The sequence below is a fragment of the Schistocerca americana genome, chromosome 3, assembly GCF_021461395.2.
Source record: "Schistocerca americana isolate TAMUIC-IGC-003095 chromosome 3, iqSchAmer2.1, whole genome shotgun sequence".
NCBI lineage: Eukaryota > Metazoa > Arthropoda > Insecta > Orthoptera > Acrididae > Schistocerca > Schistocerca americana.
Window position 1 is genome coordinate 496,292,691 of NC_060121.1, and position 72,089 is coordinate 496,364,779.

General features: G+C 41.6%; 2 non-coding genes across 2 annotated transcripts; both read left to right on the forward strand.

Annotated features, from left to right (window-relative positions):
- Positions 1–26,839: 26,839 nt before the first annotated feature.
- On the forward strand, positions 26,840–26,914 carry Trnas-cga. Its single transcript has one exon. It is a non-coding gene; the product is annotated as a tRNA-Ser (tRNA).
- Positions 26,915–27,140: 226 nt separating this feature from the next.
- Trnas-cga lies at positions 27,141–27,215 on the forward strand. Its single transcript has one exon. It is a non-coding gene; the product is annotated as a tRNA-Ser (tRNA).
- Positions 27,216–72,089: the final 44,874 nt, after the last annotated feature.

The window sequence follows — 72,089 nt, forward strand, 5'->3', positions numbered from 1 at the left end:
GGCAGCGCGGCGGCGGTCTGGGCCCGGCCTGGTGGCGCGCTCGCCCACCACGGGCGGTGCTGGCTGCTGCCTACCTGCCACGCTGAGGAACGGCCCGGAATGTCCGCGCGCCGATACCATCGACACGGCAGCGGCGACTGCGGTGGCACACGATGCAGCGGCCACGGTGACTCTCTGGGACGCGAACCGGGAACTCCGGCTGCTGGGCGGATGCCGCGCTGCTCCTCACGAACTGGGACGGAGCGGCTTGAGCACCTGCAGCACAATCCATGTTGCCGGTGCTGATGAGGAAGGACCTTGTGGGCAGCGCACAGTACTTCGTCAAGGACCCTGTAACACGAAACACATGACGGGGTGTTACGTGAGACCATGCGAAAGAAAATGAAGCATATCGGTAAGAGATCGCGACAGAAATGCAAGACTTGGACGTCTAGATTACTGACTAAAGGCGAACACAAGATACATCTACATCTACATTTATACTCTGCAAGCCACCCAACGGTGCGTGGCGGAGGGCACTTTACGTGCCACTGTCATTACCTCCCTGTCCTGTTCCAGTCGCCTATGGTTTGCGGGAAGAACGACTGCAGAAAGTCTCCGTGCGCTCTCGAATCTCTCTAATTTTACATTCGTTATCTCCTCGGTAGGTATAGGTAGGGGGAAGCAATACATTCGATACCTCATCCAGAAACGCACCCTCTCGAAACCTGGACAGCAAGCTACACAGCGATGCAGAGCGCCTCTCTTGCAGAGTCTGCCACTTGAGTTTGCTAAACATCTCTGTAACGCTGTCACGCTTACCAGATAACCCTGTGACGAAACGCGCCGCTCTTCTTTGGATCTTCTCTATCTCCTCTGTCAACCCGACCTGGTACGGATCCCACACTGATGAGCAATACTCAAATATAGGTCGAACGAGCGATTTTGTAAGCCAGCTCCTTTGTTGATGGACTACATTTTCTAAGGACTCTCCCAATGAATCTCAATCTGGTACCCGCCTTACCAACAATTAATTTTATATGATCATTCCACTTCAAATCGGTCTGCACGCATACTCCCAGATATTTTACAGAAGTAACTGCTACCAGTGTTTATACCTCTAATCATATAATCCTACAATAAAGGATCCTTGTTTCTATGCATTCGCAATACATTACATTTGTCTATGTTAAGGGTCAGTTGCCACTCCCTGCACCAAGTGCCTATCCGCTGCAGATCTTCCTGCATTTCGCTGCAATTTTCTTATGCTGCAACTTCTCTGTATACTACTGCATCATCCGCGAAAAGCCGCATGGAACTTCCGACACTATCTACAAGGTCAATTATATATACTGTGAAAAGTAATGGTCCCATAACACTCCCCTGTGGCACGCCAGAGGTTACTTTAACGTCTGTAGACGACTCTCCATTGAGAACAACATTCTGTGTTCTGTTTGCTAAAAACTCTTCAATCCAGCCACACAGCTGGTCTGATATTCCGTGGGCTCTTACTTTATCAGGCGACAGTGTGGAGCTGTATCGATCGCCTTCCGGAAGTCAAGGAAAATGGCATCTACCTGGGAGCCTGTATCTAATATTTTCTAGGTCTCATGAACAAATAAAGTGAGGGCCTTCAGCAAGAAATGAGACACATTTTATTACTCGGCCAAATTCAGTTTAAAAATGCGGATTTGTTGTGGAACATCGTGGAATATTCACACTTCAGCCCCTATAGTTTTATGAAGTTAGCAGTGCTATAATAGCTTTCAAAATAGCGTCTATAACAGAGGCATATTCCAAGCAGAGAGGTGTCTTTGTGTTTCTTTTGGCGGAAAACCAAAGCATCGAACAGGCGATTGCAGAATGTCTACAAAGACCTGGCAGCGATCTAAACCACGGTGAGTCGTTGGGAGAGGCGTCTGTCATTATCGCAAGAGAGCGAAAACCTCTCCGACCTTCCGCGTGCCAGCCCGCCGCACACAGTGACTCCTGCAGTGTTGGAACGTGTGGACACTCTCATTCGAGACGATCGACGGATCAAAGACACCTCGCTACACAACTGTACGTCTCTGTTGGTAGTGCTAACACTCTCGTCTACCAATTGAGGTATGTAAAGGTGTGAGCCAGCTTGGTCCTCGTCACCTAATAGATGACCATAAAGAGCAATAAGGGACCAACTGCGAGCAATTTCTTGCTCGCTTCGTGGCTGGTCGTGATAGTTTTTTTATCGGACATCATCATAGGCGATGAAACATGGCTTAATCACTTCGAACTGGAAACAAAACGGCAATCCATGGAATGGCGCCACACCACCCCTCCTCCGAAGAAAAAGTTCAAAGCCGCACTTTCAGCCGATAAAGTTGCGGAAACGGTCTTATGGGACACTGAAGTGGTTATTCTGCTTCATTTCCTCCCTCACGGTGCAACGATCAACTGTCAAGTGTGTTCTGCTACCATCAGAAAACCAGAGAAACGACTTCAGCGTGTTTGTCGCCACAAAAATGCACACGAACGCGTGACCCTGCACAAGTCTGCACACCCGAGAGGAGCTCACAAACTTCACTGGACTGTTCTTTGTCATCCACCCACAGCCCGCATCACGCAACTTCCGACTTCCATCTCTGACCCAATCAAGAATGCACTTCGCAGGAAGCAATACGTGGATGATGGGGAGATTATTGATGCAGCAAGACGTTGGCAGCAACGTCGACTCTTAGAAAGGTACCACGCGGGCATATAGGCGCTCTCAGTAAGGTAACGTAAGGCCGTCGCATTGAAAGGAGAGAGCTGTAAAATAGAGTTTTGTAACCAAAAGGGTAGGGTATTGGAATTCTGTATAAAACCAGCCTGCTTTCAGAAAAGAAAATGTTGCATTACTTATTGAACGTCCCTCGTATAAGCAAATACTTACAGTAACTGATCAAAAGTATGACGACGCCCCTATGTAATGCGGAAATAACCACTAGAGGTCACGAGAGACAGGTCCGCCAGTATAACAGGAGGTGGGGCGTATTGTGTCATCGATTCAGACTCTACTCGTTGGATCTCACCTGAATAAACAATACGTCAAGGACGATTGCAACCTTTCTAGCTGCCCAAGTCGATTGTTGGTGACGTGATTGTGAAATGGAAACACGAAGGAACAACAACCACAGCTAAATCAAGACTAGAATAGACATTACTGTGAGAGTGGTTGCAAAAAATTGCATGGGACCAGCGGAGCTCTCGTGAATTCCATTGTGCTACCAGCAGACCAACCAGAGCAATGACTGTGCGTAGTAAGTCAGATAGAATGAGGTACAATGGTCGAGCAACTCCTCATTCACAAATTACTGCAATCAGTGCTCAGCGACACTTGAGGTGGAGTGAATAGCGACACCACTGGACCGTGGATGACTCGAAACAATTGATTTACAGTGATGAATCACGCTATACAGGGTGGTCCATTGATAGTGACCGGGCCAAATATCTCACGAAATAACCATCAAACGAAAAAACTACAAAGAACGAAACTTGTCTAGCTTGAAAAGGGAAACCAGATGGCGCTGCGGTTGGCCAGCTAGATGGCGCTGCCATAGGTCAAACAGATATCAAATGCGTTTTTTTAAAAAATAGGAACCCCCACTTTTATTACATATTCGTGTAGAACGTGAAGAAATACGAATGTTTTAGTTGGACCAATTTTTCGATTTGTGATAGAAGGAGCTCTAATAGTCACAAGCGTTTAAGTACGTGGTATCACGTAACATTCCGCCAGTGCAAACGGTATTTGCTTCATGATGCATACCCGTGTTAAAATGGACCGTTTACCAATTGCGGAAAAGGTCGATGTCGTGTTGATGTATGGCTATTGTGATCAAAATGCCCAACGGGCGTGTGCTATGTACGCTGCTCGGTACCCGGGACGACATCATCCAAGTGTCCGGACCGTTCGCCGGATAGTTACGTTAGCCGGTCGCAGTGGCCGAGCGGTTCTAGGCGCTTCGGTTCGGAACCGCGCGATTTATACGGTCGCAGATTCGAATCCTAACTCGGGGATGGATGTGTGTGATGTCCTTAGGTTGGTTAGGTTTAAGTGGTTCTACGTTCTAGGGGACTGATGACCTCAGAAGTTAAGTTGTAACAACAACAACGCTGTACTATTGTACATATAATAATTTTTTCTTCTGATTTTCGATAAATTAATGTAATCGATGTTTTGAATTAATTTCTTTTCTTTTCATGTCATTATGTTAAAGAAACTGTAAACAATTTTCGATGTGAATACTAATGTTTATGTCAAATTTCAAGCAATATTATAACAAAATTGAAGTGTAATAATTGTTGAGACTGTTGTAAGATGTTAAAGTTGTAATTGTGCGCCTGGTCCATACGTAGGCAATGTATTAGGATATGTAGAATGCAAAACCTCGGGTGAATACCCTGTCTGTAGGGGAGCGGTAAAAGGTGGATGGTAGGCGAGCGCGGGAAAATGCACACGGGCACTGCACGGCATAACGGGCTCAGCAGTAGTAGTCGGAGTTGGGCATTGGTCTGAGAAATACGCTCTGGATCGAGGAGGCTCTCCTGGAAGACGTAGTTTCATTGAGCCTCGGATGTGCCGTTTCCGACGACTATACAGCATGGCAAAATTCCATAGGCACTAAATGGAAAAATATTGCGGCGCTATGAAGAAGTAAAGTGCCGATACATCAAGAGCCATAGCTGTGATTGTATGTGTGATCTGCGCCTCGCCATCTCGCCGCCCACCAACCGCCGCATCGATACGAACAGGTTGAAACTTTTAGTACTGTATTAGTGTGGACCAGTGTCACTTTTGTTCCTTACTGTTCAATAACAACTTAACTTTTACCAGAACTGTCCTATCACTTAATTATCCTCACCACTAACCTAGACAGGGTCCTTTCCACATGTTGTGCAATCCGAGTGTCCCGAGATGAAGATTTAAAGTTTATGTTAATAATAATTACCTGCAGACCTATCTATGTTAGAATGATGTTTAACGAATTTTGTTGTTAATGAATATATAGGTAAATAATATTGGTCTGACAAAGTTGGAAGACAATGTTGAAATTGGTTTAGTAATGAAGGCTAATTAATTTGAGACAAAAATAATGGTAGTTAAATGAGCAAGAAATAAGACAAAAAGAGTAGTAACTCATATATTGGAAATCTTGAGTACTTAACGATTTCGATAATCAAAAATTTCAGTACAGTGATCATAACAGTTTCAGGGTCCCCCCCCCCCCCTTTTCTTTTCTATTCATTTAAATTCTGAAGTGTACTGAACTGATTTGACCAGCAAAGTTAAAGTCAATATAAAACCAAAATTTATTAGTGTTTTACCTTTTTCAAAATTGACATTGTATGTGTGTTTCGAAAGTGCTTTTTCTAGGGTAACCTATGCCCGATTTTAATCAGATCCATAGACAGTACGAAGTTTGTAGTAAACATTATAGTGTATTGTTGTGTATTTATGACTTGTCCATATTAGTACAGAAAGTGAAATTATTAGTTCAGTAGATTTTCTGGTTCTAAAATTTACCATATTATGCAGTGTTATTACGTGTTGTTTTGTATGAACGTGCATCAACTTGTAATGAGAAGAAACTCAGTTACTGACTAATTAGGCTGGCGACCGTATTATTAACAATTTGGTAGCATCTGCTGTGTTGTTTCTTGTCCGATCTAACGTGTAGTTGCACTTCAGACTTGCTTGACGTATCATTGTTGTTACTGAGTGGGTGAAAGTCTGATTTTGCCTCCATTCAGGTACACGCGGTCAAAATATATACCAAAATCCTTTCTCTTAAGGTGAAGCCCGTCAACTTACCATAGTACAGGCTTTAAAGAGTATCGTGCGCCCGATCGTAGTGTTACAAAGTCCCATAGTGCTCAGAGCCATTTGAACCATTTTTTATAGTTACGTTATTTAAGGAAACAGGAAGTGTTCAGCCATATTTGAAACGTCAACCACGACCTGCAACAAATGATGATGCCCAAGTAGGTGTTTTAGATGCTGTCGCGGCTAATCCGCACATCAGTAGCAGACAAATTGCGCGATAATCGGGAATCTAAAAAACGTCGGTGTTGAGAATGCTACATCAACATCGATTGCACCCGTGCCATATTTCTATGCACCAGGAATAGCACGGCGACGACTTTGAACGTTGTGTACAGTCACTGGGCACAAGATGAATTACGGGATGATGACAGATTTCTTGCACGCGTTCTATTTAGCGACGAAGCGTCATTCACCAAAAGCGGTAATGTAAATCGGCATAATATGCACTATTGGGGAACGGAAAATCCACGATGGCTGCGACAAGTGGAACATAAGCGACCTTGGCGGGTTAACGTATGGTGAGGCATTATGGGAGGAAGGATAATTGTCTCCCATTTTATCGATGGCAATCTAAATGGTGCAATGTATAATGATTTCTTACTAATGTTCTACCAATGTTACTACAAGATGTTTCACTGCATGACAGAATGGCGATGTACTTCCAACATGATGGATGTCCGGCACATAGCTCGCGTGCGGCTGAAGCGGTATTGAATAGCATTTTTCATGACAGGTGGATTGGTCGTCGAAGCACCATACCATGGCCTGCACGTTCACCGGATCTGACGTCCCCGGAATTCTTTCTTTGGGAAAAGTTGAATAATATTTGCTAGCGTGATCCACCGACAACGCCTGACTACATGCGTCAGCGCATTGTCAATGCATCTGCGAACATTACGAAACGCGAACTACTCGCTGTTGAGAGGAATGTCGTTACACGTATTGCCAAATGCATTGAGGTTGACGGACATCATTTTGAGCATTTATTGCATTAATGTGGTATTTACAGGTAATCACGCTGTAACAGCATGCGTTCTCACAAATGATAAGTTCACAAAGATACATGTATGTATTTATTTATTTATTTGTTTATTTATTGTTCCGTGGGACCAAATAAAGGAGAAGTCTCCATGGTCATGGATCGAGTCAATACATGAAATTATAACACTATAGTAGAAACAGATAAAATGAAATACAAGAAACGTATTCAGGCGACAAATTCATAAGTTTAAATAAAGAAAATCAGCAATGTAACACTGGAATTTGCTTAATTTTTCAGTTCTTCCAGGAGCTCCTCGACAGAATAGAAGGAGTGAGCCATGAGGAAACTCTTCAGTTTGGACTTAAAAGTGTTTGGGCTACTGCTAAGATTTTTGAGTTATTGTGGTAGCTTATTGAAAATGGATGCAGCAGAATAGTTCACTCCTTTCTGCGCAAGAGTCAAGGAAGTGCATTCCACAAGCAGATTTGATTTCTGTCTAGTATTAACTGAGTGAAAGCTGCTAACTCTTGGGAATAATCTAATATTGCCAACAACAAACGACATTAAAGAAAATATGTACTGTGAGGGCAATGTCAGAATTCCCAGACTATTGAATAGGGGTCGACAAGAGGTTCTCGAACTTACACCACATATAGCTCGAACAGCAGGTTTTTGAGCCATAAATACCCTTTTTGAATCAGAAGAATTACCCAAAAAATAATACCATATGACATAAGCGTATGAAAATATGCGAAGTAGACTACTTTTCGTGTTGAACTATCACTTATTTCAGATACTGTTCTAATGGTAAATAAACCAGCATTTAGTTTCTGAACAAGACCCTGAACATGGGCTTTCCACAACAGCTTACTATCTATCCGAACTCCTAGGAACTTGAACTGTTCCGTCTCGCTTATAATATGCCCATTCTGTCTGATCAAAATATCGGTTCTTGTTAAATTGTGAGTTAGAAACTGTAAAAACTGAGTCTTACTGTGATCTAGCATCAAATTATTTTCCACAAGTCACGAACTTATTTCATGAACTACGTTATTTGATACTGTTTCAATATTACACACAAGATCCTTCACTAGCAAGCTGGTGTCATCAGCAAACAGAAATATGTTTGAATCACCTGTAATACTAGAGAGCATATCATTTATATAAATAAGAAACAGCAGTGGCCCCAGCACCGACCCTTGGGGAACGCCCCACTTAACAGTGCCCCATGTGGACTGAACATCACTATCACTCTCAATATTGCGGAGAATTACCTTCTGCTTTCTGTTCTTAAAGTAAGAGGCGAAGCAATTGTAAGCTACTCCCCTTACTCCATAATGGTCCAATTTCTGCAGTTATAGTTTGTGGTCAACACAGTCAAAAGTCTTCGTTAAATCAAAGAAAAGACCTAGCGTTAGCAACCTCTTATTTAATCCGTCCAAAACCTCACAGAGAAAAGAGAATACAGCATTTTCAGTTTTTAAACCATTTCTAAAACCAAACTGTACATTTGACAGCAAATTATGTGAATTTAAATGCTCAAGTAACCTTCTATATACAACCTTCTCGATAACTTTATCAAACACCGATGGCATAGAAATAGGTCTATAATTATCAACATTATCCCTGTCTCCCTTTTTATAAAGTGGCTTCACAACCGAGTACGGTAATCGCTCAGGAAACCGACCTCTCCTAAAGGAAAAGCTACAGATATGGCTAAGTACTGGGCTAACATACATAGAACAATACTTCAGTATTGTGCTAGATACCCTGTCGTATCGATGAGAGTTCTTGGTCTTTAGTGATTTAATTATTAACTCAATCTCCCTCTTGTCAGTATCATGGAGGAGCATTTCAGGTAACAGTCTCGGAACACTTTTTTCTGCGAGCGCTATATGATTCCCTGTTGGGACTAGGTTTCTATTTAGTTCACCTGCTACATTCAGAAAGTGGTTATTAAATACTGTACATATATGCGACTTATCAGTAACACGGACATTCCAACTACGCACTGATTCTATGTCCTCGACCTGTCTCTACAGACCAGCCACTTCCTTTACGACTGACCACATGGTTTTAATTTTATCCTGAGACTTAGCTATTCTATCTGCATACCACATACTTTTTGCCTTCCTAATAACTTTTTAAGCACCTTACAATACTGTTTGTAATGGGCTGCTGCATTTAGGTTTTGACTGTTTCTAACGTTTTGATATAATTGCCACTTTGGTCTATAGGATATTCTTATCCCTCTAGTCAGCCACCCAGGCTGCCTGTTTGTGCTAGTACCCTGTTTTGAACGTTCTAACGGAAAGCAGCTTTCAAAGTGCATGGGAAAAGTCTTGAGGAAAGCATTATATTTATCGTCTACTGTATCAGAACTATAAACATCTTGCCACTCTTGTTCCTTGCTAAGGTTTACAAAGGTCTCTACAGCAACTGGATCAGCTTTCCTGAAAAGTTGATAACTATATTTAACATATGTTGCAGCACAAAAATCTTTTAGAGTTAAAACTTGTGCATCATGATCTGAAAGGCCATTCACATTTTTGCTAACAGAATGCCCTTCTAGTAATGAGGAATGAACAAAAATGTTGTCTATGGTTGTTCTACTGTTCCCTTGCACTCTCGTTGGAAGGAAAACGGTTTGCATAAGATTATATGAATTAAGGAGTTCTACCAGCATCCTTTTCCTTGCACAATCACTTATACAATTAATATTGAAGTCACCACATATAACTAACTTTTTGTATTTCCTATAAAGTGAACCAAGAACCTCCTCTAACTTTAGCAAAAATGTTGTGAAATCGGAGTCTGGTGATCTATAAATAACAACAGTTAGAAGTTTAACTCCACTAAATTTAACCACACCTGCACAACATTCAAACACCTTTTCAGTGCAGTACTTTGAAACATTAATTGACTCAAATGGGATACCGTTTTTCACATACGTGGCTACTCCCCCACACCGCAAAGAGCTCCTAGAAAAGCTGCCAGCCAACCTGTATCCTGGTAAAGGAAGCCTCTGAATTATCTCTTTATTTAAGAAGTGTTCAGATATGCCCACTAACTTTATCTCTAATATTTTGTATATTTTGATGAAATATACTAATTCCCTCATTACTGGGATACCTCAGCTTTGTCGAAAGTGGTTTCTTTGTTAGAGAGACTTCCCTTAAGCTGACTTCAATCCAAAAAAGGTGCAGCTCTAACACCCACTACTGCAGGAATTTTCCCATGAGTGATCCCACCAACCCCACCTATGCTGTCACCTATAAGCTTTGCCAACCTCCCCTTCCCATGCCTGTTGAGGTGCAGACTATGTCTAGTGAAACCCGTCCTGCTGATAGACTCCACCGACACCACTGAAATGTGACTCATGCTTTCTGTCATCAGCGCACCCCCAAGTCTTATGTTATTACGCTTGACGGCTGTATTAAGGCGAGGCCGATCGTGACGCTGAAACAGTTCCACGAAATGCACATTCGTGTTGCCAGTCTGTGTGGCTATCTTTTCCAGGTCACCATCTATGTCATACTCCCTATCCCTATCAATACTATTACCAGCCCCACCGACAATCACTACCTGATCCTCTTTAGTAAAATCCCTACATAACCCCCCTATGTTAAAAGTCACCTGAGCCAATCCTGCATTAGGCTTCACAATGCTGGTGACCTGGTACTCACTCTCCAACATTTCGTGCAACTGCTGGTCTACACCTCTACCATGAGAACTACCTAACAGCAGAACCTTCTTCTTTCTCTAAGACTTTGCAACTGTCCTAGCCACCGTAACAGCTGAGGTGTGCTGCATACTTCCTACATCTACAGCTACTAGAGATTCCTCGCCACTAGACTCTGACAGTTGGTATCACATTGGAACAACTTAAATAAAATGTTCAAACGTACCTACGTTCTGTATTTTAATTTAAAATAACCTACCTGTTACCAACTGTTCGTCTAAAATTGTGAGGCATATGTTTGTGACCATTACAGCGCCATCTATCATAAAGCGAAAAAAGTGGTCCAACTAAAACATTCATATTTCATTATGTACTACACGAATATGTAATAAATATGGGAATTCCTATTTGAAAAGACGCAGTTGATATCCGTTTGACCTATGGCAGCGCCATCTAGCGGGCCAACCATAGCGCCATCTGGTTTCCCCCTTCAAGCAAGACAAGTTTCGTTCTTTGTAGTTTTTTCGTTTGACACTTACTTCGTGAGATATTTGGCTCGGTCACGATCAATGGACCACCCTGTATATTGTGGAAATCCAGTAGAAGAGTTTGGTGATGCCTGGAGAACGTCACCGGGCATGTTGTGTAGCGTCAACAGTGAAGTACAAGTACGCAAGAGGGCGTTACGGCATGGGTAAGTTTTTTGTGGTTAGGGTTGGTCTCCCTACTGCGCTAACGAAACTGCTAAATGCAGAAGGATAATAACTGATTTTACAGCTTTGTCTACTGCGAACAATAGAGGAGTAGTTCGGAGACGATGGTTGTATCAGTATGATAATGCTACCTGTCATAAAGCAGCACCTGTGAGCAATGGATTGCGGTCAAGAACACTTCTCAAATGACTTGTCGTCAGGTCAGAACATTTGAACAGAACCACTAACTCGAAGAACTCCTACTTGAGAACAAGTCGATTCCCAGGTAGGATAATGATGTTATAGACATGGCTTGTTGAGGTGGAAATAATAGTGAAAAACTACCTCTGTTGTCGTTCCGGCATCGACAGAGAGAATTGCGCCACACTGAGCTGAAGTAGGAACAACAGCTGATGAATAAAACAATCAGACTTTCTACAGTTATGAAAAGCCAAAAAACATTGGAAGAAATTGCATGTGACGCTAGTCAAGTCATCTGATGCTGAAGCTTATGCAGTCTCTGTGAGGTCCGGTGGGTATGGTGAACTCGCGATCCAAATTCAGATCGACGGCAGTATGACTGCCAGTAGCACATTGACCGTCATGTATGGCTGTGCGGAAGGAACAAGAAGGAAGATCTTAATGTAACGCCACGTCGACATCGAGATCATGGGAAATGGCACACAAGCTCAGATTGTTTGAAGGATGGGGATAGATATCGGCCGTGCCCTTCCAGGGAACCGTTCCGGAATTTGGCTTGAGCGATTTAGAGAAATCACGAAAAACCTAAATCCAGATGACGTTACGCGAATTTGATGCGTCGACCTCCCAAATGCTAGTCCAGTGTGCTACCCAGCTTCGCTGCCTCGTTCGGAAGGATCGGCGGGAGCGGCTTGACGCTCATTTGTCAAACACTACTCTCAGGCTGATTATGCGTGTTGAAATATTTTCATCGTGTAGCTACTGTCGAGCTTGGAATTTAGAATTCTTCTATAATTTTCGATGTGCTGTAACCTCTTACATCGGTTATCACCCCACGTTAAAAATCGGTTAACACCCGACATGCTGGCATGTTCTCTACACATCTGTCTATAACAGACTGCTCAGGAACCGCATCTACACTAGCGTCGTACGCAACATCTAGCCTCAACATTCGGACATCATGGTAAAACGCTTCCCTAGGCTTTTGGCCACTCATTTTATTTCATATGTTGCTGTAAGAAAACTGTTAACAAAAGTCTTTTGAAATATGCAGACTGATGAAGCGATTTGGTGCTAAACAGTTCGATATCGGAAATGTAATAAATGTAATCAACGATAATAAGTTGTATGACTGCTACAAACAGCTTTATATGAAAGCCACAACAAGAACAACTTTACACGAGGAAAGCGGTAATCGTGATTCGATGCCCAGCTCAGTAATTAGATAAAAGACTATCACAGTTTTTCACAAACATAGACGGGGTCGCAGTCACAGCTAAAGTCAGTCTGGATACGTCAGTGCAGCAGTGGACGTAAAAGTGTTTGTGCAGTACGTCTACAGCCAGAAAAGTAACCACAAATTACAAAAAAGAGGCAACCGCAACATTCAAAATGTAGTCAATAAGAAAGATTTACTGGAAATTATGTAATGTTTTACGGCTGTAGAAGGTGGGTGAAAACCCGAAAAGCAATCATGTATAAAGAATAGCTAAAGAAAAAAAGTGGCTGGTTGCTGTATTTCTCCAAATGACTCAGTACATGAGCACGGAACTCAAACACCATTAACATGACTCAATTCATATAAAGAACTAGTGTTTGAAATTATCGACATTTGGCGCAATAACTGTCAGATTCTTTAAACTATTTGTTTCTGTCAAACAACACACCATCTTCAAGCATAAAAAACCGTAATTGTAGTGCATGCATCCAATGCTTTATGCCTGAGGATGGTCTGTTGTTTATCGAAGCAGGTAGTTTCAACAAAGTGACGTACAGATTCTGTGCTAAATCGCAAGTATTCAAAATTTTTTAAAAGCTGTAAGTCATCATCAGAATGAAAGAACAGGTAGAAAAAGTCGACGTCGGGAAAAATCAGTTTAGGTCCCGAAGAAATGTAGGAATACGCGAGCAGTACCGAACTTACGGCTTATCTAAGGAGATAGGCTAAAGAAAGGTTAACCTACGTTTATAGACTTGTAGATTTAGAGAAAGCTTTCGACACTGTGGACTGAAATAACCTTCTTGAAACTTTGAATATGCTAGGGATAAAATACAGGGCAAGAAAGGTTAACTTCAGCTTGTTCAAACTGGACTGCAATTATAAGATCCGAAGAACGTTGAAGGCAGCAGCGATTGAGACACAGAATATATCATAAGTTATTGGGTGAACACATGGTGTGTCGTGGGGCGATCACTCTGATTTAAAATAATTGAAAAGCCACGATCGCTTCAATCGTTTATTAGATGACCGGTTTTAGCACTCTGAAGGTGCCATCATCAGGTCTGAAACGTGGATTAACATTTATAAAACCATATATGCCATGATGTCCATATGGTTTTATAAATGTTAATCCAAATTTCAGATCTGATGATGGCACCTTCAGAGTGCTGAAACCGGTCGTCTAATAAACGATTGAAGCGATCGTGGCTTTTCAATTATTTTAAATACGTTATTCAGTCTATACAATGAACAAGCGGAAATAAAACCAAGCTGAAATTTGAAAGGGAATTATACACTCCTGGAAATTGAAATAAGAACACCGTGAATTCATTGTCCCAGGAAGGGGAAACTTTATTGACACATTCCTGGGGTCAGATACATCACATGATCACACCGACGGAACCACAGGCACATAGACACAGGCAACAGAGCATGCACAATGTCGGCACTAGTACAGTGTATATCCACCTTTCGCAGCAATGCAGGCTGCTATTCTCCCATGGAGACGATCGTAGAGATGCTGGATGTAGTCCTGTGGAACGGCTTGCCATGCCATTTCCACCTGGCGCCTCAGTTGGACCAGCGTTCGTGCTGGACGCGCAGACGGCGTGAGACGATGCTTCATCCAGTCCCAAACATGCTCAATGGGGGACAGATCCGGAGATCTTGCTGGCCAGGGTAGTTGACTTACACCTTCTAGAGCACGTTGGGTGGCACGGGATACATGCGGACGTGTATTGTCCTGTTGGAACAGCAAGTTCCCTTGCCGGTCTAGGAATGGTAGAACGATGGGTTCGATGACGGTTTGGATGTACCGTGCACTATTCAGTGTCCCCTCGACGATCACCAGTGGTGTACGGCCAGTGTAGGAGATCGTTCCCCACACCATGATGCCGGGTGTTGGCCCTGTGTGCCTCGGTCGTATGCAGTCCTGATTGTGGCGCTCACCTGCACGGCGCCAAACACGCATACGACCATCATTGGCACCAAGGCAGAAGCGACTCTCATCGCTGAAGACGACACGTCTCCATTCGTCCCTCCATTCACGCCTGTCGCGACACCACTGGAGGCGGGCTGCACGATGTTGGGGCGTGAGCGGAAGACGGCCTAACGGTGTGCGGGACCGTAGCCCAGCTTCATGGAGACGGTTGCGAATGGTCCTCGCCGATACCCCAGGAGCAACAGTGTCCCTAATTTGCTGGGAAGTGGCGGTGCGGTCCCCTACGGCACTGCGTAGGATCCTACGGTCTTGGCGTGCATCCGTGCGTCGCTGCGGTCCGGTCCCAGGTCGACGGGCACGTGCACCTTCCGCCGACCACTGGCGACAACATCGATGTACTGTGGAGACCTCACGCCCCACGTGTTGAGCAATTCGGCGGTACGTCCACCCGGCCTCCCGCATGCCCACTATACGCCCTCGCTCAAAGTCCGTCAACTGCACATACGGTTCACGTCCACGTTGTCGCGGCATGCTACCAGTGTTAAAGACTGCGATGGAGCTCCGTATGCCACGGCAAACTGGCTGACACTGACGGCGGCGGTGCACAAATGCTGCGCAGCTAGCGCCATTCGACGGCCAACACCGCGGTTCCTGGTGTGTCCTCTGTGCCGTGCGTGTGATCATTGCTTGTACAGCACTCTCGCAGTGTCCGGAGCAAGTATGGTGGGTCTGACACACCGGTGTCAATGTGTTCTTTTTTCCATTTCCAGGAGTGTAGTTCAGGGAGAAGAGGTTAGCTGATGCCATTGAAATTCTTTCAGAGACTGCAAAGGATTTGGTCAGGCATCTGAACGGAATAGATAGTCTCTTGAAAATAACTTAAAAGATGAAGAGTAGCAAAAGTGAAACAACGATAATGGAATGTAGTGGAATTACATCCAGCCGTAAGTGGCCAGTTTATATGTTTGTATTTCGGCAGCAGGCTAGACTGCATTAATATCACTGACAGCGCTGTGCGCCCGCTGTAAGAGACTCTGTGACTGGTCGGACTCGCAGTAGGCAGTTAACAGTTAGCAGTGTTGGAGGTTGGCAATATTAGCGTGAGCGGACGCTTTGGAGATTTAGTGTTGGTTGGATATGGATACTAAAATGATGATTGATGTATCTGCTAATGTTTGGGAAATGGAATTATTGATTATATAATTTTGGACCTGGATATCACATGATTAAGGTAAAATCTGCTAAATAAATTGTTTGCTCTGTAACAAAATCTTTCCATTGCTGACCATACGCCTCCTAGTAGTTAGAGCCTACAGCAGCTAGAATCTTTTATTTAGCTGGCTGTAATTGCTGCTTGCTGTATTTGCTGTAGTTCATGTCATGAAGACTTTCTGTGAGGTAACTGACTTATGAAATGTGTGGGTTATTGTTAGGAATTCTTCTGACACAGGGCCATTTTTGTGTTAGTTATTAGCAGTCAGATTGCGTTGCGCTTGTATGTTGTGGGCAATAAATGGATTGAATAAGTTTGAGCTGTATTTGTCAGGAAAAATTCTGTAGTTCAGTGAAATGAACTGATGAAAACAAGTAAAGCATTCAGCACTTTAAGCAGGTTCAGTTTCACTCAGAAGTTTAAATAGAATCTCCGAAGTTTCACAAGTTGAATTCAGCAGTTTCAGAATTTAAAACGTGTAAGTTTCACCTGTTGACCCTTAGCGAGGATACCTCACGGTAATCTTCTGCTTTCCTGGTAGTTTGAATAATTTATGCATGATTAAAATTAGTTATTGTTTACTGCCAGCTCGTAATTGTATATGGCATTTCCTTAGTAGTTGTAGTTTCTTATGCTTATACCGTATTGTAATGAGCGAAAAAGTTGAGGCATGCATGTGGATTTGCATTGGATATCTCGCAGTCGCTTTTGCAACTTATTGGATATTTATAATTTTCAGTGCTATTTTAATGTTTCTTCTTAGTTTTTGCTTTTCAAATTGTTATTTGTATATTATCGTGTGAAATAGTGTGATTATCATGGCGTCTGATAAGTGTAGCAGTAGGCTGATAGGAACTTGAGAAATGACAGTGACGATGAGCGTAGCTTGTTAGCATCACTTAGTGACAAAGTGATAAATATTCAAGACAATGATTTGGTAACTGTGCATAGGGACTGGATCAGGGAGTAAATAACGGTGTAGAAATGGAAACAATCAGTGAACAGGAAACTATTGTCGATCGATGAACAAATGGTTCAAATGGCTCTGAGCACTATGGGACTTAACATCTGATGTCATCAGTCCCCTAGAACTTAGAACTACTTAAACCTAACTAACCTAAGGACATCACACACATCCATGCCCCAGGCAGGATTCGAACCTGCGACCGTAGCGGTCACGCGGTTCCGGACTGAAGCGCCTAGAACCGCACGGCCACGCCGGCCGGCGTCGATCGATCGGTCGGTAACTATTCGCCTCAGGAATCCGAAATAACAGAACAAAATCTTGCAAATAACGTAGATTTACGTTTTGCGTCATTACCCTTTTCCCAATTTAGTCAAGAAATACTTTCTGCTTTTCGAAATATGACTATTGCCGGTGTGAATGCACTGCCGAAAAGCATAATGGAACATGTTTCAGTCACTCATGCATTGTTATTGTATTTAATTACAAAATTGATCAAAATCAGAAACAAATACAGCAACAAATGGAACAAAATCAGAAACAAATACTGAAACAACTTCAGAAGTTAGACACGAGTGAACAAACACGTGAAGATTTAACCGCTGAGACACCCGAAAGAATCGAAATATCAGAAAGTTTCTGAAGATGTAAAAACACAAATTTGTGAGCATTTTCAGCCCATTTTTTCGCGACATGAAAACGCATTACAGAATCATGAAGCAGCCATGAAAGTACTGCAGGTTATTGTAGATGAAAATCACGACACCTTGCAGGCTATTATTTACCCAGTTGCATCTACCGATACGGCTACGCAACTTGTAAAAAATTGGGAAAAACTTAAGGAAACAGATACGATTATGACAATAAAGTCACACGGCAATAATACATGGTATTTCGGAGATGTTGAAGGGAGTCGGCAGGGTGTGCCGAACTTTTGAGATGGAACCGCCTACACGATGAAAGAATGACCGATTTGCGACTCGGCGTCATGTTGACTTTGACTATAAGCTCTTCATCACAATGCGTAAATTTAAAACACTCAAGAATTCTAGTAATAGCATACATACACAGTCTTGACTTCATCAATTTCCTTATTGCTTTCCTCCTAATTGGTCATTAGAGTACAAGATTATACCACATTTCTCGTGTGGAACCTTATTGAGAAATAATTCGCTTTCTGGTTTAGTCGTTGCTATTAGATTTTTCACTTCACGTTACTCTTACGCTTTGTCACATTTAGCATGCAGCGATGTTTTGATGTTAGCTATCTAGTCAAGAGCCTTTGAAACATTTTAAGACAGTAATTTGGCGAGTTCACTTTTACGGGGAACGGACGACACAAGTCTTATTGTGTGTACATTTTTGCTTGTTAGTTACACGATTACGTCACGACTATAGGATTCACATTCTTAGAACATATACGGATAATGAGGTTTACTGCAACATTTTGGTTTACTCAAAAGAAACATTCTTTATTTAATGTACTTTCTGTGAAGTCACAGATGTCACAGTGTTTGGTTTGTTTGACAGCTACGTGATTGCACTGCGATGCTGCTTATGAGTGACACAATTTTCATTATTGCTTTTACGCTGTATCTTTTTTATGTCTGCACAGTTTTTCTACGTTCTTCTGAAAAGCAAAACATGTTTTGGTAATGACTTTTGTGGCATAGCTACAATGAGACAGCTATTTTCATAACACAACAATACGTTACATAATAGTACTTTCAAGATCATATCAATGAACTTAGTAACTACGACATCAGTAAGCATAGCACTTTATACTTCTGTATATGACATGGTAAGTACATTGACTTTTGGAGAACTTGGCTTATGAAAGTCGATAACAACGAGACTTGTCACATTTTTACCGTTAAACGATCACAGAAATTGTCTTAGAGCAAGAAGTATAGTTTAGCGCTGTACGACACGCATCTGAGTGATTACTTTTTATGCTTGGAACATTTTTAGAAATATTTTTGATCTACAATGATACAGAGAAGTTTTTTGGTGATACATTTCATTCTACAGTTTTAATCTGTAACATCTGAGGTATAATTACATTATCCCTCATGGGGGCATGCCTACTTTGTGTATCACGCGTGCGGCAAGTGCAAGGAGCCCTAGCTAATATGGTATTTGCTTATACAGTTTTATATATTGGTACCGTATTTCTCTAACACAGAATTACACAGCTGTCTGGTCATTTAACAGACAGAAATAAACATTTCACTATGTCATTGACATATATCTGGATAATTACACAGTTGGAATACTTGGCATTTAGAAAATTGTACTTTGTCTGAATTTTTTGAACTGTGCACTTATATTTTCGAGACCATTGTAGTACTACGAGAGCTTTGACTGAGGTATATTGCATGAGATCATGACTTCTGAAGTACATTTGAGGTAGATGTCACTACGGAAACGAGCAGAGAGCATTTGAGATTATTGGAGGAGTACGATAATTCTGTAGGTCAGTGTTGAAATGATAAAAACAAGCAAAGAGACTGTTGGTTCAGTTACATTCAGCAGTTTCAGAATTAAATGTAGAAGTTCCACAGTGTCGCTCAGGGAAGTAAAGTAGGAAGTGAGATACTAGAAGTAGTAGACAAATTTCGCTGTTTTTGCGAAACATAACTTATGATGACGGATGTAGAGAGGACTAGCTATACCAGGAAAAGAGTTTCTTAGAAAGAGGAATTCATTAACATCCATACATATTATAAAAGTGGATGTATGTCTGTATGGTCCCCTTCTCCTCCTACACCACAGGATCAATTTCATCCAAACTTGGTACACGTATCATATACTGACTGATAAGAAGCAATATGGTGTAAGAACCATTACCCTCTCAAAGGGGTGGGTGTGAAAAGTACAATAACACACAACGCAGATATGGTCAGACTATGATCATCCCCATTTGAGAACTGGAGTGCTTAGTGACTTGTAAAAAACTTTACACATAATTTCAAACCTTTACCATACTTTTTCTCCCCACAACATTGTGAATAGAAAAAAGTTTATAACTTATAATATTTTCACTGTTCATGCTGTCAAACTTCCGCATCAGGCACGACGTTGAAATTTATTACTTCTTTTTACTACCTTCATTTGTAACACATTTTGCAGACAGCACTCACATTTATCACTGAATGTTCCTGCAAAAATGTATGATTGTACGACACGTAATTCAGGGGATATGACGTCATAAACACCGAGATGCGTGAAGAACTCATGCAAGACGTTTTAAATTATGCTCTCTTTACAATTAACTCTACTCACAACAAATTTCCCAGACAATATGCGCATATGCCACTGGATGTACTGCATGGGGGCTTAATTATATAAATATGAAATGCAAATACTTTTAATTTTCAGTAGCTGACTAACCGGTTACGCTGTCTCTTAAACGGTTGGCCCTGACTAGTTTTAGTACGCAATCTGACTGCATAGAACAACAACAAAGAATGAAAGAAAATTTCCATTAATACAATTAATTAATTAACTCCCCAGCAACTATAAAACCTACGAAACCAAAACACAAGTGTAATAGTTCTGTGTGTGGAAGTGTGATTCAACGTACACATCTGGCACGGTTCTTCTTCAATAAGACAAGAAATTTTAAATACCATTTATACCGAAGTAATTAAAAAAAATAGAAATACTATAATTGCGCAAGAAAACCAGAATTACACTCTAATACAAGAACACAAGCCAGATGCTTTGTTGACTGAACCTGTAATGACGCATTATTTAAGACATTGAAATAATAAAAAAGGGAATTTTTTTACCTTCATATATATTGACGAAAAGCACTCTGATCATTACAATATCTCCATTCGAACAACATCTGCTGTCTAGCCCATCAAACAACTGCATAAAACATGGAACAAGCACTCCCTACTACAACATCTCAACACCGACTCACTACTACTACTTCTCAACAAGCACTGCCTGTGGAGGCGGCGGAATAATACTCTCTGGCGCGATCTCTGGCGCTGTGGCTCAGTGTAGCCACCTTTCATATGCCCCTCCTCCATGGGCTAGAATTTGATGGTATTTTTGCCAGCATTGGTGGTGAAAATGCCACCAAACTCGTCCAAAAAAATAGACAAAAATAAAAGATAATATTAATACGTAAATATCATATAACTAGATAAAATTTTGGCTTTGCACTGACCTTTCAATAACCTAATATATAAAATACAGTAAGCAATACAAATTCTTTCATAAATGTGACTTTACATAATAGTTTACACAATACACAAAAAATCAGTTTATGCAAATGTTCACATAGAATGCTTTCAATGATTCAAAAAACAAGTAGTTGATAGTTCCAGCAGTAGCACCCAGCAATGGTCAACAGGTGCAAATACCAACAAGTGACATCATTTTAGTAGAAGCAGTTCCATCAGTGGCACCCAGCAATGTTGAACAGGTGCAGACACCAACAAGTGACATCTTTCAGCAGAAGCAGTTCCATTAGTGGCACCCAGCAATGTTGAACAGGTGCAGACACCAACAAGTGACATTATTTCAATAGATGCAGTCCATCAGTGGCACCCAGTAATGTTGAACAGGTGCAGACACCAACAAGTGACATCATTTCAGTAGAAGCAGTCCATCAGTGGCACCCAGCAATGTTAAACAGTTGCAGACACTAACAAGTGACATCATTTCAGCATAAGCAGTTCCACTAGTGACACCCAGTAATGTTGGCAGGTGCAGACAGCAACAAGTGACATCTCATCACTAGTTGAGCAGTTCCAACAGAGGCACCCAGTAATGTTGAGCAAGTGCAGACACCAACAGGTGACATCTTTTCAGTAGAAGCAGTCCATCAGTGGCACCCAGCATTGTTGAACAGGTGCAGACACCAACAAGTGACATTATCTCAGTAGAAGCAGTCCATCAGTGGCACCCAGCAATGTTGAGCAGGTGCAGACAGCAACAAGTGACATCATTTCAGTATAAGCAGTTCCACTAGTGACACCCAGTAATGTTGAACAGGTGCAGACAGCAGTCCAAAATATTCACTATCACTAATCACACTGTTCATCAGAGTTTATCAGCAGAAATTAAACATGTCCTAGTGGCACCAATCATGTAGAAAAAGTGCAAGTAACAGTCCATAATATTCACTATCACTAATCACACAGTTCATCAGCAGAAATTAAACTTTTCTAAGTGTCACACATCAATGTTGAACAGGTGCAGGTGTGAACAACAGTTTCAATGCACACACAATTTCTTTTACAAAATTATTATCAATGCTCTTACACTAAACATACAAATTATAATAAACACACATATATCAGATAACTGTCATATTAACTATTACAATACACAAATAACAGTAAACCTATAATATTTATGGGTGTCAGTGCAAGCCACAACAAACAAGTAAAATAATATTTAGGAGATAGGTCGGTACCAATTATTTGGGATTAGGAAAGGAAAACACACTCACTCATCTTCCATCCACATTAAGTGCTACTGTGTAATTGAATAGTGTTAACTGTGTAAATGCTATTCTGTCAAAGATTTGATGTTCAACGTGTGTATCAAGTAGTAGTGGCAGCAATGTATAACAGTCAATAATAGTTAGTCAACGTCATAGTCATCATGTCAAGACCAATGTTCGCCAATCCAAATCAAATGTACGGTTGCTGAACAACTGTCAGTGTGCCAAGATATGCAATTACTTCCTCCTCTCTCCAAAAAAAAGTATATACTGCTTATTGATTTAACAAAGTGTGTGTGTAGACAATCTTCTTTCCACTTGAGTGTTCTAGTCTGCTATCTACATCCTCCTTGTTCCATATAAACCAACAAAAAAATATGCTCCTCACTTACTTTACCTCCTATCCACCAAAACTCCAATAATCATTATCATCACATAATCTCAATACTTCAATAATACCTCTTACATCGATACATATAAACCTTATCATCAATATCATTTACCTTTTCTCTTGTCCACCAAAACTCCAATAATCATCAACTTCACACAATCTCAATACCTCAATAATACCTCTTCAATACGTCGATACATATAAACCTTATTACCAATATCATTTCACTTCCATAACAACTCTTTCCTCTAGACAGTCTCTTCAAACAAGTACAGATAAAATCCTAGTGCAAACTTCAATTCATCATCCTATACAATCCGAAGACACAGTGTCCACACACAACCTCTGTGTAATCCATCTGACCCAAATCTTCTACTCATTATGAATTATAAGATACATTTTGGTTACCTTGTCCATCATTAAACAAAAGAAATGCATACATGACTTCTAACAGCCTTTAGTTTGAATAACTCTCAGTAAGTAAGTACGAGTACATAGTATGAAAGATCACATAAGGCTTTGAGTGAATAAATCGTAATATTTCACAGTGTGTACACCACTTCAAGAATCATGGCAAATCAGAAACATACATGTGGAGTATTTCTTGTGTCAAGTGTCATTTCCTATTTCAATTGCTCACGAAGAGTGCAGTGTAATAACTGTCAATGGTCTAACCCTAGTGTTGGTATGTCATGTCGTTAGCTTCCTTCCTATTAGCATAAATTTATACAGCTTCCATAAAACCTCCAGCTCATGTGACTTCTATGAAGTTTCTTGTACTAATGTCGTTCGTCGAATTATAGCAGTTCATTTTCTTATCTTAAAAATATAAGGCACTGAGCGTAAGCAAAACATGCAATAGCGGGTAAATATACCAGTAGAGAACATAATGTCAACAAGTGGATGCAGCACAATTCCTACCACGAGGCTCTGCCAAGCAAACAATCTATAATTAATACCATAGTGTGACCTAAACTCTATGTTCGTACACAGTATATCAGCATTTCTATAAATGGTTCAAATGGCTCTGAGCACTATGGGACTCAACATCTTAGGTCATAAGTCCCCTAGAACTTAGAACTACTTAAACCTAACTAACCTAAGGACATCACACACACCCATGCCCGAGGCAGGATTCGAACCTGCGACCGCAGCAGTCCCGCGGTTCCGGACTGCAGCGCCAGAACCGCTAGACCACCGCGGCCGGCTCAGCATTTCTATATACCAAATTAAAGAGTAGTTATGTCAACAAACAGAAATGTATAAATATGCAATCCATACGCAAAGCAGCAAATATATATCTCACATAATAAACAGGTCATTAGCATCATATCAGCATAAGCAAATAAATGTTCATATGTAATCTTAATAAGTAAACATGAAGGCGCAAGCAGATAGATCACAAAGTGTAGCTTACATAAATAACCATATCAGCGCAACTAATCAGGTGACAATTATAATTTAAATAAATAAGCACAGCAGGCACATAATAAAAAAAAAGTCGTCAGTGAAAAAGCATAGCAGCCAAGCGATGCATAATATACACAAGTAACAACCCTGTTCATTAATCAATCATTGTCAAAATCAGTTAATGTACGCAAGCACGTCGCTTCACAAGTACATTCATAGAACATGAAATTTAGCACAAAGTGTGAATCACGTAATCGCGAGCAGCAAATTACGTCTAAAGTACGTACCTAAGTGGAAATATGTTACCTGAAAAATGAACTCAATTAATAGTTACCTTTTTAGTTTCTTACTTTCTTCTTCGAAATTACATTCTTCCTGAAATTTTCTCGATAGCAAGTCCTCTTAACGTCGGACACACACAGAATTTACCTGAAGTTCTTAAATATATTATACAACCGTATCCTGAAAAATACTGAACGTTAATAACATAATTTATCAAGTCACTATAGCTTTATACTGAATTTAATCGGAGACTTTAGACTGTGTATTTGTTTACGGCTGTTAGTGCATTCGCACTGAGCGCTCGATCAGCTGTAAGCGCGTGACGTAGGAAGTAATTGTTTGCGGTCAACGACTGCCTTGTGCAGCGCGCAGACTTGACTGTTGCTTTGAGTATGTGCCTCCGCCGGAACACGGCGCGGTATCCTTGCATTCTCCGTGTGTTTACATGTAACTGTTAGTCTCTCAAAAGTATGTCATTCCACAAAAATTTTAACGTTCGATATATGATGTACTCCCTTAGAGCGCCGAGATTTAAGAGTTTCTACTTCGACAGTGTTATCATGAATGATTTTGCGAACTCTATATGGACCGTTATAAAGCAAAAAAAATTTGCGATACAAGCCTTTTCCTTTTGAGACAAACGGTGAGACTTAATCAACACCTTTTGACCAACTGACAAGGTTTTTAAACGACCAGGACGTTTAACTGATTTCTCTCTTCTAGCAGCCGCAGATGCAATATTTTGTAGAGCCAGATTCACAACTTCAGAATGCCGCAGTTTCCGTGTAGGCGGAAAAGGAACGATCTCAGAAATGCGATTTGTCGGTGCTTTATTTTTTAATATCAATAGAGGCGGTAAAGAAGCTGAATCATGAGGGAGTTAATTCAGAATATTTTGAAAAATATGAAGATACTGATCCCATGTTCTATGATTCTGATGACAATAAAGTCGACGCAATTTATTGATTTCCTTCATCCATCTCTCTGAAGCGTTAGATTGGGGGTGAAAAAGTGAAATGAAAATTGGTTTAATCTTACGACGCCGTAGAGTACGAAGCCAAATTTTGGAGCGAAACTGTGATCCATTATCTGATATAACCTTATCAACATGACCCACTTCTTTAAGAAAATGTTTGATGAAAGCATTAGATACTGAACGAGCTGTTGCTTTGCGTAAAGGTGTAAAACACACATATTTTGATGTCAATTCCACTGCTACCAAAATGTACGCAAAACCATTAGTAGAACGAACCACTGGACCGAACAAATCGACTGCAGCCATGTCCTTTAATTTCGCTGGAATGATAGGAAACAACGGTGCTCTGTGAGAAATAGTTGGCGGCTTAGCCTTTTGACATAATTTGCATTTGGCAAGAACAGATCGGCAATAGTTTTCTGTACTACAACGTCGTTATCTTCTATCTCTTGAAATAAATGTGCACCTAGGCCTTTGTATGATGAGTCCGTCGCCAAACAAAAATCTTTAGATAAATCCGGATGTGAAAGAAGTGGAGCAGCAACTAAAGCATCACGAAGTTGTTCAAATTCTGACTGAGCTTCCTCATCCCAACACCAATTAGATTTCTTTCCAGATAGTTCACATAAACGAGGTGTGGCCAGATTGTCCAATCTAACAAGGCGTCTAAGAAAATTACAGACACCAAGGAAAGTACGAACATCACGTTTGGTGGTAGGAACAGCATAATTACGAATAGCGTCTAATTTCATTGGATCAGGAAGAATACCTTCTGTAGAAATAATGTGACCAAGAAATTTCACCTGAGAACGACCAAATTCAGATTTTTCCAAGTTCACTGTAATGCCAACTCTTGCAAAAATACGTAATGATGAATCCAAAATTTTGTTATGCTCACTCCAAGAACGTTTAGCAATAAGAATATCGTCAACATATGAAGTAATATTGTCACGAAGATAAACAGGTAAAATTTCGTTTAAACTGCGAATGAATGCTGCTGAAGATACAGTAAGTCCAAACGGTAATTTCCGAAATCATTTTTGGGTAAAATAGTCATATTCGGTTATTCCAGAATGAGATTTTCACTCTGCAGCGGAGTGTGCGCTGATATTTTTTTTTTTTTTTTTTTTTTTGTAACCATATATATTTATTTAAATATTTTAACAACGATACATTTAAAAAAAGACATTTTATTCTATTAATCTATTATCCTAGTGATGGTTAATATTATTGTCATTTTATATGTTATCGTTTTTCTCTTATTGTTTGTTCCTTAAACCCTTTTACATGGCCATTTGTCGTCTTTTTTTTTAGGGGGGTAGACATTGCAGGACAGGCATAACAGTTTGAAACTTCCTGGCAGATTAAAACTGTGTGCCCGACCGAGACTCGAACTCGGGACCTTTGCCTTTCGCGGGCAAGTGCTCTACCAACTGAGCTACCGAAGCACGACTCACGGCTGGTACTCACAGCTAGTGCTAGTGCTAGTGCTAGTGCTAGTTCTGCAAGGTTCGCAGGAGAGCTTCTGTAAAGTTTGGAAGGTAGGAGACGAGGTACTGGCAGAAGTAAAGCTGTGAGTACCATGCGTGAGTCGTGCTTCGGTAGCTCAGTTGGTAGAGCAGTTGCCCGCGAAAGGCAAAGGTCCCGAGTTCGAGTCTCGGTCGGGCACACAGTTTTAATCTGCCAGGAAGTTTCATATCAGCGCACACTCCGCTGCAGAGTGAAAATCTCATTCTGGAAACATCCCCCAGGCTGTGGCTAAGCCATGTCTCCGCAATATCCTTTCTTTCAGGAGTGCTAATTCTGCAAGGTTCGCAGGAGAGCTTCTGTAAAGTTTGGTAGGTAGGAGACGAGGTACTGGCAGAAGTAAAGCTGTGAGTACCAGCCGTGAGTCGTGCTTCGGTAGCTCAGTTGGTAGAGCAGTTGCCCGCGAAAGGCAAAGGTCCCGAGTTCGAGTCTCGGTCGGGCACACAGTTTTAATCTGCCAGGAAGTTTCATATCAGCGCACACTCCGCTGCAGAGTGAAAATCTCATTCTGGAAACATCCCCCAGGCTGTGGCTAAGCCATGTCTCCGCAATATCCTTTCTTTCAGGAGTGCTAGTTCTGCAAGGTTCGCAGGAGAGCTTCTGTAAAGTTTGGTAGGTAGGAGACGAGGTACTGGCAGAAGTGAAGCTGTGAGTACCGTGCGTGAGTCGTGCTTCGGTAGCTCAGTTGGTAGAGCACTTGCCCGCGAAAGGCAAAGGTCCCGAGTTCGAGTCTCGGTCGGGCACACAGTTTTAATCCGGGGCCCTATGCACGCTATGGCATATATTCACTTAGTGTAGTGAATCCCCTGAGGACATTAATAGCCGCACATAAATTCCAGTTTGTGACTTATTGGCCAATTTGGTGGAAGTGCGTACATAAATTGATCTAACCATGAACATGGATGTATGTCGTTCCTAGAATTTCGAAAGATCTTAAATTTCCGAACAGTTAAGAAGTGTTTATAGTCAAAGTTTTCTCCTCGTGGCGACAAAGATCTACCGCGTCTGTCCCAGTCCCAATGTCGATTATTGTCAAGTTCGCGCGCCTGGCGCTCTCTTGTTGCATCCCGTAAATGAAACAAATTACTTTCTTCAAACCCCTCTGCTATCTGTGATTCTAAATTTCTTCTGCTGTGTTTTCCTACGATTTCGCCTTCAATTTGTTTGACTTGCTTTCGTAATGCCTCGAATTCCCTTTTAACGCGCTCATTAAATTTTCTCTGTTTTTCAACATGCTTATTTATGTTCTGGTACTCTTCGGTTTCTGCAAATGGCAATGGAGCTGTATCATCTGAATCTCTGTCCCCATTTAAACTAAGACTTGTCAGTTTATCTGAAATCTCCTCAACTCTTTCCGATGAGTAACCTATTTTTTCTTTCTGTTTATTTACGTCTTCCGTAAGTGTCGCGACTCGGGTTTCGGTATTGTCACATTTAGTAATTAACTGTTCATACTGTTGCGTTAAGTTATTTGTCATGTCATTTGGTACTGATTCCTCGATTCTTTCAAATATTTCTTCCTTATCGTGTGCACGTTGTAAATTTAACTCTGAAAATTTCTGTACTATCACGCGATCTTTTTCTTCCTGTTCTCTGTCCTGTTCCTCTTGTCTAATTTCTGTTGAAATTAAACTATTATTGTGAACATTCAAAATTGGTTGCACTTCTTTTCTAATTTCTTTGTTTGGTTCATCTTTCATGTTTTTGAAACATGTCCCTATTTGTGAGCTTAACCGTGTTGCCATTGCTTCCATCTCGGTTTTAATTGTTCCTATCTCAGTTTTAATCGTTCCTATTTGTGAGTCTAACAGTGTTTCCATTCGTGATCCCAAATTTAATATAGCACCCATCAACTGCTCCATCTCTTCTGTCGTTAATCTCGTATTCTGAAAATTTTTCGATTGTGAAAAATTTTGAATTGGTTCCGGACTATTTTCCCGACTTATTAAATTGTTTTCAACTTCATTATTCATCACACTGCTCTCCTGTGTTGGCGAGTTCGCCATGTTAACAATTTCGTCATTCTCACTATTAATCATTGTTGCCTTTTTCATTGATCGCGTAATCATTTACAAAACATACAAAACTCGTCACGGTACGAACATTACATACAATGACTCTTTATCTCCAACAATACCATTCACACGAAATGTTTCCCTCAAACGCGATTAACGAACAATTGAAATAATTGCACTAAATTGTCGAACCCGTAGACAAGACAACAAAGATTAAATTCTGCAAAAAATACCATTAGAAGAATGACAATTACCAAATCTACACATGCAATTTAGACTACAATTACTAAACTACGAATTGCTACAACAATACTACTGTCTGCTATTTATACAATCAGAAGAATTCCAAGGGACGATCCGAAGCAGCGGTCGCCACGTGCATGGGGGCTTAATTATATAAATATGAAATGCAAATACTTTTCATTTTTAGTAGCTGACTGTCCGGTTACGCTGTCTCTTAAACGGTTGGCCCTGACTAGTTTTAGTACGCAATCTGACTGCATAGAATAACAACAAAGAATGAAAGAAAATTTCCGTTAATACAATTAATTAATTAAGTCCCCAGCAACTATAAAACCTACGAAACCAAAACGCAAGTGTAATTGTTCTGTGTGTGGAAGTGTGATTCAACGTACACATCTGGCACGGTTCTTCTTCAATAATACAAGAAATTTTAAATACTATTTATGCTGAAGTAATTAAAAAAAATAGAAATACTATAATTGCGCAAGAAAACCAGAATAACACTCTAATACAAGAACACAAGCCAGATGCTTTGTTGACTGAACCTGTAATGACGCATTATTTAAGACATTGAAATAATAAAAAAAGGGAATTTTTTTACCTTCATATATATTGACGAAAAGCACTCTGATCATTACAATATCTCCATTCGAACAACATCTGCTGTCTAGCCCATCAAACAACTGCATAAAACATGGAACAAGCACTCCCTACTACAACATCTCAACACCGACTCACTACTACTACTTCTCAACAAGCACTGCCTGTGGAGGCGGCGGAATAATACTCTCTGGCGCGATCTCTGGCGCTGTGGCTCAGTGTAGCCACCTTTCAGTACTTGCAAAATTATATCATTGTGTAACACACATTTTAAGAGATATGACGTCATAAACATTGAGCTCCGTGAAAACGAAACTGCCGGGCGAAATTCGCTAGTGGTACAGGTGAAAAAGTCTGCAAATATGAGTGAAATATGTTAAATATACGTGAGAAATGCGTACGTGGGCAATGTTGCAGGTAAGGATCACCTCCTAGTCCCCTGGACTGATTTCGGTGCACATGTTACATACTATCTGGAAAGGAGTAGTGGGGGTTGGGAGGGGGGGGGGGGAATGTAAGATCCACCAACTTCCTATTTGGGGCGAAGGGTGAAAACACGGAGAGAGAAGGAGGAAGGGCAGGTAGACAGACAGAGAATGGGAAGGAGGAGATGTAGAGAGTGACGGGAGAGGAGAATGCTGGATAGAGAAGGGTGGAAGAGGAGACCGACAGTTAGAGGGGTGAAGACGAAACAGACAAATGGGGGAGGGGGAGATGGTGTAGAGGATGTGAAGAAGAGGTACAGGAGAGAGGTGGAGACTGAGTTAGTTGGGAAAGATGAGATGGATACAGGGGGAAGGAGCAAATGGACAGAGGAGTGAGGAGCAGATGGGATGAGAGAGGGGTACAGAGAAGGCACACAGAGAAATGGTGAAGGAGGAGATGGTACAGATGAGGTGAGGTGGAGATAGAGGGGTGAGGCGGCGATTGAGCAGAGGGGATGAGAGAGGGGCGAGCAGCAGGTGGACAGGGAGGCAGGAGGAGATGGTCAAGAGAGTATGGAGAACAGGAAGTGGACAGAGTGAGGGGGCAGGAGGAGGTGGGCAGGAAGAGGAGGATGAAGAGATGGACTGACAGAGTGTGAGGGAGGAGACTGGCCAGTAGAAGATTGGTTACAAATACATATCTGGTCAACGTTGGGTATTCGGCTGGGCTAACATAAATTTATGTGTCAGAAACCCTTTTCTGCAGGTATGAGATGTGGCTCAAATTCAGAGATATAGTAGCAACAGCAATTGAGAGATTCATACCTCATAAACTTGTAAGAGATGGGACTGATCCCCAGTGGTACACAAAACAGGTCCGAACGCTGTGCAGAGGCAACGGAAAAAGCATGCGAAGTTCAGAAGAACGCGAAATCCCGAAGATTGGCTAAAATTTACAGACGCGCGAAATTTGGCAAGCACTTCAATGCGACATGCCCTTAATAGGTTCCACAACGAAACACTGTCTCGAAATTTGGTAGAAAATCCGAAGAAATTCTGGTCGTATGTAAAGTACACAAGCGGCAAGACGCAGTCAATACCTTTGCTGCGCAGTGCCGATGGTACTGTTACCGACGACTGTGCCGCTAAAGCGGAGTTATTGAACGCAGTTTTCCGAAATTTCTTCACCAGGGAAGACGAATGGAATATTCCAGAATTTGAAACACGAACAGCTGCTAGCATGAGTTTCTTAGAAGTAGGTACCTTAGGGGTTGCGAAGCAACTCAGATCGCTTGATACGGGCAAGCCTTCAGGTCCAGATTGTATACCGATTAGGTTCCTTTCAGATTACGCTGATACCATAGCTCCCTACTTAGCAATCATATACAACCGCTCGCTCACCGATAGATCTGTACCTACAGATTGGAAAATTGCGCAGGTCGCACCAGTGTTTAAGAAGGGTAGTAGGAGTAATCTATCGAACTACAGACCTGTATCATTGATGTCGGTTTGCAGTACGGTTTTGGAGCATATACTGTATTCAAACATTATGAATCACCTCGAAGGGAACGATCAATTGATACGTAATCAGCATGGTTTCAGAAAACATCGTTCTTGTGCAAAGCAGCTAGCTCTTTATTCGCACAAGTAATGGCCACTATCGACAGGGGATCTCAAGTTGATTCCGTATTTCTAGATTTCCGGAAAGCTTTTTACACCGTTCCTCACAAACGACTTCTAATCAAGCTGCGGGCCTATGGGGTATCGTCTCAGTTGTGCGACTGCATTCGTGATTTCCTGTCAGGAAGATCGCAGTTCGTAGTAATAGACGGCAAATCATCGAGTAAAACTGAAGTGATATCAGGTGTTCCCCAGGGAAGCGTCCTGGGACCTCTGCTGTTCCTGATCTATATAAATGACCTGGGTGACAATTTGAGCAGTTCTCTTAGGTGGTTCGCAGATGATGCTGCAATTTACCGTCTAGTAAGATCATCCGAAGACCAGTATCAGTTGCAAAGCGATTTAGAAAAGATTGCTGTATGGTGTGGCAGGTGGCAGTTGACGCTAAATAACGAAAAGTGTGAGGTGATCCACATGAGTTCCAAAAGAAATCCGTTGGAATTCGATTACTCGATAAATAGTACAATTCTCAAGGCTGTCAATTCAACTAAGTACCTGGGTGTCAAAATTACGAACAACTTCAGTTGGAAAGACCACATAGATAATATTGTGGGTAAGGCGAAGCAAAGGTTGCGTTTCACTGGCAGGACACTTAGAAGATGCAACAAGTCCACTAAAGAGACAGCTTACACTACACTCGTTCGTCCTCTGTTAGCATATCGCTGCGCGGTGTGGGATCCTTACCAGGTGGGATTGGCGGAGGACATCGAAAGGGTGCAAAAATGGGCAGCTCGTTTTGTATTATCACGTAATAGGGGAGAGAGTGTGGCAGATATGATACGCGAATTGGGATGGAAGTCATTACAGTAAAGACGTTTTTCGTCGCGGCGAGATCTATTTACGAAATTTCAGTCACCAACCTTCTCTTCCGAATGCGAAAATATTTTGTTGAGCCCAACCTACATAGGTAGGAATGATCATCAAAATAAAATAAGAGAAATCAGAGCTCGAACAGAAAGGTTTAGGTGTTCGTTTTTCCCGCGCGCTGTTCGGGAGTGGAGTGGTAGAGAGATAGTATGATTGTGGTTCGATGAACCCTCTGCCAAGCACTTAAATGTGAATTGCAGAGGAGTCATGTAGATGTAGATGTATTTGTATGGAGGGTAACGTTGTAGAGATGTGAAACGAGGGCGAAAAACAGTTCAGATAAGAGTAGACTAAAAGCTTTTGAAATATGATGCTACAGAAGTATACTGAAGATTAGAAAGGTAAATAGAGTAATCAACGGTGAGGAACTGAATCGAACAAGGGAAAAAAGAGATTTATGGCCCAACTTGACTAACAGAAGGGATTGGTTAATAGGACACATTCTGATGCATCAAGGAATAGTTAGTTTGGTAATGGTTCAAAATGGCTCTGAGCACTATGGGACTCAACTGCTGAGGTCATTAGTCCCCTAGAACTTAGAACTAGTTAAACCTAACTAACCTAAGGACATCACACACATCCATGCCCGAGGCAGGATTCGAACCTGCGACCGTAGCGGTCTCGCGGTTCCAGACTGCAGCGCCAGAACCGCGCGGCCACTTCGGCCGGCAGTTTGGTAATGGAGGGAAATGTGGGGAGGGGGGCTAAGAACTGTAGAGTAAGACAAGTGGATGACTATAGTATGCAGGTTGCAATAGATATCGACAGCTAAAGAGACTTTGCAAGATAGATCAGCGTGAAGAGATGTGTCAAACCAGTGTTCAGACTGAAGAACTAACAACAAGAATAACTAATCGCCCCATTAAACTTAAAAAGACGGCAACACACACACACACACACACACACACACACACACACACGCACACCCACTCAAATAGATACAAGTGCGCGTTTCAAATCAGAGAACGCTTGGGTTGGAGAGGAAGAGCATATGTGTTTTCGTGCTCCCCTTGCCGAACAGGAGCTTGAACTTCGTGCGCGGTTTGTCTGATACACGTGGCGAGTTATGGGAGCGGGATAGGTGTCGTTAGTTGTAGGCGGCAGAACGTGCGGATTCGCCGGCGCTGGCCGCGATCGGCCGGCGCCGATCATTACCGGTCGGCGGGCTTATTTATCCGGCGCGGCGCCGCGTCGCGCCATCGCCGGCCGTCGCTCGGCTCGCGTTTATCTGGTCGGCGCTGTGCGGCTACCGGCCGTGTTTATCGGTGATTTACTCGCGCGCGGCCGAGTGCAGAGCGGCCGGGCTGTCCGCCTGGGGCGCGCGCGGCTACCGTTCACCGGCGGGCCCTGAGCTATCGCGCGCTGTAATACTCGCCCGCCTGACAAATAACACGCCCTATAAATTCTGGCCGAGGCGTTGTCGGACGCCGGCGATCGGCCGCCACTCGACGAGAGCCAGCGTGGGCAGTCTCCGCCCGCACCGGCACGGCTCGCATTCGATTAGCGCCGCGACAAGGTTAACGCCCACGCAGCGCGCACATATCAGCGAGATGCGTACATTTCACGCTCACACTCATTTCGAGGGGAAAACATTTTTAACGTACGAGAGTGGGTCTTTTTCTCTGCAGGCTATTGTGCGCAATTTTGAGTCTTTCAAAAGCTGCGATATAGCTGCTGATTAAAACAGTGATCCAGGAAGTTTAGAATAATTGGTTTTATTTCCGTCAGTGACGACGAAACTTTTGGTCCCTAGACTACCAGTTCCGGTCAGCAATGATCATCTTCAGATCTGCAACAAAAATGAGAAAAGAAGTACAACTAGTGGACAAATGGCTCTGAGCACTATGGGAATTAACTGCTGAGATTATCAGTCCTCTAGAACTTAGAACTACTTAAACCTAACTAACCTAAGGACGTCACACACATCTGTGCCCGCGGCAGGATTCGAACGTGCGACCGTAACGGTCGCACGGTTCCAGACTGTAGCGCCTAGAACCTCTCGGCCACCCCTTCCGGCAACAACTAGTGGACAGATTATATCTTAAAAACAATAAAATGTGCCGTAACGAAAAATGTGGAAACATTCGCAGAAAACATGACGAGGCATGCTGCTTTATAGCATGCCGTAGTATAACAAAGCCATAGTGCGCTCGTTACAATATGGAAATTTGTGGTAAGGTCTTATGGGACTTAACTGCTGAGGTCATCGGTCCCTAAGCTTACGAACTACTTCATCTAACTGAAACAAACTTACGCTAAGAACAACACACACACCCATGCCCGAGGGAGGGCTAGAACCTCCAACGTGGGGAGCCGCCCGGACCGTGACAAGACGCCTGAGAACTCGCGGCTACCCCGCGCGGCTGGCATCGTTACAAAATATAGACAAAATCAGCTTAGCATTGTCACACACATTTAAAATATAGGTGCAAACTAGGTCACAGTACCGGCGGAGTCGCACTGTCAACAGCGCTACTGCTCGTAACAAACTACAGCACAGTAGCCTCAACACATGTTTGTGCCGTAAGGTCGTTAGATGTTGCTGCTGCAAGTTCACACGTATTTGTCTATTATTAAATTGTAAGGAATGCAATAAATGAAGAGTACAATAGGTAAAGTCTATAGTAGTCTTGCCAAATATTGAAGTTACTCCAGGGATCAAATGTAATAATTAAAATCAAGAGTAAAGTTAAATTTAAAATTTAGAATTTTGAGATTTTCTGGAAGACTGAAGGCTGTGCGTCGGACCGCGCCTCGAACGTGCTCGCTGAAAGTAATTTTTTATTTTTTGTTCTTCTTCTTGCGCATTATCTACGGTTGACATAACTTTCCGCACCCGGTCGCCATATTCTTTTGTCTTGACTTTTCTCAACTTTCATATTCCTTGCTTCCGTTGCCTCCTCCACATCGTTTTGCCAGCTGCGTCTTGGTCGATCTCTTTTCTTCCGCCGGGATGGTATCCATCGTAGTATCCTATTTGGTATGCTCTCTTTATTCATCCCAATCACTTGGCCGAACCACGTCAGCTGTTTTTGTCGAATTTCGTCACATATACTCCTATCCATTTGCATCCTCTGTTGGTTTACTTCATTTCTTATCCTATCCATACTATTACAGCTTGAGCTTCATCTTAAGTAATCCACCCCAGTCCCGGGCTTCTGCTCCACAAAAATCTGCACTCTGTACTGCAGTCTTATAATTCTCTCCTTCGTTGTTCTTCTTATATGTCTGTTTCTCAGAGCAGAGTTCTGAGTGATAAGTCGTACGATAATACTACAATGCCTCATTTAAGGTCACCGGACGAATTATTTATAATCCGCGTAAAAAACCACACTGTTAGTTCTGTAGATGGTGTCGTACTGTTACCAGGTGTTAGTGTGAACCTGTACCCGCCCATGTAAGTCGCGGTGGTGAAATGGTATGTACATCACAATAATATTACTGGAAAGCCTGCACAGTTTCCACAATCGAGTTTACTTCCTCTTTTGTAAGTGGGCGACACCGAGGCATCCTTCCACTGATCTGGTACAGCAGCGCCGTTCAAGAATTTATCTATACAAGAGCTCAGAGCTTCCTCGCTCCACACTTGATGAATACTGCACATATTCCTTCTCGACCTATAGCTCGGTCATTTTCTAGTTGAATCGGTAGTTTGAAGACGGGAAAAAAGTCAAAAAAATTGATTTTTGTTTTATTTTTTACTAAATGTGCTGATTGTGAGTTTCTGAACCGCCAGCTTAATCAGACTAGGAAACATACGTTAATCGCAGTTCCGACTTCGTTTCCCCACAATGCTGTGGTCGCTCTAACAGCTGGTGTTCCTATTTGCTGTTCAGTTGCGTAAAACCTCATGTTTGCAGTGCATCAGAATATTGCTTTCTGTTTAATGTCTAACGTCTCAGTTTAAGATATTCATCGTTAAAGATAAATTAATAATACTTATTCATATTAAGCAACAACGAAGTCCCTGTAGGTGTTCTCATATTCGACTTCCAAGTACAGACATTTTGAATACTTCTTACCTAAAGGTATTTAACCGCACGCGAGTTCACTGATGGTGCGGTTAAGAACATTTTCTTGCAGCAAAAGAAAAACAACGCCCCATATTCCAACAAAAAAGGCGTACAATGGAAAAGTTCCAGCACTAGATAAGAAGATCAAGGATGTACGCAAGCAAGATAATTACATACATTCCATAGGAGTACAGACCATTTTATGAGGAGATGTTGATGAGACTGACAACAGCTACTGCGAAGGATGACGAAAATGATGGAAAGTAATGATTTTCAGAGTAAATTTCATAGATAATACTTTCAAAACCTTTGAGTAGTATGGACGTTTCGTTATTATGTTCTACTATGATTTTTTTCTGCACATATAACTATTGCTGCTCTTGCAATAAGAAGTTTTAATGTCTAATTCACAATCAGTTTGAAGAAGGGAACAAATCGTCGGTGTTTAATATTGTGATGTGTCCTTCAGGACAAGCCAGTTCATCTTCCCAAGTTACCGAGATAGGGGGTCACTGTAAAGAATCTCATATAAAAGTGTAACCTCCCCCTCACTTATCGACCTTAATGACAGTGAAAAATTAAACCGCGTGTACCTAATGGAAATTTGTGAAAAGCAATCGTCACCGAAGTTAATCTGTCGGTAAAGAGGGAGGAAAGGGTTACATCTAAATGAAAGGAAAAATGCAAATGAAACTGGTGGAAATTAATTTTGAAAAGGAGTAAAGTTAATGAAGAAAGTAAATGTGCGGCCGTTACGTTAACAATTAACTAGCGGTAATTAGATATTTGAGATTTGGGGGAAATTACGGTCGCCAGTCCTAAGGACAATTACTATAGTAACTGAAAAAGAAAGGTAATTACACATATAATTAGCACTAGAAGCGTGGCAACTGAAGGTTGACACGTGTAGTCAGAAGTAATAACTTTCGCTGCACTCTGACTTAATTTAACAAAAGAATTAATGAAACCGGAAAACTGAAAGTTAATTTAGTGACTGAAATTAATAGTGAACTTTGTTTCTGAAGCATATCGAAATTCAGTAAAATACAGTTAGTCTTGGGCTACCTCAACAACCATTTCAAAAGCTACTTGAATCTACGCAATTTAGAAATAAGAGATTTAACTTCGAACTTGAATTAAATGATTCTGAACAATTAACAATGGTAAAATTTAGTACGTACCAAGCTGAGCTGCAGTCACAGGTAAGCTAAAATATGCTAACAAAACTCGCACTCTTTGTTTGTGCTCGTGTAATCTAAATATTGTAGCCAGCTATGAATACTTTAACTGAACTCTGAAATTAAAGCAGTGAAATCGAATGATATTACTATAATGCTGGCGTTTGAATTTCAACGACACTCGGGTTCATTTCGGAAAAGGAAGGGACCCTGCTTGGCAATGCAATTGGGACAATGAGCAACAAAGGTTCATGCTAAGTTGCTGTAATTTTGCGAGGCAAATGGAACAATTTGAAAAGCTGAGGTCTGCCATACAGTTCTGAAACATTACGTGCTTTTAGTCTTCCTTGTTGGTTGATTGAAGGTTTGAAGCCGTCGATCGAGGAGGTGGCGACGGTCACTCATTGTCGGCCGTCGCTGTTGCAGAAGCTGGATGTTCGCGCTTTCTTCTCGACACGGTCACCAGAGGAAACGGGCTCTTGATGTGCGCCAGCTAATGCTTCCCGTCCGCGACACCATGTCAGAAACTATCATCGCAAGTCGAGCGCAATTACATGCTGCCAAACCCCGAAAGCGCGGCAACTCGCGGGAGCGTCACACCACACACCTGCTCCACTCGCTACTCCAGCCAGACTCCGTCATGCTCTGCCCGCGCTCCACGCGGCAGAGTTAACACTACCAAAGATCCTAAACACTTTCGTTCTCCACACGACCTATCGATGTATTCGTTCGATAGTATAGTTTTCCCTAGGCCAGACCCAGCGTATAAATACAAATAATATTCACAAAACAAACCAATTATACATCGACATAAGTGCATAAATATATATATATATATATATACAAACAGTAAAACAATTACAATATATAAAGAGACAGAAATGTCATATCTTGAGGTAACAAAACAAGGAAAAAAATAATAGTACAATAGATGGAAATAGGAGGATATGCATTTCCGGCGTTACAAAAGTTTGGTTAAAACAAAATTAAAAGTAAAAACAGGAAAAAAATTCTGTATTTTCCCACGAAAGGAAGTTTTGGATTCCCTTCTCAAACTAGCGATTCAATTTATGTAAAACTGTCCCAGATGTGGAAAAGCCAGTATTTGTCTTTTCGCCTTCGATTAAAACATCTGTCTGTGAAATAGTTTTAGACTCACCCCTGTTTTCTCTCAGTAATTCATCGGAATGGCCCACCAATTGTTTTGTTGGTAGTAACTGTATACTGGTGTGTTCTTTCTCCTTTGCCTTGACTCTTAACAAATTTCCATTGCCTCGAACATCTTGCTCCTCTTAAATGAGTTTTAATCTCAGTGCGCTATCCATCCCATATTCGTACTTTAGCAGACGAAATTGCTTGCCTTGCCACTCTCTCAAATTCCAAGTAGTTTCCTTTACCTTCCTCTGTTTTACTAGCTAACCATTTTTCATACTATATCTTTCTTTGACTGACTGGTACCTGTATTCACTATTTCACTATAGATTCTTACTTCAACCGTTTGTGCCAGGAGCTCCCTCTGGCGCCATTTGAACACTACTTACTACGTTTTGGTATACTTCAACTACATATTTTTCTACGCTATCAGCTACGAGCCTGCCTATGTTGTATGACTTGTATGTAATTTCTGCTGTTTCTTTCTCTGTTCGTATACCTTGCTACTCTGGATGCTTGTAAGGAAATGCTGTTTCACGTTTAATGAAGTAGTGGTTTGAACCAGATGTAACAACTCTATACGGTCTAGTATCATTAATCTGCATGCACGGGATCTGTTTTGTTCTTACGTGACCAACGACGCATTTCAGACTTCTTATGAGTTGCATCCATGTGTAAGTGAGAATTCCTTTGTGTGTATAGTAACCATTAAGTATTTTAAGGTAATGACTTCGACACATTTGGTGTTCTGTGTATATGTAAAGTCGATTATATGCGATCAACGCAGTAAGATGGTTAGACGTGGAGAAGTGGCATAATTGTGTTATAACCTACCAACGGTAATACCGGAAATGAAATTGGCCGAATTGTTAGTGTATCAACGCAGATTGTCCAATGAGCTTCCAAAGAAAGTTGTGGCACAGACAGTCAGGTAACAAGGGGTTAGAACAGCGGTCATAGAACGAGCCAAACCGAAAGGGGCAGGAGACTAATTTCATCCTCCCTACCGAACATTAAGAAGTAAATAGCACACATTGGTCGGACACCTCGCTTAAGTACAGTATTCATAGTGGTACATAACACACAGCCTGTCCAGAAAGTGGACAGTACCTGACTGCCTCAGAGCTCTGTGGTCCGACGCGTCACGATTTACCCTCTCTTAAAATGAGGCAAAATACTGAGCGCAGCGGAGACGTGATGAGGAGTTTAGTCCGCAGTGTGTGAAGGGTGCCCACGGCTTTGTCTCTGAGGTTTCTGATGTATTTGTCGTACCATGACTTGGGAGTACTCATTCAATTTACAGTGAACGTGAACCAGGATATTTATTTCAACATTCTTGATGACTAACTGTTGTCCTTTCATCAAGTTCTTTATGATCCATAAGCTGTGGACACACCTATCTACTATCAAGACGATATCAGCTTTGATCACGGGGCTGTAGGTATACGCTCATGGTTTACGATCAGTGAGACACCCTATCACTCCCCGAATGGCCAGCTAGTTCGCCCGTTCTTAATCTTATGCAAAACGTTAGGAACTACACTGAAGCGCCAAAGAAACTGGTACACCGGCGTAATATCGTGTAGGACCCCCGCGAGCTCCCAGAAGTGCCGCAACAATACGTGGAACGGACTCGACTAATATCTGAAGTAGTGCTGGAGGGAACTGACACCACGAATCCTGCAGGGCTGTCCATAAACCCGTAAGAGTACGGGGGGTGGAGATCTCTTCTGAACAGCACGTTGGAGGGCATCCCAGATATCCTCAATAATGTTCATGACTGGGAAGTTTGGTGACCAGCGGAAGTGTTTAAACAGAAGAGTATTCCTGGAGCCACTCCCTAGCACGTCTGGACGTTTGGGGTGTCTCATTGTCCTGCTGGAATTACACACGTCCGTCGGAACGCACAATGGACATGATCAGACAGGATGATTACATACGTGTCACCTGTCGGAGTCGTATCTAGACGTATTAAGGGTCCTATATCACTGCAACTGCACACGCCCCACACCATTACAGGGTCTCCGCCATCTTGAACAGTCCCCTGCTGACATGCAGAGTCCATCGATTCATTACGTTGTCTCCATACCCGCAACATGTTTCCAGTCATCAACAGTCCTCTGTCGGTGTTGACAGGTCCAGGTGAAGCATAAATCTTTTGTCGTGCAGTCGTGATGGATTCATGAGGTTGTCTCCATGGATTCATGAGGTTGTCTCCATACCTATACAAGTCCATCCGCTCGGTCACAATTTGGAACGAGACTCGTCCGACCAGGCAACATGTTTCCAGTCATAAACAGTCCATAGTCGGTGTTGACGGGCCGAATCAAGGCGTAAAGATTTGTGTCGTGCAGTCATCAAGAGTGCACTAGTGGGTCTTCGGTTCCGAAAGCCCGTATCGATGATGTTTCGTTGAATGGTTCGCACGCTGACACTTGTTGATGGCACAGCGTTGAAATCTGCAGAAATCTGCTGAAGTGTTGCACTTCTGACACGTCGAACGAGTCTCTTCAGTCGTCGTTGGTCCCGTTCTTGCAGGATCTTTTTCCGGCCGCAGCGATGTCAGAGATTTTATGTTTTACCGGATTCCTGATATTCATGGTACACTCGTGAAACTGTCGTATGGGAAAATCCCCACTTCATCTCTACCTCGAAGGTGCTGTGTCCCATTGCTCATGCGCCGACTATAACACCACGTTCAAACTGACTTAAACCTTGATAACCTGCCATTGTAGCAGCAGTAACCTATCTAACAACTGCGCCAGACACTTGTCTTATATAGGTGTTGCCGACCGCAGTGCCGTGTTCTTCCTGTCTACATATCCCTGCATTTGAATACGCATGCCTATACCAGTTTCTTTGGCGTTTCAGTTTATATAGAACACTTGATGAAACATAACACTCCTTTGGTAGCTCTACAATACCTAATCTACAAAGAGTAATTTTAGCAGGATATGGCGTATCGGAAGTTACTGGTGCACATCTTCCTCGTCGAAATGAATCCATTCCCAGGTTTCCATGTTCACTTCACACATTGCTTATCAAATATATCCGGAACATGGTTTGATGTCAAACTACCACGGCATTCCAGCTACCAGTGCCGTTAGCTGGCAGGTTCGCTTCCAAACTGAAAGGGAATATGATTCCTTAGCAGTACATGCAAGCTATCTTCGATCGAATTTCGCAACGATTTGATCATGAATACAGAGACAGCGGCCGATGGGCCGCATGCTGCCGGGCATTGATTTGATGCCGGCCCACCTCTCACCATTCGTTTTTGTAATTTTTTTCCGGCCCACCTCTCACCATTCGTTTTTGTAATTTTTTTTTAATTATCTTTCATTTCATGGAAAATGCAAGTATAGGTAGCACTGCGACAAGGGGATCCGAACACTGAATGATAAGTTGTGTCGCGGCACTCTAGTTTTGAACTTGCGTTTTTGCACATCGATGCAATAGTGGCAATAAGAGCTGTACGTGAGCCTGAAGGAAAGGACATGTTTCTGTAAACATATATTGTTATAATTATATTTGTTAAACAAAACGAATATTTGTGATGTTTAAAAACACACGAAGAGACATAGATAACGGTGACATATGTAATTTAACATAATACACTTGGGGCCGCAAATGTTGGGAAATGACGCAAAAGTGGATGACAGACGTTGAACGCGTGATGTCAGCAGATGACTTTTTGAGGCGATAGGTCTGTCGTATCTTACCGTACCAACGCTAGTCAAATATTCACGTCGATGTGGCTTTGCATCTACGCGCCTGGCTTTCGATCAAAAATGGTTCAGATGGCTCTGAGCACTATGGAACTTAAATCTGAGGTCATCAGTCCCCTTGAACTTAGAACTACTTAAACCTAACTAACTTAAGCAATTTAATGTAAGACACATCGGGTCGCAATTGTCAGGAAATACCCCAAATGCCATAGGTTGAACATGTGACGTCATCAGATGACTATGTTGCCGCAGGCGCAGCGGAAATTCAAAATATGGAGTGTATTTTCAATTGTGTGCACGAACTGAAGCACCAAAGAAACTTGTGTAGGTAAGTGTATTCAAATACAGAGATAATGCAAGCAGATACAATACGGCCCTGCCGTCGGCAACGACTATGTAAGACAATAGTCTGTCGCAGCTATTAGATCGGTTACTGCCGCTACAATGGCAGGTTGTCAACGTTAAAGTGAATTTGAATGTCGTGTTACAGTTGGCGCACGAGCTGTGGGACATAGCATTTCCGAGGTAGCGACGAAGTGGGGATTTTCCCTTACGACCATTTCACGCGTGTACCGTGAATATCAGGAATCTGGTAAAACATAAAATCTCTGACATCGCTGTGGACGGAAAAAGATGCTGCAAGAACGGAACCAACGACGACTGAAGAGAATCGTTAAACGTCACAGAAGTGCGACCTTCCGCAAATTGCTGCAGATTTTAATGCTGGGCCATCAACAAGTGTGAGCGTGCGAACTATTCAACAAAACATCATCGATACGGGTTTAGGAGCTGATGGCCCACTCGTGTACCTTGATGACTGCACGACAAAAGATTTATGCCTCACCTGGGCCTGTCAACACCGAAATAGGACTGTTGATGACTGGAAACATGTTGCGGGTATGGAGACAACGAAATGAATCGACGGCCTCTGCAAGTCAGCAGGGCTCTGTAATGGTGCGGGGCGTGTGCAGTTGGAGTGATGTGGGACCCCCGATACGTCTAGAGACGACTCTGACAGGTGACACTTACGCAAGCATCCTGTCTGATCATCTGCATCCATTCATGTCCATCATGCATTCCGACGGAGTTGGACAAATTCCAGCAGGGCAATGCGACATCCCACACGATCAGAATTGCTATAGGGTGGCTCCAGGAACACTCTTCTGCGTTTAAACATTTGCTCTGGCCTCCAGACTCCCCAGATACCAACATTATTGAGTATATATGGGATGCCTTGCAACGTGCTGTTGGTAAGAGATCTCCGCCCACTTGTACTCTTACGGATTTGTGGACAGCCCTGCAGGATTCATGGTGCCAACTCCCTCCAGCACTACTTCAGACATTAGTTGAGTCCATGCCACGTCTTGTTGCGGCAATTCTACGTATTCGCGGGGGCCCTACACGAGATTAGGCAGGTGACCAGTTTCTTTGGTTTTTCAATGCGCTGGAGCTCGACACGTAGTGAGTCGGGTCGAACCCTAGTGGAGTAAAAATCTCCATCGGTAGTATTTGGATGGAAATCGGAGGAGAGTTCTCCTTCAGATTTTTAGCCTATGTCCTGGATCAAATTAAAAATTCTCCTCAGTGTGAGGATATGTGGCACTGCTGATGGTTTCAAGAAGCTCGGCTGTCCCCATGGTGCTACGAGAGAAGTAGGCTACGTGCCGTTACCTGGCTTTACCCCCTCCCTTCTCTCTTCATCATACGACACAAACGTGACACCACTCTATACGCACATCCAACACAGTCACCTACGCTAAATACATTCGCTTAAGGCCCAGCTCTCACACACCACAAGAAAGAGGCCATTGTGCTCGGAGCAAGAAAACCCTCACCGATCACTCAACTGAAATTGCGAATCGGGCTCGCCCAGCCAACAATGTAATATTGTCTTTTTTTTCTGACACAGTACTGAGTCGCAATGGAACTTTCGTTACGTGAAAGCATCAAATCAGGGCGCGAGTTGTGTAGTTGTGATTTTGTGTCTGACGGGATCTAAGTCGACTAATTTTTAGAGACCTCTGTAATTCGATTTTTGGTTAATGTGAATCTGTCAGAAAAAGGCAATGCTACACGTAATCAATAAAGTATAATGGATAATTCATGATAAAAAAACTATGGTATAATGCAACTGTTGCAGCAGGCAGGGAAGACGTGATTCACCATTACAGTAAGACAATTGACTCTCTAAAATAAGACGATCTCCGACATGTTTTAAGGGCCTCAGAAATCCTAAAGATTTCGGCTGACATGGAATAAATAGCGACCTTGTAAATGAGAATTTGATGTTACATTTATTCAGTGAATTTTGGTTAAGTTACAAAATCCCTGCTGACCGGAAGATCTCAGCAGAAATTTCTATTTTTTTTAATGATTAAGAAATGTATGCGACAATTTAAGTGGTATAAACTTTTTTAATGGAGTTTATAAAATGTACTGAAAAACATTAACTAATCGCTTGAGAACAATGACAGATGTACTCCTCTGAGAAGAAAATAGTTTGATGAGGAATGGACGCTCCCTGAATAATATTTTCAGCAATAAAACAATTTTAGAAAAACGACATGAATTATGCTTTTTTTTGACTTCGAGAATGATTTTAACGGACAGGCTATGGACAATAATGGGAGAAAGAGGATATCCCATAGATCTCGTACAGACAATGAAAAACTTATATGTTGTTGTTGTTGTGGTCTTCAGTCCTGAGACTGGTTTGATGCAGCTCTCCATGCTACTCTATCCTGTGCAAGCTTTTTCATCTCCCAGTACCTACTGCAACCTACATCCTTCTGAATCTGCTTAGTGTATTCATCTCTTGGTCTCCCCCTACGATTTTTACCCTCCACGCTGCCCTCCAATACTAAATTGGTGATCCCTTGATGCCTCAGAACATGTCCTACCAACCGATCCCTTCTTCTGGTCAAGTTGTGCCACAAACTTCGCTTCTCCCCAATCATATTCAATACTTCCTCATTAGTTATGTGATCTACCCATCTAATCTTTAGCATTCTTCTGTAGCACCACATTTCGAAAGCTTCTATTCTCTTCTTGTCCAAACTATTTATCGTCCATGTTTCACTTCCATACATGGCTACACTCCATACGAATACTTTCAGAAATGACTTCCTGACACTTAAATCAATACTGGATGTTAACAAATTTCTCTTCTTCAGAAACGCTTTCCTTGCCATTGCCAGCCTACATTTTATATCCTCTCTACTTCGACCATCATCAGTTATTTTGCTCCCCAAATAGCAAAACTCCCTTACTACTTTAAGTGCCTCATTTCCTAATCTAATTCCCTCAGCATCACCCGACTTAATTAGACTACATTCCATTATCCTTGTTTTGCTTTTGTTGATGTTCATCTTATATCCTCCTTTCAAGACACTGTCCATTCCATTCAACTGCTCTTCCAAGTCCTTTGCTGTCTCTGACAGAATTACAATGTCATCGGCGAACCTCAAAGTTTTTATTAATTCTCCATGAATTTTAATACCTACTCCGAATTTTTCTTTTGTTTCCTTTACTGCTTGCTCAATATACAGATTGAACAACATCGGGGAGAGGCTGCAACCCTGTCTTACTCCCTTCCCAACCACTGCTTCCCTTTCATGTCCCTCGACTCTTATAACTGCCATCTGGTTTCTGTACAAATTGTAAATAGCCTTTCGCTCCCTGTATTTTACCCCTGCCACCTTTAGAATTTGAAAGAGAGTATTCCAGTCAACATTGTCAAAAGCTTTCTCTAAGTCTACAAATGCTAGAAATGTAGGTTTGCCTTTCCTTAATCTTTCTTCTAAGATAAGTCGTAAGGTCAGTATTGCCTCACGTGTTCCAGTGTTTCTACGGAATCCAAACTGATCTTCCCCGAGGTTGGCTTCTACTAGTTTTTCCATTCGTCTGTAAAGAATTCGTGTTAGTATTTTGCAGCTGTGACTTATTAAGCTGATAGTTCGGTAATTTTCACATCTGTCAACACCTGCTTTCTTTGGGATTGGAATTATTATATTCTTCTTGAAGTCTGAGGGTATTTCGCCTGTTTCATACATCTTGCTCACCAGATGGAAGAGTTTTGTCAGGACTGGCTCTCCCACGGCCGTCAGTAGTTCCAATGGAATATTGTCTACTCCGGGGGCCTTGTTTCGACTCAGGTCTTTCAGTGCTCTGTCAAACTCTTCACGCAGTATCGTATCTCCCATTTCATCTTCATCTATATCCTCTTCCATTTCCATAATATTGTCCTCAAGTACATCGCCTTTGTATATATAGGTTCCAAAACAATGATAAACTTAGCTGAAAAACTGAAGAGATAATAATAAATCAAGCATCAGGCAGAGATGTAGCCGGTCTTCGACATTCTTTAACATCTTTAATGAGGATCCCAAAGGAAACGAAAGAATGCAGTACATGAAGATACATAAATGAAAAGAAGCTGTAATCGGAACGCCATGCCATGTGCAAATAATGTATGTCTTAATAGAGAATAAGGAAACAAACTTACAACATTCAGTATTTAGAGTATATGAACTTAGAAGACAGTGCTACATTCAGAAAATATCCACCGCTAAGACTTACTGCTCTTTATGGAAAACCTTCAGTCTGATCAAAAATTGTTGTTGAAGACAAGGCTCTGGAACTAGTCTCCAGTTTTAGATATTTAGGGCGTGATATTAACATTCATTACCAATAATACTGTACACGATAAGATCATTAAATTTCAGCATTTATGTGGAACTCTAAATAAACAGGGAAAGACCTAAATTAATTTCTTACAAAGTAATGGTTGTGCCTGTTTTGCTGATTGAAAAAAAAAAAAAAAGACAAAAGTAGCACATAACCGGCTGAATGAGACTTTTACAATCTGTCAGAAGTTGCTCAAAGAGAAGAGTCAGTACTTAATTTGAACTACAAAATAGAAGGATATAGAAAGACACGGGTGCAACATCTTAATCGTATCGAAGAAGAATTCTAGTCATTTTAAACAAGTACAACCCGACAGGTAGAAGAGAGGTTGGAAGGCCGAGAAAGACTGTCTGAAACATGTCTAGTCGTAACAGGAGTATTGCCTAAACCTTCAAGTAAATATGACGAAGAAGAAGAAGAATGTGATGTAATTACGGGCGCTATGTGAAACGGCAACATGCTAGTCTTATTTGCACGCTATTGATGTTGCAACGTAAATTGCTCTGTGAAGGGTATGTCGAGGTTCTAGCAAACGTGATGAGGCATTTTCTTGTTCGAAGCGCTTAAAGACGGGCATGAACCTCTCTGCTAAAACTTAGTACAACTTGTCATTTACAGGATCTGTCGTTGAAATCGCCTCATTAGTTATGTGAAAAGAAGTATATGGCTGTCACGTCAGCAGTATCGAATAAGGAAGCACAATGTTTAAGGTGCTAAGTTTATATTCGAAAGGACTGAGGGTTTAATTTCCCGTCCGGTCATTGTGATTTATGTTTCTCCCCTTTCAAGAGGAGTTTTGCTTTAAGTGTGTAGTATTTTATTCTTGGCGGGACTTGTTCTGTAATCACGTGTAGTGCTAGCGCAGTCTCTTCTGCGTAGATATCGGATAAATCGCAGGCACTGACTGTATGAGTTGTACTGACCCGACTTTCCTTTGCGAATGTGTTGAGAAAGGTCCCGAAAAACAGAATAAAGTGTGAAAGGCCACGGAGGTCAGTGCGTGCAACAGCCACGCTCGCTGTGTCCCTACCCGGAACGAACTACCTATGTGCGCCGTGTTTCATAATGCTTGACGCTGCTGTTAGCCGGTGAGAAAGTGCCACTTTAATGAGAAACAAAGGCCAATTTCCCTTGCGGAATTCGATTCGCGACCTCAGTGGGTTACGAAGTGGCGCTTCCACTTTCTACTTGCTGTCACAACGGCACGTCTTCACCAGTGGATATTTATACTCTGGTTATTTGCCGATGTGTAATTAGAAACGCACATGTAGCCAATCGTTCGTGCACTTTCTAGCTGACACTTGAAGGCGGTATGGCGTCCCTCACACCCCTGCAGTAGAAACATGGATGGCTATTTTTTTCCTGTAAGGGAGAGACTGTGAAATGTGTGCTGTACAAACCACTTCCCGACTACCCTGTTTGTATCAGTGATATGTGTACTTACGTAGAACAAAACATACTACAGAGCGACAACCCATTTCTACCTTGGCGAAGTAGTATGACTTCCCTCTGTTCAGTTATGTGAGTATGGGCAACGGGCGTTATGCACCGTATTTTCTGTTATCTGGTGCTCGTCATCGCTTATTAACTGCGACGTGATTGATAGTGAATAATGCACTAAAATGAGAATTTTGGTTCCATTGTATCACAAAATTCAGTTCAAAACGCATCGTAAATCCACAAATCGAGCATTTGCGATGCAGTTACCGTGTACTCCTGTACACATTTATCTAAGATTCAGATTGACTTTTATTTGTGCTCACATCAAATGCACATGAACTTCTCTGTGTTAATCAACATGATTCCTGCTTCAGCACAACTACTTTTCAGTAGCCGAATAATGCTGTCACTTGCCATCTTTGTTCTCGCATAATCCAATAGCTTCTCTTTAAAAACTGTGTTCGATATGGTAGATGGTTAGAAAGCATGTATAGGAGAAAAGAAAACCTAGCGATTTGTGGCTCTTGCATTTCGAAAAGCTCTCGTCTAGATAACGCCTAGCACAAAAGGTGTTTGGAAAATGTCTTTCACTGGTAAAAAGCGTCTTCTTTGTTTTGTAATGTTTGAGACAATAAATAGAGGTTTAATCGACTCGTAAATGTTTCCGAATAAATACATACTTATTAACAGTCGATAATGTTTGTTTGGTTTTACTTGCATATATAAACTGAAAATGTAGCTTTTTACATCAATTCCAATATCGTAATAATTCAATCTGATGTATGTGACATTATCCAGTCATGAAATCAAAGTTTCTTATAGTTGTTGTTTGAAAAATACGTGTTATACCTTTCGCAATTTTTCTTTATTCCATGTTACTGTTTTAATCAAAATTTCCACAACTTTAAATATCCTCAGTTCAGATGATCTGAAAGGATTTAGCTTTCAGCGAAAACACGCTTTTTATTTTGTCATGCATCTCCAAGGATATTGCGCCCAAGACTTCTGAGGAAGGGTAGCTGTCCATATCCCATGATATCTACGTCTGTAAATTATTGGGAATCGTGAGGACTTGGAAGGAATTAAACGTACATAAATTTAAAAGGGGGTGTAATCAGATAATTAGAGTGAAAGTATCGTATAAAACCATCGCAAGGATGACATCAAGCATGCGTATTTCTTCCGTTATTTGTCTTCCTCTGATTTCACTACTGCATTTTTCCTCCTCACCCTCGAGAGTTTTCGAACAATTTATTTAGAAATTATTCATTGGAATTTTCATTGTTTCAATAGTTATTTCCGTTGTTTCTTGTTATGAAGTTTTCGGATTTATACTTTTTCTTCAATGGTCAGAACAATACAATAGTTAGTAAGATATCCCTCACATCACCATATGATGGAGATAAGCGTTTTTATGTATTACGTGGATTTTTTAAAAAAAAATCATAAAATCTTTTAATTGTCTTGATCGCAAAAATGCATTACTTTGTGACTAATTACTAGTTTCGGTTGCTAAACAACCATCTTCAAGTCTTCAAGTTCCATCTAGAACGCCATCGTCAGATAGTACATCTCAGTACATGCTCATTAATGAGTCGGTTTCAATACGATTTTGGTTGTACCAACGAAGTTACGCAGGGCAATTCTGAATCAAGCTTATTAAGAAGTGTGCCTGAGTACAACGTTTACACACCGTCATTACGAACTGTAACTCGTAGTTATTAAAAATGTAAAATGGTAAATATATTTGGCGCTACCAGAACACTAACTAAACTTTGTACTCACCTACGCTTCTTAATATGCATGGTTCAGAAAAGCACTCTGTAACACCGTCTGTACAGCCAATAACATATCGAGGAAATCTGCCATGTGCCGAAAAAACTAGTGATCATAGGACAACGAAAGTTTGTGGAAACACTTGTAAGGACATATGGAAGAGAAATAACGAAAAACCCACTGAAAGGACCACATTTTAATTTCCATATGAGAAGGTACCATTTGTTAACTTAGTACCATGTTTACATTCCAGATTAAGAATTTTAATCAATGTGACAACCACCTGCGTCCACAACAACCTGGAACAGCGCTAGAGATACCATTTCACAATTTTTCGCAGCAATTTTTCTCACGGCTGACCATGGAACGTTCAGCTGTCGTGACTAAGTCCGTACACTGCTTGAAAACAGCACATTGCGGCAAGCATTCTCAGGAAATGTCCCCTTCGGCCTCTTCTAGGAGCATTTCCGAAATCGCTAGTTTATTCGAAGCTCCAAATCATATTCTTCAACTCCGCTGCAGAAAGAGTACCTCTCCGTATTCCTTTAATGCGTTGTTATTCGCGGAGAGCAACAGCACTATTGTTGTTGTTTTGATGAAACAGCTGCACGAGTAAAGCCCTGCTCACCTCGTCCATACCTATGTTGACTGTCTGCAGCTGTAAAGCACACTGATGCTCGTGTTTCAACCCCACATCGCCGTACCAGTACAGGCGTCTAACGGCAAGCCACCACACTATTACCAACGCAAATCCTGCAGCGCACAGTTTGAAAATGATTCCTCTGAATTTAGGTTCCCGTACGGTAAATAGTTTTCCATCTTCAGTGACTCAAGTAGCTACAGTTTATCACTATAACCACCGCGTCCTATCAGACGATGGCGTTCTAACCTACGGTGCACGTCGGCAGTCTTTACCGTGACTGATCCGAAGATGGTTGTTTAACAACCGAAACTAACAATAAATGATAAAATAATGTATTTTTTACGATCAAGAGGATGAAAAGATTTCATGAAATTAAAAAAAAAAAATTAGTAGTACAGAAATTGCTATGTAGTCTACGAACGAGGTTTCCATAAACCAACAACCAAACAAAACTTATTATTAACTCAGGTCATTTAAAAATCAAAGGTAATCGTTTAAAAGTGCAACAGCCCATTTCGTGCAGCTTACATCATTTAATGTTAAGCGATCGTGGAATGTATTTCACAGAGATAATTGACTGGGAAGTCCATCTGGAAAGTTTGGTTGACTCGTATTTCAATTTTTGTCTGTATGCATTGATACACCATGGAGTTTCAACACAAGAATATGAAAGTCACCCAAATATGAATGACTGAAAATGTAAATAGCTAATAGCGGTTATTAAAGAAGTAAAGAAAAAACCGTAGTCTGACTGTGAGATACAACTGGAATTTGTCATTGTGAATCTTAATTTTTCTTGACAGGTTGTTGAAAGTGGTTTGTTTAGTACATACAGGTGCTTCCGATTTCTGTGTACATATTCCAATTGAAACTACTAACCTGAACTATTGTTGCTTTACAAATTAGGCAGTGAATTATTTAATTTCATGACAAGATTGTTATTTTAGAAGTACCTCAAGCCATCGGATGGTATCACGCCGGATATACCAATGGAATTCAGTTGTTAATTTGTTACTGAAAAAGTCTTCTTAAATCACCTGTGCTAATTCACTAGGGATATTAGTGTCTGTGTGAAACTGGTCAGTCGGGGTTGTTTCAGATTTTTTAGTTTACGAATGTCTGATCTGTCGTATGTAGTCGAGGAGTTACAATGGAACTCAATCCCAAGTAGCTACTTCGAGCATGAACTGTAGACGAAAGACTCATGTGTCTAATTTTTCAGTAGGAGTAATATTGAGATAAAATTTTCAGTATTAAAATTGCCTACTTCTATCCCAGATTAAATCCGAAGTCTGTCATCAGAGTCCTACGAGGAAGATGCGTAAGGTGTAGGGCTGTTAAAGAAATGAATAATTGTTGTACGTATGTATTCGGTATTGCGGGATACTGTAAGGTACCAGTCCTTCTGGTACGTTCGGATTACATGGAAATATTTATCCTGAAACATGCTCCGAATAAAATTCTTTCTTCTACATAAAGTTCAGACCTAAGGAATAATATTGTAACGTTTTCTGGCTATAAATGTTTTAAATGAACTGAACAAGTGAAGAACAAGTATAGCTTCCTTTGTGCAAGGTAATAATAGTGGGCTTAAATGAACATATGAATTCATTCTCTGCTCATAGCCTGGTTTCTAAAGGTGTATGAAACAAATACTGTAGCCAAATTATGTGCAGTGAGCATGCTTGGCTCTATCTGTTTATCTGAACTTTTCTATTTAAAAATCTGAAATTTAAAGGCACAAAGTAATCACGTAGTATATAAAGTGATGAACCGCCGTATCTCTCTATATCTCTAGCAGAAAAATTACCTTCTGGCCTGAAAAACATGTAAAGAAGAAGCCTGAAGCGTATCGCTAACTGGAGGTTTAAGAAACTTGTTTGATGATCGTGCACCAGTAAGATTTGCATCTCTGCTGCAGCCAGAAACTCAGCAACATTACATGAGACAGCCCGATGCAGTCTATCGTAAAGATTTTAGAATCTTGAAATTGTGACAGGGAGTCATGAATAAAGAGCGTAAATTTTGATTCAAAAGAGCATAATTCCATCTGAAGTGTAATCATGACCACAATGAAACACAATTCTCCGAGCATGAAACACACGGTGTAACAGATAACCACAAAATAAAGTTTTAAACAAAATAATCTCAAACGCCTTAGAAAGTGTTGAAACAGTAGACGGAGGTGTGATGAATTCAACGGCCCTTATAAACGGATGGACTAATGTAAACTCTATTCTGTACCATGCTTCGAGAACTGGCCATCTCACGGAGAAAGCAACCTTAAGTCTGAACATAGATAACTGCGTGCTAAAAAGTCTCGAAACACTGCAAATACTAATATGCCAAGCTGCACAATGCAATAATTACCAAAAAGGGACTTCGGTCCTATTTAATACATTACTCAAACATAACAACGCCTCTGCACTCATAAATAAGTTGCCCGGCTCCCAAGCAAGAACAGAATTCGTTTTGTGCCTTTGAGTCGCCAGTTCCCAGATGAAAAAGCGGCGCTCACGCCTCTGATTGGATTGTGTTAGCGATCATCAAAGTGTTTCCACCTCATATATCCGTACTGAGTTCGTCAAAGACGGTGATACTTCTAGAGTTCGGTTGCTAGGTACAGAAACATATTGACAGAGTGTCCGTGGTTCAAAATACGCGGAAGAAAATGAATATACACCCGTTATTCGTGACTCATTACTTTCACCTGTGATTCATTACTGATGTGATCATCACAGTTAAATACTTTTTTGCTAACCTTTGGTGTTGTAGGCATAACCATACCCTTGAATGCTCTTTTATAGTGGGTTGTCTCTCCTGATCACACGTTTCTTTTCTACATATTGATTAAGTCATCATGGCAATGCATTATTGAGGCAACACATGAAGTTGTAGAAGGTCAACTCGTTGTCATATCAAAATAATTCCAAAGTGAACAGACACGTCTTTGCTTCTCATACGTGGTATGGACAAAAATATTGAAACAACAACAACACAATTCATTACTGTGTCAAATACTATTAGGGAAGTTGTTGTCATTCAAATAACTTCCAGTCGTCTCGGAATAGATAAATACAGGTACCGTACGGTTTTCAAGGAAGTCTTCTGTCATTCTTCTTGCAGAAGGGTTGAAACGTCCCCTTAGAAAAATTTATACAAGACTGTGCTTAACCTGACACACAATATTTTGTTAGCGCAACGCAATCTGACTTTCAAAATTCCCTACAAAAGAAGGGCCCTGACTAACATTGAACTATACCTTTCACAAATCACTTACCTCACAAAAATCTTCGCTGCTCAAGCTACTGCAATACAGCGAGCGCCACTACTGCCAGCTAAATAAAAGATTCAAACTATGGAAGGCACTAACTACTGATAGGGATAGTTAGCAAATGAAAGATATTAATAGAGAACAAACAATGTATTTACCTTGATATCATCATATATAAATATAGCAGTTCATGACAAATTTCAAAACTCCGCCATCTCTCTCCCCACATCCACCACTGCTGGCGGCTCACCTCCAACTGCGCAACGCTACGCGCTGTTCACATCCAGCTGCCGCTGCCCAACACTACAATGGCGAGTATTACAACAATGCAAAGCAGCCACAAACTGCACACAGCACAGCCAGTGATTTTCATACAGAGGTGGCGTTACCAATAAAAAAACCTAAACAGCCTACTTACAGGGTGGCAAGATAAAGTAACGATGATTGAGACGGATGGCTACCACTCAGCCCTCTGTCCAAAGTAGACGACAAAGACTCACTGAGATCTGACGCCGGCCGAGGTGGCCGAGTGGTTCTAGGCGCTACAGTCTGGAACCGCGCGACCGCTACGGTCGCAGGTTCGAATCCTGCCTCGGGCATGGATGTGTTGTGATATCCTTAGGTTAGTTAGGTTCAAGTAGTTCTAAGTTCTAGGGGACTGATGACCTCAGATGTTAGGTCCTATAGTGCTCAGAGCCATTTGAGCCATTTGAGATCTGATGATATCGAGGCCAGAAGAGATGCGACAATTCATCCTCGTGCTCACAAAATCAGTCCTGGTAAATTCGAACTGTGTCAATAGGGGAGCTGTCGTCTTGGAATACAGCTTCACTGTGGAGGAACAAACATCCTACCACGGCATAGAGCTGATCAGCCAGAACAGTCACATAACCCTTGGCAGTAATGCGACCTCTCAGAGTATGGAATCCTCCACACCGTGTTTCAATCTTCGGACGTAAACTCGGCAGAAATTGGAAACATTACGGAACAACTCTTCCTACCAAATGACTTTCTTCCTTTGCTTCATGTTCCATTGTCCATGTTTAATAGCTTCGGCAACTTTTTTTTCCCTCTTACAGGCTTTTGCAACAGTAATGAGTGGTTTTAGAATTCCGGCTCGACCTGCAGTTCCTGCTTATGGAGCTATTGCAACTGCTGCCCTCTTATTTTTCGTCACAGTCCTCGTCAATGACCGTTCGTCACGATCACTCAACACACACTTTCGTATGTGCTGTGAATTAGCGGATAGTGTTTTCCGGTCTCCTTGTATGCTGTGTAAACCTACGACACGGTGCCTCTTCGGCTTCATTGGTTACGGAAGCGCCCGCCATACGAGAACCAGCAGTTTTCTGAGGTTCGAATTCACGTGCTGTTCTGACCACGACTGTTCAAATGGTTCAAATGGCTCTAAGAACTATGGGACTTAACATATGAGGTCATCAGTCCCTTAGACTTAGAACTATTTAAACCTAACTAACCTAAGGACATCACACACATCCATGCCCAAGGGAGGATTCGAACCTACAACCGTAGCAGCAGCACGGTTCCGGACTGAAGCGCCTAGAACCGCTCGCCCACAAAGGCTGGCGACCACGACTGTCACTTGCAACATATTGAGGACACTGGGCAGATATCATTCGTGGTCAAGTACTACAGGGCAGCCTAGCTTGGCTAGTATCTGCATTGAAGTTCAGGCATACATTTCTCACGTTGTTTCAATATTTTTTGTTCACCCCTCGTAGGCCACTGTAGGCAGAACGAACAACTCCGCTGTACGGCGACCTGCCTAGCGGCAATAGCTGCCTTCCCGCCACTTGCCGTACTCCTGTTGAAACCGCCATTTATCCGTAGCATGAGAAACAAAGGAACTTCCGTATTATGAATACTGCCGACGCCTCTCGAGTAGGACACGAATCGTATACGGGAACTGAAACACAGCGAGTGGCAAAATGTATTCGGTGTCCAATGTCAATAAGATATTGGAGAAATACGAAGACTGCCAAGAAAGCAAAAATACGCGGGAATGAAGACAGGCGAGTAAAAAACATTTCCAATACTCCTAATTCGCTGAGGGTAATGAATTGAAGAAATAAGAAAACTATTCAGTCAGGCACGGACTGTGTGCTGGGAAGAGAACATGCGGGTAATGAAACGTTTCAGGCAGTAACTGTTACAGCGTAAAGTCAAGTGCCAGCACACCAGTCGGAAACGAGAGAGCAGAGACGGCTGTGAAGAAGACGCCACAGCAGCCGGTTACACACTGACCGACACTTCCCCCCCCCCCTCCCCCCCTCCCACCCCCCTCCCCCCCACCGCCCTCTGAGTTCCTACTCTAGGACGACAACGCGACAGCAGCGTTCTCTATGGGAGTAGAACGTAAGCGCCGCTCCCAACTGGTCGCGGCCCACTTCTGCAGCACGATTAACATTAGGCACGTCAAGATCGGCCACTTAGGAATTGTATGTGCTGAAGAGATTTCTTATTTGCATGTCGCCCTCTGATTGCGACACTTCTGTGTTATTGTCGAAGTTTTGTCATTGTTCATTTCGTAATAAAACTCATTAACATAATTTGGTTGAATTGTTTGTCTAGCGATCCGAGAACGCAGGTTTCTAGATGATGATGATGATGATGATGTTCGGTTTGGTGGACGCTCAACTGTGCGGTTATCAGCACCTGTACAAATTCCCTACCTTTGCTCAGTCCAATCTCGCCACTTCCACGAATGATGATGAAATGACGATAACAACATAAACACCCAGCATCTCGAGGGAGGTAGGTAGGTTTCCTAGACACCCCATATTCGACGACTAGGCAGAATTCGGCATATGTCGATTAGGCTGAATTCCACAGTAATGGAACGAGAGTTTGAATCACTTGCAGTATTTGTTCGAAAAATGGGTCTGAGCACTATGGGACTCAACATCTGAGGTCATCAGTCCCCTAGAACTTAGAACTACATAAACCTAACTAACCTAAGGACATCACACACGTCCATGCCCAAGGCAGGATTCGAACCTGCGACCGTAGCGGTCACGCGGTTCCAGACTGTAGCGCCTAGAACCGCTCGGCCACCTCGGCCGGCGGAGTATTTGTTACTAAGTTACGAGTACATACAACATGCAAGAGTGTTTGTCAGACGGAAACTACATTCACGACTCTTCCAATAAAAGTAGGCTACATACTTCTCTCTCCTAGCGTTTTTGCATCCCATGCGCCGGCTGCTGTGGCCGAGAGGTTCTAGGCGCTTCAGTCCGGAACCACGCCGCTTCTATGGTCGCAGGTTCGAATCCTGCCTCGGGCATGGATGTGTGTGATGTCCTCAGGTTAGTCAGGTTTAAGTAGTTCTAAGTTCTAGGGGACTGATGACCACAGATGTTAAGTCCCATAGTGCTCAGAGCCATTTGAACCATTTGAGCATCCCATACGTCCATTTATTTTGGTTCAGCTTTCATCTGCAGTGACGAACTATATTTTTGGGGTGTCCCAGCCAACTAAGCTATCTTCTTTTGACGCCAAATCAACAGACATGATGCAAGAACTCATTTTAAGCATCCTGTTGATCAATTGCCGTCACATTTCATACTCCTTAGAATAAGGAGCCAGCAGCAAACTGCATCTCCTACTATCCGAGCAGAGAGAAAGTATTCCCACATTAATGAGAGCGATTGCTAAACCCAGATCTCTCCAGTCTCGATGACAATGATATGGCAGCTGGGGCGCAGTGACCAATTTTCGCCGAAAACACTGGGCAAGTTTGTTCGGGAGGGGAGGCCGACATTGTTTCCCCGCTTCCGATCGGCTGCGATGACAGAATCCAGGCCCACGCCCTTCAGTCTTTCTCAAAAGACTGTACAGAAACTACCCGGTAAAAAATTTCATTTTTGCGTTACTTACAGCTTTGTATGTCAGCAACATGATGGAGTCACCATCATTTCTGTAATGCTCATAGGTATTGTGATATTCGCGTTCGAAAAAGTTTGCAGTGAAAAATATGGGTCGCTATGATATTGCGTTTGGTGCCTATTACATGATAGGTTGCTATATGTGAAGTTTAGTGACATATTGAACTTTTATTTAGACTTGAGTGGAGTTCTCTATCTGACACTGATCACGAGAAAATTAATCTTATACAGCTCACTCATTTGCGATGGCGATAAAGGCAGACTGAAGTATCCATAACATTCGTTGTATCTCACTTCAGATATCGAAACGAGATTTTGACAAATGTTAGCACACGAGGAGAAGATTATTTTGCCACGTGGTTACTATGCGAAAATTCATTATGTACCATGTTATTCCACGAACTACAGACGTTTTTGATGAAAGAACGTAATTTTTAACAGCCGTCGATAGCGAATCAAACGAGGAATGCCGTTGGTTTTGGAAAAATGTAACTAAAGAAATTAAACATTTATTTTTGTACTGAGGATCTTCTTTTTCATAAGCTAATGGGCTTACTTATCCTCAGTCTGTCACTTAATAAACTCAATAAATCACTGTTTCAGAGTTCTCTCACCGAGCGAGGTGGCGCAGTGGTTAGCACACTGGACTCGCATTCGGGAGGACGACGGTTCAATCCCGTCTCCAGCCATCCTGATTTAGGTTTTCCGTGATTTCCCTAAATCGCTTCAGGCAAGTGCCGGGATGGTTCCTTTGAAAGGGCACGGCCGATTTCCTTCCCAATCCTTCCCTAACCCGAGCATGAGCTCCGTCTCTCATGACCTCGTTATCGACGGGACGTTAAACACTAACCACCACCACCACCAGAGTTCTCTCGTAACTATGACTTGCACAGCATGTAAGTGAGGAACCTGTCAGACACCTATCTGTTGCTGTTGCCAGTCTGCATTGTATATTCTCTATACTTCAGTCATCATAAATTATTTGTTGCCTGAATAGCAAAATATCTACAACTTTTAGAGTCTCATTTCCATATCTAATACCTCAGCATGTAGTAATGTTGACATAATGTGCATCAATGACAAATCTCTTGCTTTCCCTTTTATTTCTGTTCTACTTGCTATTTGCTCTCCCGTATTATTTTGTTATTATTACTAGTTCTTTCTCTAATACTGGATGGTGGGTAGTTTTAATGTGTAGTTCTCTTGGATAAATTGACAGGAGTTAGCTTTCAGAAGAAGCATGTCCAAAGCAACGCACATTGACTGAATGGTCATCCATTGACACATAACGAAGTCACTGGTATATATTAGGTAATCCATGAAATGACAACAAAACAAATATGTGTTACTTTGTGTAAGCTGTTTCGAAATGTAATGTATAAAACACGGCCCGTTTACTTAGGTATGTGGTGGAACATCAATAAAGGTAATGAAATGGCAGGTAGCGGTTTGGGAATTGGTTCTGAGCTGGAATCTGATAATTAAAAAAAAATCAAATAGTATTTATTTAACAATTCATCAAATCGGGTGTGCAACACAGACACAGGCATAAAATATACAATAAAAAACCACACAACTTTAATAACTGCAACCCCCACTCAGTTAAAACCTAAGATCATTACATGTACAGCAAACTCAGTCAAGAAATACTCACAGTTAAATACATTTACTTTAAAATTAACCTTAATCACTCTGACATCTGTATACATGAGGCTGGTGCCAAATTAGTTTTAAATTTGTTACTTGTATTCTTAAAAAGAATCTGTAATCGAAATGCTACAAATGTTTACTAACTATAGATAACCCCTAAAATTTATTAATAAGCAAGACACTTTTGTTTTGGTTGAAGTCCCTTTGGATACACCAAATAAACAGTATTGAATACTTTCATCAAGACAGAAAACGTAGAAGTAACCTACCAGCACAACCGTAAGACTAGGGAGTAGAATAAGAAATACAAAAACAAACCTTAAAACATTATTTTAGTAATTGAAATTAATACTGTGATACCTCCTCCGGTGATCACATTGGCCATACCCATGCGTCGAGTGCCCGAGACGCGGACCACTGGATCCATTGTACAACCACACAGGAGGTAAGCGGGAGGATGCCCTCACCTCGCTTAAGAATGAACATTTTGCGAAGGGCCTGGCAGACTATGAGCAGCGCGCCAGAAACTGGTTGACCACTGCAGCCACTGGGACAGAGCAAAGACACAAAAAGCGTCAGGAATGCACACCTGAAGGTGTGTCAATTTTTCTGGTTGAGAGCAGCCGTTTTTACCCGTCTTAAAAAACCTAGAATATGTCGAGAATTCTAGCATCCCACAGGCTTTGGGAGGGAGCGTAGATACAAAGCGCCAAGAATTCGCACTGGGAGTTGGTGAGACAGCGCGGAAGCAAAAGGACAAGGAGGCTGTTCTATTCATCGCCAGCATCCACTTTCGGACCCTGTGATAACGCTGCTACGGCTACAGCAACACATTACGACCTGCCAACATGGACCCTAGCTGTAAAGCCGCGGATATGGCAAACGATCATGAATAACGGGAGATGATTCATCCCCGTCATTCCCCTTAATAACTGAGTCGTGTCCACACCCAATCAAATCGACCCTGACATTTGTGATTTTTTTTATTTTGTCTTGTGTGTGAAAGGTACTGAAATAGCTTTATTCATCTAAATATCTGCTCCATTCGCTTATTAACACCTTACTCTCATAAACAGTTTGCTTTTTGACTTCATTTAATTATTGGTGTCACTTGATTACTAGCGCCCAACGTGGGGCAATGCAATTAGTAATCTGCATGTCACTTTATGCAAGAGATCAAATAATTCTCGAATCACTCAAATTCCTCCCCCCCCCCTCCCCTCCCCCCCCCCCCAACGTGGAGCGACCTCATTATTCATATACAACATGTAGTAGTATTATTGTATGAAAGGGCAAACTCCTACTGCAGATCTGGGGTTCAAGGGGTGGAGGATCATGCAGTTCAGATCAAGACATGATTTCAGTACAGTAAGTGAAGACAAACACATTGAAATATTCGCTATTGATTTAACAGGGCTTGAGATCACCAAGAAATTAATAATTTTGTGTGTGTATAGATCTCCCAGTGGTAGTGTGGACACTTTTTTTCAATAACTCAACAGTTCTACATAAAGTCTCAAGTACAAAGGTCAACATAATTCTGTGTGCGGACATTAACATCAACACTAATATCATAAATGAATCCAGAAGCAGCCTCATAAACATCCTTCAGAGTTTTGGCTTGTCCCTATAGGTCAATAGTGCAACAAGGGTTACTACAATGACTGCATCAGTAATTGACCATGTGGTCACAAATACGGACAGGGAAAAATGTAATGTAGCTGTAAAAGGTCTCGTACATTCAGATCATTTCTGTCAAATAACAACAGTAAAATTAGGCATTGAATCGTTCCCTAAATTACAAGCCTACAAACGACATCCATCAGAAATCGAAATAAAAGATTTTTCAAAAGAACTAGCAAAACAAAGCTGAGATGAAGTGTATAAGGAAACCAATGTGAATATGAAATTGTCTAAATGCTCCACATTATTTACACTGAACTCTGAAAAGGCATTTCCAAAAGCATACATGTCCGTATGAACATCTGACAAAAACAGATGGATAACAGCAGGTATTAAGAAGTAGTCCCGAACACTTAAATACCTCAGTTCCATGAAAAAGAGTTGCAATGATCTAGAATTCTTAAATTTCTGTCATAGATACAAAAAGATATATAGGAGGGTGCTGATCGATGCAAAAAATCATTTAATGGCAAAATAATATATAATGCAGAGAATAAAAGCAAAGCAGTCTGGGGTATTATAAAAATGGAAACGGGGAGAGGCAAAAAAATGCAGAATAACATACTGCTGAGAGAGGGGTAAGGTAATAACTGAGCCACAACACTTAGCAAACTATGTAAATGAGCTAATTTCAAGTATTGCAGAGAAGTTACAAAAAAATTCCCCAAAATACATCTAACACCTGTAAATAATGTTGCACTAAATACAACGATGTTACTTTCAACCACAGAGAATGAAGTCAATAAACTGTTCGGAAACTGAAAAATAGAAAGTCGGTAGGCTTAGATGAAGTACCAATGTGTGTACTGAAACAATGCATAGTGATTATACAAGGCCCCTTAACAAATATAATAAATGAATCCTTCACATCAGGGACATTTCCAGAGCAGTTAAAACAGGCAAGAAAGGTAAAGCAAAAACACAGAAAATTGCCCCCCATTTCCCTGCTGTCATCATTATAAAAAATAATAGAAGCAATTATGAAAGACAGATTAATGAATTACCTGAATAAATACAATCTTTTAAGTGAATCACAGTTTGGTTTCCGAAGTGGTAAAATACGGAGTCAGCCATAGTAGAATTCAAAAAAGCTGTACTTGATGCTGTTAACAGAGATGAGTGTGTCACAGGCATATTTTTGGGTCTTTCTAAGGCCTTTGATACAGTCGACCACAAGATTCTATTAAATAAATTAGAAGCATTAGGAATAACAAGGGTAGCTAATCAGTGGTTTCGATCATGTCTAAAAGATAGGGTACAAAGAGAAGAGATAACAAATACTTTAAATAGATCCAAACATTTAATAAAACACTTATCAGAACCAATATACACTAATATAGAGGTTCTGCAAAGTAGCATATTAGAAACCAATGCTATTCCTGATATACATGAATGACTTTCCCGGTAGTATTACTCATGGTGAAAAAATTCTCTTCGCTGATGACAGGAATATTATAGTTGCCGAGAAAACAAGAAAACTCCTTGCAGAGAAAGCAAATGAAACTCTCAAGGAAGTTTATGATTCGTCAATAAGCAATAAAATGAGATTGAACATAAAGAAAACTAATGCTATGAATTTCAGTTTGAAGAGGTAAAATGAGAATGTTAAATAAAATGTAGATGGCACCTCTGTGGACTGTGTAACAAATAGAAAATTTCTAGGAATGAATATTGATCATCAGTTGAAGTGGTGTGAACACACAAAGGTGCCTGCAAACAGAATGTCATCAGCATGTTATGCCCTTAGAATCCTATCATCAGTGTGTAACATGCTGTGTCTTTTAGTTATGTACTATTCATGTGTACTCTCAATTCTTAGCTATGGCATTCTTTTGGCGAACAAAAGCACAAAATATGAACACAGTTTTCAAACTAGAGAAAAGAGCAATAAGATTAATAATCAAAAATAGTAGTTGAGCTAATTGTAAACATCTGTACAAAACACTGGGGATTTTAACTGCTCCATGTGAATACATTTACCAGTCAGTGGTACACATAAAAAATAATATTGGTAATTACTGCACAAACAGCTCTGTCCATGACCATGGAACAAGAGCTAGACTCACCTTACGTTTACCAAGAAAAAATAAACATAAAACTCAAAACAGCATTTTCTACCAAGGAGTAAAACTGTCCAATAAATTACTGAAAGAGATTAAAGAAATTAGAAAATACACTTACTTAAAAAGGCAGCTAAAAACTACCTGTCATGCAATAGATTTTATACATTGAAGGATTACTTAGATATAACAGAGTAGGGGTTTGGTAAAAAAATATTATACAAATAAATAATAATAATGATTATACAACATCCAACATTCCACATAACACTTTCACATTTCGTTTTTTCCTTCTTTTTTCCTTTTCTAGAAAGACTTACCCCCAAGCTATGCATAGCACAATAACTCTTCCTCTTTCTGAGCTCAACATCTCACTCGTTATAGAGGGATGCTGATTCAGTTCTTCAGGATAGCAAATGGTAAGTCATGGTACATAAAATGGCCCACAGATTACCAGTGTGTGTGTGTGTGTGTGTGTGTGTGTGTGTGTGTGTGTGTGTGTGTGTGTGTAGTGTGTGAAGTGTTATTAAACAATGTGTGTATAGTGTGTGCAGTGATTGATAGTGAGATATGAATGAACAGTGTGGCATTACATTATTTAATAAATTATTTGAAAAAAAGTATTGTATACCAGGAATAAATCTAATGATTGTCTCTATCTAGAAGTTTGTAAATGTATGTGTATACGAATTAGCTTATTTTAAATTGGTCGAAACTTTTAAACACTTTGAAATGTCCTATATCCTTGTAAAAAGAGATTTTTGGATGAATAAAGCTACTACTACTACTACTACTACTACCACTACTACTACTACATAATATTTTACGTCAGAGAGTATAATTTCTGTGGATCCACTGCATTTTTGGCGCCCAAGGTGGGCGATCTCATTGTGAATTTGCATGCTATGTGAATCACGAAAAATTCTCAAAATTTTCGGTTCACTACAGTACACAACTGCAAATTTTCGTTAACAGAAAAGAATAGATTTGGTGTGACCGAAAATAGCACTGGTCCAAATTATTATTCTGACAATTGTTTAAAAATTTACTATCTTTTGGTTAACGATATTTTACAAATAATAATTTTTAATCACGGCCCACTCACCAAGTTAGTACTCAACCGCACAAGACATTAAATACAGCATATGCAATACTATTAAAAATGCAGTCTTATATCCAAAGACAACTTTACTGACACACGAGAGAAGACACATGATGAGTAATGAAGGTGAGACTGTAAGCAGCTCTGAAAATATTTGATAAATCAAACTTAAAATGTATGACCTGGCTTGGAATTTTAACACAGAAGACAATTTGATGACTTGATAGTTTAATTAGCATATCAAAAAAATTATCATAATTTTTCTGTTACTCTAAAGTATGTTTATTAAATTTGGTTAAGTCTGACATATTACAGCAGTGTAAAGACCACGAACACTCATGTAACAGTTTTACCATACCTTCTGAGCATGGACAAATCATTTGCTAATAGGAGCCGTACTTGCTGAGTTCGATACATTTACCTAATTTACCAGCAATGACTCAGTAGTGTACATTAAACATTATACAACGCAGTTACAAAACCAACTAGGGCTGAAACACAGAATCTTATAGTAACTTGCAACGTACACGACAAATAATTAAAAAGAATATTCCTGCAAAAAATGAAACAGGAGCGTAAACCAAAATACGAGGTAGAATACCAATAATAATAATAATAATAATAATGACCTTGAAATCCTCACAAATAATAGAAAAGAAGCCACTAACGCCATAGAGAAGTTGCACGAAATTGCACAAAGAACTGGCCTGCAAATCTCATATAAGAAAACCCAGTACATAGAAAGAATGCCACAAGACAAATTGCCTATTGTGCCAACCCATGGGAAAATCGTACAAGTACCACATTTTAAGTACCTGGGAGAAATCATCCAGTCATCAGGGATCAACCTGAAGGCCAATGAGGAAAGAATAAAAAAACTACAGAAATCATATAAACTCACGTGAAACAATTATAACAAAAAGTCCATATCCATTAACGCAATATTGAGGCACTACAACACTGTCGTACTTCCGGAGGCACTGTATGCATCTGAAACAACACAAATAGGTGGGCAAACTAAAATCAAAGAAATAGAGAAACAAGAAAGGAGGATCACCAGGAAAGTTTTTGGCCTGATACAAGAGCAAGGAATCTGGAAGAAGAGACCAACATCAGAATTATATAAATACACAGACAAGATTACGGATACAATAAGGAAAAGAAGAATGCAGTTCTACGGACATATCCACAGGATGAATGAAAACAGAATTTCGAAGCGAATTCTTAAAGTCATCAACTCAGGCAGGGGAAAGCAAAATGGATAAAAGAAGTTGAAGAGGACCTCAGACAAGCACACACAACAGTAAACGATGCAGAAAATAGAATTCAGGAACATCATCAAAAAACGTTAATTTGACACCACAACGCAGAAGAGACCAGGATGCAAATGGACAGCGGAGCGAAAGAAACAACACAGTGAACACATGAAGAAAATTTGGGCTCAGAAAAAACATAAACAATCATCATAAAGGAATTCAAGTTCAAACGCTCTCTTAAATGGGAATAATCGAAAATAATAATAATAATAAACCCTACAGGGTGGCACAAAAGTCACTGGACACTGGGTACTGATTTAATCAAAAGACTGAATTTATGTTTCATTACAAGTACAAACAATACTTAGGATTATTTCCTATGTTAATATTATTTTCAGTCTTCATTAAGACTTTTTGGAACACTGTTACATACTGTATGGTCTGTATGGTATAGTGCGATATCATCGTCCTAATCATGAAATTCGTCAGGTTTGTAGTCTTTTAGTTCAGCAATGGTCCCAGGCTTTTGAGAATAAACAGAGTCCTTCACTACACTCTGTAGGAAATACATGGACGTGATTCTGGTAAAAGTGAAGGCATGTCAATATCTGCACTTTGGCCATTCACTTTTCTTTGGAAAGTTTCGTTTAAATAATCACAGGCGGCCGTGGCATAATGTGGTGGGACATCATCGTGTTGAAAGAATATTTCTTGAAAGCTTTCGGCACACATCATAAGCCCTTTTTCTTTTTTTTGGTCATCAGTCTACTGACTGGTTTGATGCGGCCCGCCACGAATTCCTTTCCTGTGCTAACCTCTTCATCTCAGAGTAGCACTTGCAACCTACGTCCTCAATTATTTGCTTGACGTATTCCAATCTCTGTCTTCCTCTACAGTTTTTGCCCTCTACAGCTCCCACTAGTACCATGGAAGTCATTCCCTCATGTCTTAGCAGATGTCCTATCATCCTGTCCCTTCTCCTTATCAGTGTTTTCCACATATTCCTTTCCTCTCCGATTCTGCGTAGAACCTCCTCATTCCTTACCTTATCAGACCACCTAATTTTCAACATTCGTCTATAGCACCACATCTCAAATGGTTCGATTCTCTTCTGTTCCGGTTTTCCCACAGTCCATGTTTCACTACCAACAATGCTGTACTCCAGACGTACATCCTCAGAAATTTCTTCCTCAAATTAAGGCCGGTATTTGATATTAGTAGACTTCTCTTGGCCAGAAATGCCTTTTTTGCCATAGCGAGTCTGCTTTTGATGTCCTCCTTGCTCCGTCCGTCATTGGTTATTTTACTGCCTAGGTAGCAGAATTCCTTAACTTCATTGACTTCGTGACCATCAATCCTGATGTTAAGTTTCTCGCTGTTCTCATTTCTACTACTTCTCATTACCTTCGTCTTTCTCCGATTTACTCTCAAACCATACTGTGTACTTATTAGACTGTTCATTCCGTGCAGCAGATCATTTAATTCTTCTTCACTTTCACTCAGGTTAGCAATGTCATCAGCGAATCGTATCATTGATATCCTTTCACCTTGTATTTTAATTCCACTCCTGAACCTTTCTTTTATTTCCATCATTGCTTCCTCGATGTACAGATTGAAGAGTAGGGGCGAAAGACTACAGCCTTGTCTTACACCCTCCTTAATACGAGCACTTCGTTCTTGATCGTCCGCTCTTATTATTCCCTCTTGGTTGTTGTACATATTGTATATGACCCGTCTCTCCCTATAGCTTACCCCTACTTTTTTCAGAATCTCGAACAGCTTGCACCATTTTATATTGTCGAACGCTTTTTCCAGGTCGACAAATCCTATGAAAGTGTCTTGATTTTTCTTTAGCCTTGCTTCCATTATTAGCCGTAACGTCAGAATTGCCTCTCTCGTCCCTTTACTTTTCCTAAAGCCAAACTGATCGTCACCTAGCGCATTCTCAATTTTCTTTTCCATTCTTCTGTATATTATTCTTGTAAGCAGCTTCGATGCATGAGCTGTTAAGCTGATTGTGCGATAGTTCTCGCACTTGTCAGCTCTTGCCGTCTTCGGAATTGTGTGGATGATGCTTTTCCGAAAGTCAGATGGTATATCGCCAGACTCCTATATTCTACACACCAACGTGAATAGACGTTTTGTTGCCACTTCCCCCAATGATTTTAGAAATTCTGATGGAATGTTATCTATCCCTTCTGCATTATTTGACCGTAAGTCCTCCAAAGCTCTTTTAAATTCCGATTCTAATACTGGATCCCCTATCTCTTCTAAATCGACTCCTGTTTCTTCTTCTATCACATCAGACAAATCTTGCCCCTCATAGAGGCTTTCAATGTATTCTTTCCACCTATCTGCTCTCTCCTCTGCATTTAACAGTGGAATTCCCGTTGCACTCTTAATGTTACCACCGTTGCTTTTAATGTCACCAAAGGTTGTTTTGACTTTCCTGTATGCTGAGTCTGTCCTTCCGACAATCATATCTTTTTCGATGTCTTCACATTTTTCCTGCAGCCATTTCGTCTTAGCTTCCCTGTACTTCCTATTTATTTCATTCCTCAGCGACTCAGCGACTTGTATTTCTGTATTCCTGATCTTCCCGGAACTTGTTTGTACTTCCTCCTTTCATCAATCAACTGAAGTATTTCTTCTGTTACCCATGGTTTCTTCGCAGCTACCTAACTTTGTACCTATGTTTTCCTTCCCAACTTCTGTGATGGCCCTTTTTAGAGATGTCTATTCTTCTTCAACTGTACTGCCTACTGCGCTATTCCTTATTGCTGTATCTATAGCGTTAGAGAACTTCAAACGTATCTCGTCATTCCTTAGTACTTCCGTATCCCACTTCTTTGCGTATTGTTTCTTCCTGACTAATGTCTTGAACTTCAGCCTACTCTTCATCACTACTATATTGTGATCTGAGTCTATATCTGCTCCTGGGTACGCCTTACATCCCAGTATCTGATTTCGGAATCTCTGTCTGACCATGATGTAATGTAATTGAAATCTTCCCGTATCTCCCAGCCTTTTCCAAGTACACCTCCTCCTCTTGTGATTCTTGAACAGGGTATTCGCTATCACTAGCTGAAACTTGTTACAGAACTCAATTAGTTTTTCTCCTCTTTCATTCCTTGTCCCAAGCCCATATTATCCTGTAACCTTTTCTTCTACTCCTTCCCCTACAACTGCATTCCAGTCGCCCATGACTATTAGATTTTCGTCCCCCTTTACATACTGCATTACCCTTTCAATATCTACACTTTCTCTATCTGTTCATCTTCAGCTTGCGACGTCGGCATGTATACCTGAACTATCGTTGTCGGTGTTGGTCTGCTGTCGATTCTGATTAGAACAACCTGGTCACTGAACTGTTCACAGTAACACACCCTCTGCCCTACCTTCCTATTCATAACCTGTTATACCATTTTCTGCTGCTGTTGATATTACCCGATACTCATCTGACCAGAAATCCTTGCCTTCCTTCCACATCACTTCATTGACCCCTATTATATCTAGATTGAGCCTTTGGATTTCCCTTTTCAGATTTTCTAGTTTCCCTACCACGTTCAAACTTCTGAAATTCCACGCCCCGACTCGTAGAACGTTATCTTTTCGTAGATTATTCAATCTTTTTCTCATGATAACCTCCCTCTTGGCAGTCCCCTCCCGGAGATCCGAATGGGGGACTATTCCGGATCTTTTGCCAATGGAGAGATCATCATGACACTTCTTCAATTACAGGCCACGTGTCCTGTGGATACACGTTACGTGTCTTTAATGCAGTGGTTTCCATTGCCTTCTGCATCCTCATGTCGTTGATCATTGCTGATTCTTCCGCCTTTAGGGACAATTTCCCATCCCTAGGACAAGAGAGTGCCCTGAACCTCTATCCGCTCCTCCGCCCTCTTTGACAAGGCCGTTGGCAGAATGAGGCTGACTTCTTATGCCGGAAGTCTTCGGCCGCCAATGCTGACTATTTATCAAAATTTAGGCAGTGGCGGGGATCGAACCCGTGACCGTATACGTTTTGATTATGACTCAAAGACGCTACCCCTAGACCACGGGTGCCCATAAGCCCTAGCACCTCGTAATTTTGAGGCAAATCCAAATAGTTATCTCCTGTCACTGTTCCTCCAAAGAAATGTGATAACTCCAAATGATGATGCTGCCGACCAAACACTCACACCAGCTCGATTTAACGGTTGTTCTAACAAAAGATTTTGATTGTCACTATACCAGTAAGTGCAGATATGTCTGTTAACGTGCACGCTTAACTTAAAATAGGCCTCGTCAGACCACACAATTTTATTGAATAGATTACAGTCATATTTCTGTTGGTCAAGACGTAGATATAAATTATCTTCAGTAGCCCATGTCGTAAACGTGGAACGTAAACTTTAAATTTCTGTTTTTGTAACATTCTTTGCACTGTCCTTCGTGATAAATCCAGCTCAGTTGCTAATCGTCCTCTTGATTTTCGAGGACTTTGGGTCACAGCTAAGCATACTGGAATTCATTTTTCTCAGTTGTGACTGTTGTTGGGCGGACAGATCATTGTGCATCGGAAACAAATCTATGTTCTTCAAATCTACACTCCTGGAAATGGAAAAAAGAACACATTGACACCGGTGTGTCAGACCCACCATACTTGCTCCGGACACTGCGAGAGGGCTGTACAAGCAATGATCACACGCACGGCACAGCGGACACACCAGGAACCGCGGTGTTGGCCGTCGAATGGCGCTAGCTGCGCAGCATTTGTGCACCGCCGCCGTCAGTGTCAGCCAGTTTGCCGTGGCATACGGAGCTCCATCGCAGTCTTTAACACTGGTAGCATGCCGCGACAGCGTGGACGTGAACCGTATGTGCAGTTGACGGACTTTGAGCGAGGGCGTATAGTGGGCATGCGGGAGGCCGGGTGGACGTACCGCCGAATTGCTCAACACGTGGGGCGTGAGGTCTCCACAGTACATCGATGTTGTCGCCAGTGGTCGGCGGAAGGTGCACGTGCCCGTCGACCTGGGACCGGACCGCAGCGACGCACGGATGCACGCCAAGACCGTAGGATCCTACGCTGTGCCGTAGGGGACCGCACCGCCACTTCCCAGCAAATTAGGGACACTGTTGCTCCTGGGGTATCGGCGAGGACCATTCGCAACCGTCTCCATGAAGCTGGGCTACGGTCCCACACGCCGTTAGGCCGTCTTCCGCTCACGCCCCAACATCGTGCAGCCCGCCTCCAGTGGTGTCGCGACAGGCGTGAATGGAGGGACGAATGGAGACGTGTCGTCTTCAGCGATGAGAGTCGCTTCTGCCTTGGTGCCAATGATGGTCGTATGCGTGTTTGGCGCCGTGCAGGTGAGCGCCACAATCAGGATTGCATACGACCGAGGCACACAGGGCCAACACCCGGCATCATGGTGTGGGGAGCGATCTCCTACACTGGCCGTACACCACTGGTGATCGTCGAGGGGACACTGAATAGTGCACGGTACATCCAAACCGCCATCGAACCCATCGTTCTACCATTCCTAGACCGGCAAGGGAACTTGCTGTTCCAACAGGACATTGCACGTCCGCATGTATCCTGTGCCACCCAACGTGCTCTAGAAGGTGTAAGTCAACTACCCTGGCCAGCAAGATCTCCGTATCTGTCCCCCATTGAGCATGTTTGGGACTGGATGAAGCGTCGTCTCACGCGGTCTGCACGTCCAGCACGAACGCTGGTCCAACTGAGGCGCCAGGTGGAAATGGCGTGGCAAGCCGTTCCACAGGACTACATCCAGCATCTCTACGATCGTCTCCATGGGAGAATAGCAGCCTGCATTGCTGCGAAAGGTGGATATACACTGTACTAGTGCCGACATTGTGCATGCTCTGTTGCCTGTGTCTATGTGCCTGTGGTTCTGTCAGTGTGATCATGTGATGTATCTGACCCCAG